The sequence below is a fragment of the Megalops cyprinoides genome, chromosome 18 (assembly GCF_013368585.1).
Source record: "Megalops cyprinoides isolate fMegCyp1 chromosome 18, fMegCyp1.pri, whole genome shotgun sequence".
NCBI lineage: Eukaryota > Metazoa > Chordata > Actinopteri > Elopiformes > Megalopidae > Megalops > Megalops cyprinoides.
In genome coordinates this window covers 4,739,206-4,808,463 of record NC_050600.1, presented here as the reverse complement: position 1 = coordinate 4,808,463, position 69,258 = coordinate 4,739,206, and the positions used below count along the sequence as shown (strand labels likewise).

The window sequence follows — 69,258 nt, the reverse complement described above, 5'->3', positions numbered from 1 at the left end:
TGTGTGTGTGTGTCTGTGTGCATACATGCAGGTCTTTGTGTGTGTATGTATGTGTGACTGAGTGCATCCGCGTGTGCACCCATGCATGCAGATCTGTGTGTGTGTGTGTGTGTGTGTGGGCGCGCACACGCGTGGGTGAAAGTGTGCGAGTGTGTGTGGCTGCTTTGGGCCACAGAAAGCAAGATGAAAGTAAGAAGATGAAAGCTTGCCCTGACTCCGCAGCCCAGGTTTGCACACAGTCCCACTTAGACACACACACACACACACACACACACACACACACACACAATGTGTCTGTGCTCTCAGGCACAGGCAGTCAATATATAAAGTGCCAGTGAATACTGCTATCAAACAGAATTGTCATACTTGAGGCAATGGGGCCGCACTGCTGCAAAGCTCTTTAGTACTGGGGTTTCAGCACTGGAAGAGACACGTAGGGGAGATGAGAGGGTGCAGGAGATGAACAGGTCAGACGAACGGGGGGGACTCACTTCTGCACTTTGGGGTACTGCATGTCGATTATGGCATTGGTGGAGTCTCTCTGCCTCTCCTTGAGATGTCGGGGCCACATGTTGTCCACCCAGTCTATGACATCAACCTGTACACAAGCAAACAGGCCAATTCAGAGAGGAGAGCAGGATGCAGGAAGAGGGGTCATACAGAACAGCGCTTCCCACTGGCAGAGGGTATCTTTGCATTTACAGAGAACAGCGGAGAGGCAGAGTAGCACAGAGGTAAGGAGCAGGAGCATAACCAAAAGGCTGCTGGTTCGATTCCCCGCTTGGATACTGCTGCCGTACCCTTGGGAAAGGTACTTAACCCAGAATTACCTCAGTAAAGATTCAGCTGTATAAATGGATAACATGTAAAAATTGTAATCTATATAAGTTGCTCTGGATAAGAGCTTCTGCTAAACGTACGGGATATATATAGGAACCCTCCGGCGTGACAGACACAACGTTTTTACTGTGCACTGCAATACACAACCTAGAACTCTTCTGTGTAAAAGGTTTCCTCTGCACTTAGAGGAAAAAACAAGCTCTACACTTCTGAAACTGAAGTTCCAAACAAACAGCAGCTGGTAAGAGCCACCCACGGGCTGATAGCCCGCATTTGTGAAAAAGTGGCTTTCATCTGAAGGGTGGCATCATTTCCCTGTCAACTTTCAAAATTTCACTCTGGACGAACTCATCATCCAATCAAAGCTGAATGTAACTGTCACCAGGAACACGACAATCTCACGAGAGGCAGGCCGCTACTGCTGTGTGAGAATCTGCAGGAAAACGGCTGGCGGGTTTTTGCGGAGGGAGCCTTTCACTCACCGATGCCGGCCTCTTCACCAGGTTCTCCAGCTTGGTGTGGCTGAACTCCAGGCTGATGACATTGTAGAGCTTCTCCCTCTCCGAGGGCGGGGTCTCGTAGTACCGCCTCCACTGGGCCATGGACATCTCGATGCCCTTCTGCGTGGTCACGTCCATCACGTCAATCACCCTCCTGCTCCCTGCCAGGCAGAGAGAGAGAGAGAGAGGGGGGGGCAGACACGACACCCCTACGCTTAGAAACCACCCACAGAAACAGCAGGAGCGGGTCAAAGCTAGGAGAGATGCCTTACCTACAAACAGCTTCACGTCGTTCACACTGAAATCCTCATCTGGCATCCTAGAGAGAAAGAGATGGGGAGAAAGAGAGACAGAGAGAGGGAAAGGGCAATGTGAGGGATGGAAGGATTAAAGAAAAACACACCTCAAAAAGAACATGTATAAATGTATAGGGATGGGTGACGGGAATCAGCAGGCAAGAAGGTAAAATATACACAGACATACTTAATGCCCAGACCGTCCGGTTTCTCAAAGATAAGGGGGTCCCTCAGTCCCTCTCTCTGAATGTACTCAAAAGTGAAGTCTGCAGGCACAAAGCAGGACAGACAGACAGACACACAGAGTACAGAGTCAGCATTCCAAACGAAAAGAAATATAATAAATATAATACAAAGCTGAAAAATTCAAGGACACTGCAATGTAGGCCATAACAAAAATGAAAGCAAAGTGCCCTTAATGTTGGGCAATTTTTGGGATCCATCAACAGGAAATATTGTTATGGAGACAAGAAAAATGTTCTCTGAGGTCTCCATGGAGACGGCATCTAAATAAATATCAGTGTACACCAGCACAGTTACTCAGGCTCTCACCTTTGCCTTCCATGCGTTTGACCAGACAGGAGTTGAACCGATCACACTGCAGTTTCTCTTCCAGGTCAAAGCTCCTTTTCCCTTCGATCTCATCATCGGAGATACCGTCATCCTGGTAACGCCGTCGCGTGCCTGACCGCTGTTTGTGGATTATTGCAAGTATGACAAAGGGAAGATGTTAACACACCTCTAACAGCATTTTGCTATTGTTCTAATCCACAAACACGGAGTTTGACACTCGGTTAGATATTCACTGAGGACACTGAGAAAGTTGGTGACATTGGTGAAACACGACCATTATCAATATTATTATTTCACAAAACTGACAGTTCAGTAAGTTTGCCAGGCATATAAAATGATGCAAGTCATATGATTTAAGGTCTAAAATAAACAATATCAGTGAGTCTCCAAATGCACTTAGCGGAAATGTATTACACACTCAGTTATTTTAAATCACTAGCTAAGATGAAAGATGAAAGACCTTGACCACGCCTTACGGCAGAACATCATGGAAACAAACACCTTTAAACTGCATTCAGTGCAAGTCCAGTCATGAATTTCATTTTGCAGTTCTCCGGTCTGCATTACTTTAATTACACAGGTTTGCTCTGCAGATACCATACACACGGAAATACCACTTTTCATATTTCCCAATGCACTGTAACTGTGTTCAAAACAGAAACAGCAACTTTCCCTAAACAGGTTTCAATTCCTCTGCCTGGGGACCAAAGCCCAGCACTCCAGCACCCATTCTCCACTGCTGTCAGTTGAGATGGGTATTCATCTAAGTGCATACGTATTCCAAATATAAATGGATCACTACCAATGCAGAAATATTTAACTGTTTTTAATTCTTAAAAATAAACATCAATGGGTCATTCCATTTTTTTATTTGCCCCATCAAATTGTGACCTGAAAAAATGAAATAACTTATAAAGTGAAATAACTTTAAAACTATATTTTACACACACACACATATACATATATATATATATATATATATATATATATATATATATATATATATATATATATATATGTTGGTTTCATTCCAGATTCAGCTGCACCTTCTACCCCGTAGGGGGGAAGCCCTTAAATGCAAGTATTAATAATGCAAGTATTAGAGACCAGTCCTCAAAAAACTACAGAACACTTCAGCCATCGAGCCAAGCGTAACTTTCACAGTCGGGTTGACTATTTCAGCTTTGGTTGACTTCTTCCGAGTCACAATTTGAAGGGGACCTTATTCTAATAAATAACTGATTTGTCAGCAGGATCACATGTATTTAGCGCATCTTGCCGAGACAGAAGGCAGCACCACTCTGGATACAAACGTCTGCCACGCAGACGCATTTCAGTGCATACGCACGCCCACGCCTCTTCCTGGAAAAAGAGTGAGAGCGCGCCAAGGACTCGTCCTCTGACCTCCCGTCTCCATCACAGGGCAGGGCAGGACAGATGGAAGAGGGATAATCCCCTCCCTTAACAGCCATGACAGCCCCTTCACCCAGGTCCCCACAACCAAACCCAACCCCCAACCCCCACCCGAATCCACCCCCCCTCCATTTAACCTGACCTCCAGAAATGACGCTGCCACACTAGCAGAAACGCTCTTCGAAAAAGAATGCCTGATGCACATCAGTGAGCAGACCATTTCTTTCTGTTCATGGACTATTTCTGTGGATCTAGCACCCGTAGATAACCCCTAGGTTGAGTATTAGATTTGAGCGTGTTGTCTCTCTTCTTATTAGAAACACGCTTCACTCCAGACTCCACAGAGATGCTGAACTCTGACCATGCTGAAAGGGATCTGTATTCCACACTGGACTAGTAAGAGCTTCAATCTGCTCCACTGTTGCAGCTGATACCCAAACAGCACAAAATGCTCCTACGGTGAATGCCCTTACAGTGTATCTAACACTAATAGTGCATATTATGTAATTGTAAATATATCTTATGTAACACTGTGGCTGGGCAGCTCAGAGAACAGCAGTGAAGCCATGCAGCGGTGCACAGACAGTATTCCCTGGCCCTGTGGGGGAGATTGCCCAGACCTCCCTTTCACTCTTCCAAAATTACACCTCCCTCCCTGCACATACTCCCCATCTCTCCCCGCTCCACCGCCATTCCACAAGTCTCTCCTCCTCCCCCACTTCCCTCTGACTAACAGCATCCCTTGCTGAGATATACCCTCAAACACCATCTCTCCTCTCTTTTCACCGCCAGTACAAAGCACAGCAACCTCAAAAGAGTGCAGACTTCCATTTTAGCTCATCTTTTGCATACATTTCCTCTTCCACCTGTCCATCTCTCTCTAACTTTTTTCCTCTTAAAATCAGGCACCATCCTGTCTCGCGTTTTGTGTCTATCACTGTTACAGAGCAGTCAAACTGTGGCAGCGGCGCACACCGCACGCAAAGTGAAAGCTCCAGCGGTCCGCTACACCTGCGCCTGCCGCCCCCTCTTCGCGGCAGCGTGTTCGCGCCTTGGTTATTTCTCTGATGATTATCTCGGCGCTGTCACCGAACGCACCACTTTTACCGTTAGGGCCGTGGCATAACTTACGACGTTCAACCTTCCTTGCTTGGCGCTTGAATTAATGATTCATTCCCGGACAAATTATTCATCAAAAGCAGATATTTTTGTGCGATTTCCCACCCAGTCTCCCCAGACATCCTTTGAGATATTAAAACCTTTGGTGTGCACATGGTAGAAACAGACTGGGTGTCACATAAATGCTCTTTGTATGTCCCAATATATTTGAATTAGTTGTTCAACCGGTTATAAATTGTTTGCTATTGTGTATGCGCTATAGACGCTCCCACAAAGACGGCAAAGCGCTACATTGTAACAATGTAACAACCTACTGCATGAGCGAAACGTAAATTAAACCAAATATAAAATGAAGTGTTTTGCATCAAGGTTTAGTTTTAAGCCGCGTGAAAGAAAACCCAAGTTTTCCGAAACTGACAGTGACTGTGATCTTGAACTTGTATCCCCATCTGACACCCGTCAGTCTATTGCCATGCCAACACATCCGCAACGCTGTAACATGCTGTTCCTTTAAGGCGCATAGCGTTTGTGCCATTCAGTTAAAAGAAACTCGAAAGCACATTTCCATCAAATTACACAATTCAAACCAGTAAGTAAATCAAAACTTACCAAACGCTTACTGTACCGAGGACGTGTATCTTCCATGTTCAACTTTGCGCTGAAGCAGTATTCCCAAGACGACTTAATGGCACTACCACGAAGTGCTGCTCAAACTCAGGAAATTTAAGTCGCCAAGTAGAAATTGACACAACGCTTTATTACAAATATTAAACCTCGTTTTTTTTCTTATTTGATCGGCTGAAACAAAAAAATGGAACCAAACGAAGGAATAACGTGGTCTGTGGTGTTTTCTTTTAAGTTCAGCAATATGCCTGGCTAGCTAACGACCTGCTAGGTAGCGAGCTAGCTACACAACCGCCTGCTTGTCACTACAATATCCTGGCTAACCAGCTAGCTAGAAGCCAGCTAGTAGGCTACATGACGGTGATTCAAAAACGTAGCTAGCTAGCAAACTAGCTAGCTACAGACCCTGTGAGCAATTAACATGCCAAACAATATAGCTCGCTAGCTGAAACACTCCTAATAATATAGCTCACTAACTCGTTAAATGTATCTACCTTCGGAAGTCAGCGAGTTAGCCAGCAAACATTTAACTATTTCCCAAAATGTAGCTAGCACCGTCAGATGTTTTTTTGACTGTCTCACGCTCCCTAATTATCTTTAATCTACTTAGTTAACTAACCACGTAAATATCTCATTTATCGCATCGGATATGGAAGCATTTGGCCAAACGAAGGTAGCCAAGGAGAGATGTCTATTTGGCTAACTTTACTAACATTATAACGTTACCTAGCCATCTGTAGCAAGCTAGCTGATGAGGGTGTCCCTGGCTAGCACACGAGCAAATAAGCAAAACAGCTAGTCACTGACTGTAGCTATAAATATTTAGTTGGTTATGTATTCAGACTGCTTTTTAGCTAACTAGCTAACACTGTTGTGGCGGTCGCTGTGTCGATATGACAAAAGTTGTACCTCGCACTCCCCTCGTACACCTAGCTAACTACCCTTGCAAGCGAAAAGCTTTTAGCTACCCTGTCGCTAACACGGTACAACCGAAGTTTAGCTAGCTAGCTAGATCGCCAGCTAGATCGCTAAAATTGTATGCTAGCTGTGTTATTTTGAGGCTAAGCTAGCCAACAACTTTCCACCTTATCAGTCAGAGAGCTCCTGCGGTGTTGTGTTCTGAACGTTGCCCTGGGGAGGACTAGGGAATAACGTTTCAAGTTTGCCCGTGAAGTTGTATCCTACGTGTAATTTTTGGCGTTTTTAAATAGCCGACCGTGTTGCTGTTATCCGTCAAAGTTAGTGCGATCTACCCTCCGCCGCCATTTTCAACCCGTCACAAAACACACACACACTACCAGCCATCGCAAAAGGTCCGCCCTCGACTAGCGTCATAGCCAATGGTTGATGGAAGAAGGTAAACGTAACATTGTGATTGGGCCGAAGAAACGCCGCTCTGGGAAGGACAGCGACGAACACGATTGGTTAGAGATGCCAAGTTGAGCCGCAGCCCACGTGGGGTCCGGGGGGAGAGACGAAAGCCAATAGTAACATGGATCATAAAGACTCTTTGTTCTGTTTGGTCGGAGTCCGGCATAACTCGACGTGAAGGAAGCAATCATTTGCTAGGGTCTCAAAACGGGGTCACCCAGGGAGCCTATCATCGACACCTTCTCAGGAACATCCATCCGGATCCAAGCATAGCCTCCTCTTCTTGGCCAATCAATGCAGACCCGTCCTTGAGATCTGATTGATTCATTGCACAGACTTGTAAGATTTTCAAGCTATGCTATTGGACACACTAGATATACCGAAACCTTTAAATTCCAGCTTCAGATACTGATTGGTTACGAAAAGGAAGCGAGGAAATGTGGTCGTCGATATTGCCGCCCCCACCCCCAAACCAGCGAGGAAGCCAGAGGAAATTGACAGCTGTCAAGATGTGTACTGTAACTTTGCAAGTTTAAGACCGTGGTACAGTATCCACACAGGCTCAATGGCAGGTAGCAGTATTACAGATGGTGAAATAATGCAATGTGGTAAAACTTAAATTCATAATATTTTTTTTATTACAGAAGGAGCGTGAACAGAGAAACGAATATACAATAACCAAAAGACTGACATCCAGTTGTTGGTGAAAGAACCATGTTAACTAACATGATCGACATGTGCCTACAACAGTAAAAACGGTATATAAATGAAGAAGGGACAGTGAACACACACAACACATACATACATTCCAAGGAGGTTAAATTAATCCTTAAACATACATACTCATAACTGCTACACTGCACCGATGCACCAACGCGGACGATGCTGATTAAAACGAATTCAGTAAGCGCTCCTTCGATTTGGCCACTTTTGTGGGTTTTTTTTGTTTTTTTTTTGTTTTTTTGCACTTTTGTGTTATAATTATTAATATAATTGTGTATGTGAACCATGTTCGTTCATGTTAATAATTATCAGAAATACGGGCTGCTAAATTCTTTGTTTTACTTCGTTGGTTGTTTTACTATGCAGTATGTTTACCTGATTGAGGTCTTGTGCATCATGCTTCTTGTTAGAAATTTAAATGTCTTTGTAATCAACTTTTTTGGTGAGCGGAATGACATGAATGATCTAACAAATACCACGGCATCTGAGTGTTTTCGTTTAAAGGATCGGAGTTCAATTAAACATTTACAACTATACTAAGCAGCATATTTTCTGTCTTTTATAAGGATAACCCATGGGGCACAGAGCAAGAGAGAAACGGTGGAGAGTGTTTGGGAATGTGAGAGACGGAGAGGAACCGACTGAACGAGAGGCAAAAAACCAGGAGGCAAAAACCCAATCCCATTGATTGGTCCACGATCTGAATGAATCACTTTGTCACACAGATGTGGGGGTGGATCTTCTGTACTGTATACCTGTAGGACAGAAAGAGGTACACAAATAAAATAGTTTCAGAAGTATTCAGTAAAACAGCATACATATACAAATGTCTACAATAGGTACTCTGTTTCAGCTGCTTCTAGTTAACCACACCAGGTAGCATTAGTTTGTCTCTCATTGATTGACAATTTGTTATCGATTGCATGTTAATATAGTGATCAAGCAATGTTCAGTAGGTGGAAGGCCAAGTTGACCAGATTGTGTGGTCTGAAGTACACAGAGACAATAAATTAAAATTAGACATGCACACACATTGTTGTACATAGAACATAAAAATACAATGCACACTATATTGGCTAGTTACCTTCAGATTTTAAGAGAAGAAGCTGTACACAACAGATCCCAAGACGATGGCAAGAATTATACAGCACAACATTATCATCATCTTCTTCTACAGAGTGAAAGTGGGGAAAAGAGAAAGAACAAACTCAGGGAGAGAAAGAGTTGGAAGAAACAGGCCCCTGAGAGGTGGACTGACTGTTACCAGTATGAACAACATTTAGCAGCTTTCCAAGACCAGCATGCTACTCCCACATGTGGAATGTTTCGAGAATTGTACAGATACTCATTAATTCATGTGTTTGCTTAGATATCCGATGCTTAAAAGAGCATCCAGCCATAAAACAAGTTATCCTTAATAATGATTTAATATTGACAGTGGCTAGAGTTATGTTCCCTAAATTGAACACACATAATTTAGTTAAGTTAGTACTCACAACTTGAGTACTCGTAATTAGAATTTTTTATTTAAAATTTTCATTTTAAACGACTATTGCCAATTCACAATTGTTAAAAACATTGTGTGCACATCCACATTCTATGTGGAATTAGTGTAATAATATTCAGAGGCTAGTGTGGTATGGTATGTGTTGCATCATCTAATGCACTTATGTTCATTTGGGTTAACGGTCATGTCAAATCACATATTGACAAGTCATTCAAGGTGCTGGGAAACCAGAATTATTCATGTAAATGAAATTATTTGGAAACAAATAACATGCAGTACCTTTCAAACATCAATCCAGAGGAAAGATATTCCCTTGCCCATGCCCAAGGAGGAGAGGAGGAGGGATACGAGGAGGGGAACTAGACAGACATAAAGGTGGAAAGGAAGGTGCAGACTTAAAGGAATTAGCGTGAGCAGCATTAGTGGGTGTCTGTGTGTGTTGTGCGTGTTAGTGAGTGACTTACCTCATTAATGGACTTACGCACGGATTATGCCTCGCTCAAGCGGATAGCGCATAATGAGGGATGGCTAACCTGCTGACTGCGACGGTGTGACATGTGTAAGATGAAAGCATGGAAGGACTGGCATGGCGCCAAGACTGACTGACTGACAGGCTGCAAGAAGGTGTGTGTGTGCAAAAAGAGAGAGAAACATCAGACAGAGCCACAAAACATGGGTAGACACAGCATCACCTATGTAATTTCAAATACATTATAATACAGAATTACTGCCGCATAAAAATATTTGATGTCATGGCCTGTTTAACACATGCACACAATTATAAACACACTTACATTCACGTACATCTGTATATGTATGTGTGGGTTCATGTGTGTTTGTGTTTGTATATACAGACACTAATGCATGTTTATTTATATACATATTAATATTTCAGGTTTGGCACCATTCACGGATTGAGTGCTTGTATGTGTAGCTAACCCCTAACAGTATGCATATACATAACAAACACACACAGAACCAGGGAGCACTGCATTTCATACTCCTACAGAGATACACTTCTGCAGAGCAGCATTCTCCTCTCAAATTTATAAATGCAGTCAGATTAAGATTGAGTTTAAACCATCCGAGACACGAAATATAAAACATCTTTATTCATTCACTGAATTCTTTGGCATTCATAATAACAGCAACAATGTGAGTCCAAGGCAGTCCAAGTTTGTAAGATGGACATCCAGGACAGATGGGACTTTGGGGGAAGGGATGGTCACCATTACTTTTCATTAAGGCAAAGAAGCAAAATAAAATAAAAAATAAAATTGATCGTTTACAAGGAATCACATATCCGGTGCAAATCCGCGAGACCCTTGCACCGTCGTGGATAGCTGTGTGGTATTCACTTTCAACACTGTCTTTAAAATTAAAGCCATGTTTTCCATTGATCTATTTACAGTATCTGCCCAGTCTTGTCATTGGCTGCACTCTCAGCACATGTGGGACACAACCAGACCCAGACCGATATATTCTCTCAGAGATAGGAGGTAGTGTGGGCGAGCCATGTCTCTCTCTGAGGAGCTCTGCAGAGTTCTAAATGTTTAAACAGACACATGTAAAACCATGTGCCGTGCTACTCGTCAAATCTGGGAGCAAAAACCTTCAGCAAAACTCCCCCACTCGAAGGGCTGAGCTGAGTAGTCATGACGACACAATTCAGGGTGTCCTACCAGTGGTACGCACTGATCAACCGTCATCATTGTCATCATCATCATCATGGTCATTGTCACCATCACCATTTTCAGAAAAGACCTGGAACAGGACATCAGCGTGTTCTGTTTGACTGAAATTGACTTTCGGTGAGAATATCGACTCACCCTGAAGGGGGTGGGTGTTGTTTTGGTAGGGCCTGGGGAGCTGGCTGATTTGGGGAGGGAGGGAGGGTGACCTCCAGGGGGCAGGGAGCTGAGATGGGGGTGGGGGGGGGGGGGGGGGGGGGGTGTTGGCATGATGTGAGGAGAGCAGCCTTCAGACAGGGCTTCAGAAAGGCAGACGCGGTGACGAAAACATCTCCCGCTTGGCTCAGTTTGGCAAGAAATGACACAAAAGTGTGCAAATAAGTCCAATGGTCTCTTTTACTTCATTAAAGGTCTGCAGTATTTTTGGACGATATCTGCGGCTGGAGTGTAACGTGTGTGTGTGTGTATGTGTGTGTGTTTGCATGGAGTGAGGAGTGTGTGCTCCTTGCTTCATTTGGTTCCGGAGTTCTCTTTATGTATGTCCCTTAACAGCTTTCAGGTTTTGTTTGCATTATTTTTGTTTGTTCTTTGCTGGATCTCCCAGTAACTATCTCTCTCCCAATTGTCTGACTTCATCAAGACAATGGTCAGGTCGTAAGTTATGGGTTGTACTTCCGGGAACAAAGCCCCCGAGGAGTACATTTCAGGACTAGAAGACACTTGGCTGTCTATTTCCCATGTGCTGGCTGGGGAGAGGTCGGGAGGCGGAGCTTCAGGAGACAGGAAGTGTGGAGTGTTTGCTGAAACTGCCGTCCTTTTCTCCTTTGGACGGGTGGGGATGCAGAGGGCGGGTCAGCAGGATGGAGGGATGGCTGGACAGAGAGGAAGGGAGTTTGGGGTGCAGTCTCGTGGGGCTTCCTTAAAGAGTCTGTGACAGAATGATGGCGAGGATTATGACTGCAAGCACAGTGCAGACCACGGCCACTATGACTGTCTTCTACAAGAGGAGAAACCAAAGAACAAGCCCGTCAGTGTCAATGGAAACAACGACATGCCACAGAGACAGACCAAAGCATACAGCGATCGCTTAACCAAGACACTTGCAAAAGCAGGACCCATTACCACACCCTGAAAACACACAGCTTCCCTTCAACCCGAGAGGTCCCCACTCAGCAATGCATACATGCTACACCCATAACTAATCCCCCAAAAAAGACAGGAACGTCACCACAGGTCAGCAAGCGACACTCCAGCAGTGCACCAGGGTTAGCAGCACACAATGCCCATTGAACCACTTCCTAAAATAGTCACAAAGTTCACTTCATGACGCATGAAACAGGTAAACACACACAGAACGCAAGCGCATACACACACCGTAATAAAGGAGCTGCTGCTGCATATGTTTACTCACCCTTAAATTAGGGTTTCCGCAAACCCTCCCATCTCTCATTTCTGATTCAGTCCCACTGACAGCCCGATTATCAGGGCCAAAAGTGAGAGCAGCACCACCACTACAATTACTAAAATCACCACTTTCTGTAGGAGACAACCACACACACAGTCAGTGGTGTTGTAGGGCAACATAGCTAACCATGCAGATAATCATCATGTAGGACACACACACACAAACACACACATACACACACACACACACATACACAGACAAACACAGAGGTGTAAAACAGGTAAATACAGGTGTGCAGCAGCATGTGACGGCACCTTGTTACTCCATCACAGGTAAAGTGCGTTTGAAACAACATTTTCTCTCTATTCTGTTTGCAACCTGAAGAAATTTTCTATGAAACAACCCAACACACACAACTCACTCACACTCACATGCCAACTCAGAGAAAATACCGCAACACACCTGACCCCACAGAGACAGATGCTAACTAACTGGTCAGCTATGGTTATGTACATCCTGCACCAGGGGGTGAGCTTTGCCCTGCTTCCCAGGTGTTCATGGCACTCCTCAAAACCTCTGATATGTTGACTCTGGACATGCAGGTAGGTCAGGGGCTACACACAAACCATGCTAAGCTGTCGCCTGGCAATGATACCCTAATCAGCTCTCCACACATATAACCTTCAACACGACACAAAACTCAGATCACAGTCATTACATGAGTAAAGAAGAGTTGCTCTCGATAAGAGACACAAAACAACAAAAGAGGAAAGAGAAGAGAGAGAAAGAGAGAAATGTGTGTGTGTGTGTGTGTGTGTGTGCGTGTGCGTGTGTGTGTGCGCGTGTGTGTGTGTGTGTGCGTGTGTGTATTAAGGGCAAATTGCTTTCGTGTCTGTCTTCTGGCCAGGCTGTTCGTGGTTCAGGCAAAAACTCTTGCTTTAAAACTGCAAAAATAAGTGCAGTGTCCTGAACACAATGCTATACGGTTGCATTATGGAGCACCTCCACAGGGGGGCGATATCCTCTCTCGTGCCAGAAAGTGTGACCGTCTTAACTGCCACTTGCCACACAAAAGTTCTGAAAAGGCTGTGGGACATTTTTGCACTATGCCTGTGTCTCCGAAACAGGTTTATTCAATATCTGCAACACGCTTTTTGAAAAGGATTCAATTCGAACTCCTTGTAATTGTATATTCAGAATAATTTTGGTTCTTATGTTCATTTGCAAATGGAATAGAGTAGCAGGATAGCAGAGATCAGGGCTGTTACCATTGTTTCATTCTAGTGTTGTTTTTGGTGCTATTATTTTGGTGATTGTTTTTTAAATTTTACAATTTTATAATATTATGCAATCATATAACACTGCAGCATTGGTGATTTGTTGATTATTTTGGTTTTAGTTTGACAGTACAAATACAACCTTTGGTTACTATACAGCCGCAACTAAATTTGGGGGTGAAGGGGGTGGTAGGGATGTTGGTGGTTGCACTTTGGGTTGGGGGGGGGTTCTTGAGGGTTCTATACTCTGAGTACAGGGGGAGGCGTGGTACTTTCAGGCAGTGGGTACGGAAGGGTTCTAGGGTGGGGGCAGGTGGGAGGAAACCTCTTTGTGCCGCTCACCCGACGGGCCTCAGCCTGAAACTTGACAGCTTTCTTAGTGTCGGCCACCGCCCGCTCTACAAAGCCCACTGACTGGTCCATATTGCTCTCGATCCTGTCAATCATGCCACCCTGACAGGAAGGGGCGGGGCCAAAGAAAAGGAAAGACGGAGCAGCAGGGAGAGAGAGAGAGAGACAGAGAGAGAGAGAGAGAGAGGCCGAGAGACAGTCAAGGAGACAGAAAGAGAGAGAGAAAGAGGAGAGAAGAAAAGAAAGACGGGAGACAGTGATAAGGACCGGGATGAACAGGGACGCACAGGGGACACAAAAAGACACACAGGTTGTGTTACTTTGTCCAGGCTACAGTACGTGCAGGGTGCTTCACAGCTGTGAGGCACACCCTGCATCTCTACATTGCAATGCAGGTAATGAACAGTGTGTGAGTGTTAACAGAATGCAGCTCAGCATACCACAGGCTGTGTGTTTACAGTGTTCATGTAATCTGTGTACTGTATGTGATAGGGTAGTGTGTAGGGATATTAACCTTTGCGCAGTGTGGATACAGTACCTTGCGTGCTTTGCTCTGGTACCTGACAGCCTTTTTGGTCTCGGCTTTAGCCACCGCTATGTGATCCTCCGTTTTAGACACCTGGCTCTCTATATTGTCTACTATATCACCCTGAAATGAAAACACACAGATAAATAGGTTTCATTGAACAGGACAGGACAGTGTACAAGAGACAACCAAAATGGCTGACATGAGAAGGACGTTCTTCTTTTTTTGTCTTTTTACCCTTTATACATTCTATTCTAGGCTCGCTAGGACAACCACTGCTCGTGCGCAGGAATGCAATCCCCTGATACACTCGCACGCTAACAGTGATTCATTTTCACAATGCAGGTCACCCAGCACACTACACTGAGTCAGCTGCCTATCAGATGATGGGCGTGGCTTCACTGACATTATCCAAGCAACCACCTGAGCAGTCATGGGGTGCCCGAGAGCAGGCAGAGGAGAAACACCTGCAGACGTACCTGCCCTTATCCCTACTGTGGGCCCCTGGTCATTGTCAACTAATGACATGTCTGGGACCACACCCAAGCCAAAGAGCAGACACAGACACTCTTACATATTAGCACACAAACTAACAGGACTACTAACAGTACTGCCACAAAACAGGAATGCAATCACTTACCCTAGAGCAGGCTTTTCCTCAGAAAGCATTAAGTAAAAAACACAATTTCTGTGGTCATATCGAACCTTCATACGCAATGAATATATGTAAGCAATATTTTACTGTGCACAAGGATTTTACCGAAGTGCAAATGTCATCACCGGGTGTGAAAGATACGCCCAATCGCAGACAGAGATATACAGACAGAAAGAAGGGAGAGGGAGAGAGAGAAAGAAGGAGAGCGAAGCTGTTTTTGGTCACAGACGCACAGAAAGAAGGGTACCTGGTTCTCCACCAGCATGGCGATGTCCACAAACATGTCGTGCAGCTCCTTGATGCTGCTCTCCAGTCTTACGATGTCTTTGTGGCGCGCCTCGATCTCACTGAGGGCCTGCTTTGAGATGCCAGAGTCTACAATCTACAGACAGGATGACAGGGTTACTACAGCTAGTGTGTGCAAACGTACACACACACAAACACACACACATGCACGCACACACACACATACGCATGCACGCACACACGCACATACACACGCCTGCATGCGCACATACATGCACACACACACACACACACAAACATACTCAGTAGAAACAGCAGGATGCAATTATAATATTTTTCTATATTTATCTTATCTCTATCTATATGCAGAAAAACTCACACATACACAAAAAACACAGACCCACGCACACACACACTATAAACACAAATCCACACAGATGCAGACAAACACACACACACACACACACACACACACACACGCACACACACACACACACACACTGCAGGAAACGGGCCATGTGCCGTGTCTGAGCTTTACCCCGGCAGCGAAGACAGCTGCATTCCCACTCTCCAGCATCTCCTCCAGCTCCTCATCCGTGGTAGCTTTACCAGCTGAAGCAGAGGGGAAAAGGTTACCTTCTCACTGCGTAACAAAGGCACGCTGACACACACAACACAGCGCACTTTCATTACATACAACCCAGCTACACACATTATAACAAGTCTACATGGATGGACATAGTGCAACCCAGACCCAGACGCTCAGAGACTCACACAGAAAAGTAGGGGTACAGGTCAATAACATGAGTTTGAAAGGTTTAGCACAGTAGCCTGAGGGGTACAGTAGGGTTAGACTAAGGGGTACAGCACAGTAGGGTTAGACTGAGGGGTATTATACAGTCGGGTTATGTTATGGGGTGTAGTACAGTAGGGTGAGAGGCACCGTAGACTGAGCTGAGGGCTGTTACTGACTGATTTCCAGCTGTCTCTGGATGCGGCCTTTACTCCTCTCCCTGAAGTCCACCTGCGCCTCGTTGTACTTGGTCATCACTTCCACAAACTTCCTGGACAGAACGGCATGCTGGGAGACAAAAACAGGGCGGAGCTCACAGCTGAGCGCTGAGCAGGGTTTATCAGTCTCTGAGCCACAAAGGTGTTTAGAAAGGTGCGCATTTACCTGCGATTTCCGTATCCGCGTGTCAGCTGACACTCTTTCTTCATTGGTCTCTAAATTTCGCTCGATACCTGACAAAAGTACACATCCAACCGTCAAATAATATTAAACACTAATCATATTAAAACTACCACCTCCATTACTGACTCTTCTATGGCTTGGGCAACTGCTGCTACTAACGGTGAAATAACAGTTGTTAGAACCTTAACTTTTCCACAGTCAGGGTTCAAATTGTCCACAGGCAATTAAACAGTACAGACATGACTATTTGGAATCGGCCAGTTTCCACAGCTACATTCATTTCATAGTAAAGAGTACAACATGATTTAAACAGAAGGCAAAGCTCAAGTGATTTAACCAATAAAATAAGGAGCTATGCGTATTGATAGACGATAAGCTACTGGGAGGATAAAATGTGTGACTAGTGTGGTTGATTTGCAAGTATGGAAAAAGGTTCCCTATCTGAGCACATTGAAAAAAATGAAAAGCAATGTGTATTTTACTTGCATCTTCTCACTTTGCAGTTTCGTTTTCAGTATGGTGCAGACATGCTTGTGCAATTACCAAGTTGTCATGAAAAGTGCACGAAATATATATATTAATAATATATTATAATATACATAATTCTGACAGATAGGAGAAGGTGGTTACAAAAGAACAAACAGGGCAAAAATCTACAAAACAAATGTTTTGAAATTTATTAATAATGGAGAACATGGATTCGGTCATTTTGATCAACAAAGTTTGCCCTGATAAAACTGAAAAGTAGGGACTCTACAAATGCAATCACATTCAAATCGTACGTATACAAAAATTACATTCAGACAAAGAACTTACTCTTCAGTTTGTTCCGAACACTGTTGGCTAACTTCTTGATGTCATTGGTCAGGGCCTCCAAGTCATCTTGTGTTTCTGGGGGAAAAAAGGATGAGATAGAGGGGAAACAGATGTGGGGAGGTTGATCACCTTGCTGTAAGGGAAAGGATTAAAGACAGACACAACAGAAGGAGAGATTTTTTTTTAAAAATGAGAGGAAGTGATTGTGATGAATAATGAGGAGAGGTAGAGGAAGGTTGGGAGTATGATGCATAGATCCTGTGAGAAAGAGGAAGAGGATGATACAGCATGGTGCGCTTACTCTGGTCTGATGTGGGAGCGGACAGGATGACAGAGTAGAGCTTCTTGACTTCGACCACGTTCTCATCAATCTTGTCGATGCTGGTCCGGATCTCATCAATCTGAGGCAGAGTGAGATGGATAGTTATACTGATCATCTCCATTGACGTCAACTGAGGCCCAGTGCCACAGCAGTGAGACAAGCGGACCCCAACCAGTGAAATCCACCCAACCCTAGTGGAATAAAGCCAATTGTATTCCATTGCTATGGGCTCCCAGACAGCCAATGACACAGGTCAGACTCAAACGCCCTCTCGTCTTTAACGTGTGATGGCTTTCATCAGCCAGATCCTCTTCAACTCTGTTGTCAGGTCTGATACACCTGTGACCTTGCGGCTACCTCCTGAGCTGTTCTACTTTGCCTGGACCTCGTGATTATTTCAGCTGAAATGTCTTTAGCCGCGCACAGGTGCAGACGTACTTAGACTACCATCAAATAGACTTAAGAGTGGAAATAACGCATTTTCAGAGGATTTTGAACCAGATACAAAAGCAAAGGAACATGGATCACTAATGCAGTCAATGTTAATATTCCATTTTGTTCATTTTTAGGACTCTACACTGAGGGAACATCACATGAGAAAATAATAAATGTATACTCGAGGCAAGCCTACAAACAAAGTACACACTCTCTCTCTCTCTCTCACACACACACACACACACACACACACACACACACATACACACACAGACCGACACACAAAATTACCTGCGTGAAGAACTCGTCCATGAAGGCCGCATTGTCCACAGCGATCTCCACCTCGTCGGTGTCGTCCGTGTCGCAGGTCTAGAGGGACAAACGTGTGTCAACGCGGGAAGCACGCGGCCGGCGGCCGGCCAGCACATGCAGCGGCCGGCCCCTCAGCGCGCAGCTGCTGGGTCTCCCGGGCCCAGGCCTCCCGCCCTCTCCCTCCTGTGCCACTGCACGCGTGGCCCCCCTTTTCCCAGGGCCTCCATTCACAACCCCACCAGCACTGCGAGGCCGTGTGGCATTTTCAGGGCGGATTTGCTGCACAGATGGTATGAAGTTTAAATCACTCTCGCTGCCATAGCTATAATAATCATGTTCCTAAGGACTGAGGCGATGCAGAGCAAAGAGCAGCTGCAGCTGAAGAAGAGGAAATGATGTGGACAGAGAGGCTGAGCTGAAGCTCGCTCTCCTGAAGCATCGCTCTGCTTCTCTCTCCGTAGCCAGTGTCGGGTACAGTGCTCAGTGAGAGACAGAGTAACACAACTGGAAATGTGTGTGAGTGTGTGTGTGTGTGTGTGTGTGGGGGTTTGTGTGTGTGTGTGGGTGTGTGTGTGTGTGTGGGTTTGTGTGTGTGTGGGTGTATGTGTGTGTGTGTGTGTGTGTGTGTGTGGGTTTGTGTGGGGGGTTAGTGTTCATTGTGTGTGTGTGTGTGTGTGTGTGTGTGTGTGTGTGTGTGTGTGTGTGTGTGTGTGGAGGGGGGTTAGCGTTCATTGTGTGTGTGGGTTTGTGTCCATTGTGTGTGTGTGTGTGTATGTATGTGTGTGTGTGTGTGTGTGGGTTTGTGTGTGTGTGTGTGGGTGTGTGTGTGTGTGTGGGTTTGTGTGTGTGTGTGGGTGTGTGTGTGTGTGTGTTTGTGTGTGTGTGTGTGTGTGTGTGTGTATGTATGTTTGTGTGTGTGTGTGGGTGTGTGTGTGTGTGTGGGTTTGTGTGTGTGTGTGGGTTTGTGTGTGTGTGTGTGTGTGTGTGTGTGTGTGTGTTTGTGTGTGTGTTTGTGTGTGTGTGTGTGTTTGTGTGTGTGTGTGTGTATGGTGCGTATCTGTGTTACAGCTCCACTTTGCCCCTCTCAGATTCAGGTATGAAATTTCAGGCGTAAAATAAGGTGAATTTGGGCACAGCTTTTTCCTTCCCAGCCAGAGTTGGCACTGCGTTACCAGGTGTGCGCTGCGGTGCACGAAGCGTCTCGGAGTTTAGAACAGATGTGACACCGCAGGTGGAACACAGGAGGGCGGATAGCGAAAAACAGGGAATTAATAATCCCTGCCTTGGCACAGTGTAGCACGAATGCAACCTCAGTCTGCACCAGGGAGAAGCAAAGCCAACAATATCCCCAAATTAACATTCCTCGACAAAACCCAGAGGTCCTCCACATCTACACTACACTACAATATCGTCATTCAGTAGACGCTCTTACCCACAGCAACTTACATACAGTAGGTTACAATTTTATTTATTCATACAGCTGGATATTCACAGCAGCTGTGGGTGAAGTACCTTGCCTAAGGGTACAACAGCAGTGGCCTAGCGTAGAATCAAATCATGAAACTTTACATTACGAGCCCTTCTCATTACCACTACCCCACACTACTGGCCATGCAACTGGTATACTAAGCTAAAATGCAAACAGCCTATCTTCTCAGCCTATCCCGAGCAGGAAGGACCAGTCTACTTCAGTTCGATTAGAGGCAGGATGTGTGGCAAGATATGCCAGCACACAGTGAACTGGTGACTTCTGCTCAAGAGTGGTGTGAGACTCAACAGTCTCCGCTGCCTAAGACTGGGTGTTTTAGGGGCAGCTTATTGTTGTTGCAGGCCTTACACATTGACTGTAGACTTTAGAGTTTATTCCCTGTCGTTGCATGTGTGTGTGTGTGTGTGTGTGTGTGTGTGAGACAGAGAAACAGAGAAACTCAAAGAATGAATCAGAGGAAAAGGACATATCCTTAAGAGGATAAACGGAGTGAGAAAAGAAAAAAGGGACATGACTGTAGCTAAAGGGTTAAAAAAAAAGAGACAGTGAATTTGTCTTTTTCATAACGAGAGGTCAAAGATTCCTTAAAAACAAATGTCACATCAACTTTCTGTGTTTATAGCCATCATTGGTGCATTCAGCTGAGTTAGGAAGCTCGGTTACACATTGTTAGGGCAAATTAAAATGCCTGACAAACTGCAGTGGCAGTGCAAAGCTCTGGTCTATTATTCAGCCTAAAGTGGACTCCAGTGTGAACCAACACACCTTCTCTCACCTTATTACCGCATTCTGGCATTGTAAGGTATCATTAAGGAGTCAGAGGAAGCAGCCCTATCTGTATGTTATGTAAAGTAGGAGGGTTTTCAGAAGAGAGGATGGAGAGACAGTTGATTGAAGTGTATGCGCATGCACATGACTGTTGAGCTCTTACCCAATGGATTTAGAAATTCATTGAGAAACAGAATGGGGCAAGCTTTTGCTGTCAACCACAACATGTACAGTTGCAGTTGTAGAGCAGGATGATCTGAAGAGTCAAAGGCATTTTTTTTCCATTCATCTCATTTTGCGTGCGCCGTTGTAAATTTCATACTTGGTCACTTCGCACCAAAAGATTAATCTATCATGTTTGTCATCATTTACCCTGGCCCTCCCTCAAGAGTAATCTGTGGCCTCCGTGTACTGTTGGTTTTCTTAATAAATGCATTCATTTTTGCAGGGCATTGGCCCCTTCGGTCTTGGTCTTCTTCTCCCCAGCTGACCAGATCCACCAGAGGAAAAAGAGACCCCACCAGACCCCCCCACCATGTTCCTGCAACCTTGCCCATACTCTTTCACATCCTTAATCAATGTCTTTCCTCCTCTCCCCTCTCCAATCTCTCTCTCTCTCTCCAACAGAGCTGCCATTACCCTGTCTCTCTCTTCCTGTCCTTCTTCTCAGATTTGTCCTCTTCTCTGCCACAGTCTCTCTCTCTCTCCCTCTCTCTCTGTGTTGACATCTTACTGTGTAAGTGTAAGACACGCAGAGGTACAAAGTCTGACTGTGTGTTTAACAAGGAACCTGCTCAAAGGGCAGGACAAGGGCAGCTCTGAGGACTGATTCGCTTTCCTCTTTCTTTACCCGTCATCTCCTTCTTCTTTCAGGCAATTTATGTACCATGCCCATGTCTCAGTCAGTCTTTATTGGTTTATTATTTTAATTCCCTTTGGTGTGCAGGGAATCACTCAGGAGCTGACACAGCACACAGGTGAGCGAAGAGCGCGCCTAACAGCACCTGCTCACTTGTAGGGGCACGGTTCGACATTTCACAGAAATGTGGCACACGGTGTTTTTAAACCTCGCCCTGCTCTGAAATTTTCAAAGCAGCTGTGACAGATGCATTAGATTGTATTCGTTTCCTTCCTGTGCTCTCAAATATTTATCTGACAATTACTCTGACAGAGAGAGTGAAGGAGAGAGGAAATGAATGTTCTCAAGACCAACACAGTGCTCCAATGTTTCGCGTGGCTTCCTTTAAGTGAGGTGAGGCAGTAATTTGCCAGGTTTCCCCTAACAGGCTGATTTTTCCCCCCATTTCCCTTAGGGAAAATGTACTTTGCATGATGCTTTGTGATAGTAAGGCTGTAAAAATGCACAATAACACATATTTTGACAGATCGATTGACACGATTAGTTAATGCAATGACTGCAGGGAAAATATGTCCAGGCCAGAGTAGAGAATAACAATTTAAGAAGAATACAATAAACAGACCACTGTTGTTCTGCTGAGCATTACAAAGCTAATGTGTGAGTGGTGCTTTCCCTCTCTATGCTTGTCCCTCCATCTGTCTGTCTGTCGTGCCGCATGTCACGTGACCGGAGTCAGCTGATCGCACCTGCCGCACCATGCGCCCGTATATAAGCGGTCTCAGCGGAAAGCAACGCCGCGACGGAACAATAAAGCCCCACCAGCTAGTTAAACATTAGAGAGGGCTGGGAAGGGTAAACCTGCAGGGCAAGTCTCAACCCCGCAGTCCCACTCTATGTAAAACACAAAACCCACACAAACCAGTCTCAATCCGACAGTTACACTACTGTATGCAAAGCACAACGCTAATGCAACGAGGCTCATTTAATACGTCTGGCAATATATGAAGCACAATGCTGACAAAGCCTATCTATAACCCCTGAAGACATAGGCCTATTCAAGTTCTGCTTTGTATTCTCTTATTCACAGCATATTCTAACTGCACTCGACTAAACAACATTTCATGGGAAGACATCAGCTGTTGTCAACAACAGGAACCCATCCCCATGACAACAAATCCTAATACAATTTGACTGTATGTATACTTGGCAGTTCATTACAAAAACACGTCCTCGTACTTCTGAAACATAACACAGCGCAGAAACCAGGATACAATGAAACAGTCTTGGCATTTCCCAACAATGGCTAAATTAGTCATTACCCCGATGACCTAGTAAAGGGTAATAAGGTGTGTTAACGACACATAATATTAACACTATTATACCTTTGTAATCATTGTACCTTCACCTAATGTTTTCACGGAATCATGTAATGTGCAAACTGAAGTGGTCTACTGAATAATATGATTGACACAGACGTTCCCAATTTAAACATAAAAGGGGAGGAAGGAACGTTAATTACAAATAAGTATACTGCAATATTAAATATGGACTACGATTACAGCACGACCAAAGGAAACGGTGCTAAACAAAACAAGCTTACAGAATAAACGGACACTGTTATAAAACAATAAACTTCCATCCTTGTGAACCAAAGGATCTGAGGGACCACGTCGTCGAATTGCCCCGCCGCCACTAACTGGCCCTCGCTCCATTCACTGAGTTTCGGAGACCCTGGCAACCGTTGCAGGTGGTTTTATAGAGGGGACAAGCGTTGGGGACACGGAACACGGGACACAGCGTCGCCTCCATGTACCCACAGAATTAGCGGTACACACCAAAAAGCAGGAAGGACCAAAAGTCAGGAGCGCAGGAGGACATTTAAAATGTAAACCCGACACCTGCACATCCCTTAACCCCTTTTCACGTAGGCTATCGAACTAAAATTACACCGACTGCCAAATTTTAATGAAACTCTAAGGAGAAAAAAAAACGAAACACAGACAAAACTAATGTGCGAGCCAGACAAACGAGCATAAATCTTGTTCTATAATAACGGGCTCCATTCGCAGCATGTCTTTAGTACTCAAAAAAATCGTTGCCTCAATAGCAGCTGGAATGATAATTCAATCTCTCATATTTTCCAGGTAGGCCAGCTATAGGTCCACATTTAAAGGTGTTTCGTATCCTACCTGAAAATATAACTAGTCTGGTTATGTGCCAGATCCCGATACCACTCGCCGCCCGAACAGTCATGCCAAGCATGAAGTTAATTTCAGATAGGATTTTTGCATTCATCGCAAGAAATAAAGAGTTTGACCTAATATGTAATGGAAAGACACAGAGTTACATTTTCTTAATTTAACAATACTATAGAGGCATCCCAGGTCGTCACTCAGGAGACATAAAAGTGACGTGGAGATCGGCAATACCTTTCATCTCTTCATCCATCGCTATTTGTTTGAAAAAAGACACATCGAAAGGAGAAAAAAACGCAAGAAATATCTTACCGCTTTGAGCTGCTCCAGTCGATCTTTCATGTTTAAAAATAAATGTTAAAAGCAATATAACAATATATAAATAAATTAATAAATGTAAAAAAATTAAAACCTTAAGTACGCAGTGACAATACTGTAAAGCCCAGGAACGACAAAGTTTGACGAAATTATGCTTAAAGTCAATTCTCAAATCGACTCGTATTTGGTTGTTTTTTCGTTAATAATGTAATTTTTATCATTGAAAAAAAAAACTGCTTTTCGGCCCAATGTCCATTCAATATGGCTGCTGTGGTTGAAAACCGTAGTTTTGCTGGCTCTATCCGCTCAGGGGATTAGGGCAACAGTTGTGTACAGTGCGGTTAATCTCCCTCTCTCCGGCTCTCTCGCAGTGTAATCGTTGTAAAACGCACTTTGCAGTCCACGCATGCTCCGTAGCGCACTCCTTCAACCTTAAAAGTGCTTGTGGGAAGGACCGCCACGCCCTTATTAGTGTCATACCTGTGTTAGCCGACCAGGTGACTGTTTAAAGGGGAAGCTTTGTTTTATTCAGGTATATCAGCAAACTATTTGTTAAGCACTGTGAAGCAGTGGGTGTTAGTATTGTCATTTGTAAGTTGCTCTGTGTAAGAGCCTCCGCTAAAGTGCATCTAATAAAGTATCTCATCTCCACAGCGCTCTTGTTCTCAGGCTCAAATTCTGACATTTCACTGGCTGTCACATGCTTGTGCTTTAGTTTTCTCTTGCCCTCAGATGGAGGAAGTGGTAATTTCACTGCAAGTGATAGCTATCAGAATTTTTTGGACGGTATGATTGGGAAAAAAAAAAAAAACCTCAACCTCAAGTGTGACATCAAGACCCAGCATTAACACTTACACACACACACGGAGACACAGACAGGGAGAGAGACAGACAGACAGACAACACAATTAAAAACAGTGGTATCCTAGTTCATCAACTGTTTTCATCCACAAATAAACAATGTTAAAAGCAGCCTTTCAGAATGGGTACTAAAGCGTACAACAGCAGTGCCCCAACTGGGAATCAATCCTTTTGGTCACAAGCCCTACCCCTTACCACCATGCCACAGTGCCAATCCAATTCAGCAGTCCTCATTCAAAGCCCATGACTCTCACAAGATGGCTGGAGCCCACATACAGTGCAACACAGACATCACAGCAGCCAGGCAGAGCAAGTGTGAAAGAGCCAATCAGAGACAGACGTTTGTTGCCTGGTGAGTGTTAACATCCCGACTAATGTCAGGAGCCTGACAGTGTGTGCTAAATATTTCACCTGTGCAGCTTTTGAAGTAGGTGAGGTTTACACGACATAGGGACTTTGCTGAACCCACAACGTGCTTTTCCACAACAGCAACAAATGGAAGAACAAGACTGCACATAGACTAGGACAACACAGCAGGCATAATCTTTCAGCAGTTCACACATCTCATGTTGTAGTGACTGAGCAACAGTTTTTTGACAAAGTTGCAGGATTGCCACCTGCTGGACATTCAGTGAAACAGCACGCTATGGTCCACCAGCACACTTGTGGCAATTGTCTATCCCACTCCTGAAGCAAATAGAACAGCTACAAGACTGGCAGTAGCAACATCTCTTCCACTGCACTACCCCAATATAAACTGCACACTAACTGAAATAATTTGAGATGAGTTTCAATGATTTGTGCCATAAATATAACAAATAAAACACATGTGATGTTGTGAAATCACATGAATTCTCAAGCACATCACTTCACATCAGCCACAATAAAGCGCTGCATTTTCTCACTGAAACTTTTTAAAGACAGAAATGAGTAAAGTAAAGACAAAGTAAAAAGTCAAATAGTTTAAATTCAGACAGTTTTTATTCAAAGTTATTCTCAAAGTGCCTCCATTTTCCTCTTGTATTCTGTGTCAGTACTGTGTAATACTGTGTCCAAGTTGTATGATAGAGACTCTTGTTCTGTACTGTGCGCATGTCCACTGTATCTGGTGGATGTATGTCTACAGTGAAATGTGAGAACATGACATTTTCAGGTTGAAACACAAAAACAAACAAAAAAAAAAACAGTTTAAAAATAAAAATAATCTGCAATGGGATTTTACAGTAAAAGGTTAAAGGTCAACCACAGACACCTCAACCTGAGGACCTCTCTCTCCATCCAGAAAGGTCATAAGGTCACAGGTTAGAGGTCATCATCTTCATCTGGGAGCGCTGTTTCTGATGCCACCTGTAAAGGAACACAATTTACAATTTGAGGCATTATGTCATGACAATTTCCTTAATTACATTTATTAATACTAACAATAAGTGTTTTCCCCTATGCATACACAACCTATGACTACTGAAGTAAACAAACTGTAAACAGAAATACCAAAGAATCACATGAACAGATACTGCAACACCTGCCATGTAATTGGCTTTCATTTTGTGCTCTGCAGTAATTTTATTTGCCACAAACAAAAAGAGGTGCTTAAAAGTTAATGTTCCTGAAAAGCGTCTCTCAGTTACTGACAAACAAAACACAGCAAGTGTGATTACACTGGACACATGAAACACAATGAAGTCCAGAGGGTTTTGCATGGCTGATTCATAAAGATCAGCTTCATCCTACACCTACCGGTGCCTTTTACACAGCTGTGTTCTAAAATAACGTCATAAAGGTGTGAGAAAGGAGTTAAAGAAAAATATCCAGCACAAAAACAGAGTTGAGTTAAAGTGGCATTCAAGTGCTGGATTTGGCCAAAGTGGAAAATACCGTTTGAATAATGAAACTTAAAATAATCACTATTATTGCTACACGTACACCCTCCTTGGGGCAGTGCAGTCCACTGTACATGTGTGTGGTGTGATGTAATGCGTAGTACGTTATTAGACCGATTATAAATGCCCGCACTCACTTTGAGGTCATGCTCATACTGAGCAGCAAGGGAGGGGTCCATGGCAACCTCCGGGGGAGCGAGGGCAGGCATGGCAACAAACTCCAGGTTGGGGTCTCCTATCAGTTTCCGTGCCAACCACAGGAAAGGCTTCTCAAAGTTGTAGTTGCTCTTCGCAGAGATGTCGTAGTACTGGGAGGAAAGGCAGAAGAGGGACAGAGTATAACAGAGTTGCACTTCACTGGGCAACTGACCTTTCTGTCAGGCTCTGCCCAAAATGAATATCGTTGGCTGTCTCTTATGTTCCCTAACAAGGAATGATGGTTCATTTTTGTGAAATGTCTGCAGAGCATGCGGTTAAATCTCAGTGTTCTTTTTGGTGTGACTCAGTACTTTTTGACTCCACGAGATATGCATCTACTTTATATCATATATCAGTACACGTATAATCTCCAGGAGTGAAATTCATTATACTGATTTAATAATACGTTATGAGCAAAAATCTTGACTCACTTTTACCTTTTTATTAGTACAACCAAGTCATCCAATGTCAAGTTTATCCTAAAGGGCTTACAGCACATAACTTTTAAGGGATGTGAAAATCACATCAGTATTCACTGGACAGTTCAAAAAGCCTTAGTCATTAAGAGCTCAGCAGAAACCCAGCACACAAACAGTGTGCCCCTGGGACCAGAGAACAGGGGCCTGACGCCCAAGAGTAAAATGAGCTCCCAGTAAAACACATCTGTTAAACCTATGCAGGTCTATTGATACTCATGCTTAGCCATTACCTCACTAGCAAACATTAACTGTTGCTTAAGCCGGATAACAATGGTGAGCTTCCCAAAACAAACTATTCCTCCTCAGCTGTGCAAATCTGATAGAACTCCAAACGCCCCTCCTAGGTACCACAGGTTGAAGTTAGAGGCGCCCTGGGAACAATAATTTCAGCCAAAAGACAAAAGGCTACTGAAATATTACGAGGCTTGACAGAATATTTAACAGTTTAAAACCATGGTCCTTTGCCTGACTTAGTGACACGCAGGGGTGAAGGCTGGTTACACAGCTCTTGCACCAAATCTTTATCCTACCTCCCAGACACTGAAAACACAAGGATGCAAGGGATGGGGTCAGGACAAGGGAGGGCACGCACAGGAAAGGTGAAGGGCCGAGGCGGCCGGGTGGGACGGTCTGGGGTACCTGCAGGTTCTTCTTGCGGTGGAAAACAATGCTCTTGGCCTTGACTTTCCTGTCCTTGATGTCCACCTTGTTGCCGCAGAGCACGATGGGAATGTTCTCGCACACGCGCACCAGGTCACGGTGCCAGTTTGGCACGTTCTTGTAGGTGACCCTCGAGGTCACGTCGAACATGATGATCGCACACTGGGCTGCAGAGAGAGAAGCAGCGTGTCAACACAGCGCAGAGCATGCCACACTACACAGTAAAGACACAACCAGCACAGCGCACGGTGTGCAGCTCACACACACACAGCGCAATAAATACACGGCACACACATCTACTGCAGACAAAGAGTTACAGACATGTGTCAACACTGACCCAGAGGTTTAACAACTCACTGATGTACCTTGTATGTAGTAGCCATCTCTTAGCCCCCCAAATTTCTCCTGCCCGGCTGTGTCCCACACATTGAACTTGATAGCGCCTCTGTTGGTGTGGAAGACCAGGGGATGTACCTCCACGCCCAGAGTGGCTGCAGGAGAGGGAGGCAGGTTAACAGAGCCAGACACACTCATCCCCACAGAGAGTAGCAAAATACAGGCCTGTGGTGTGAGTGATGTAATGCTTGCTTCCTGCCCAGACACGAGGTTCTAGAACACACTGCTAATTTGCATTTACATTCCATTCCACACTGATCAAGTCAGACTCTCTGTTAAAGACTCTGACTCAGTTCTCTGTGGCTTCCTGAATATTCCCTTGATTGTGACTGATTTGACAGTTTGTTTGTTTTTAAATAGAAGCTGCTGCACCTGGGGTTTAATAGATTCAGGTACTGCATTTACTCCATATGAAAATAAGCATGCTAAGAGTGGGACAGTGATTTTGTTAGCCTTAATACAGACAGCAGTAAATTCAAAGCCACACAGAGTTAGAGAAGAGAGGCGTGGGTGCTCACCAACATATTTCTTCTCAAACTCTCCTGTTAAGTGTCTCTTCACAAAGGTGGTCTTCCCTGTGCCACCATCACCCACCAACACCAACTGAGGAGGACAATGTTAATTAAATAACAGGCAAAGTGGACAGGCATATTCACACACATAGTTGAGGATAGATTCTGTAGAAGAGTACTGATCTGTTCATCATTCTTATCTTAGTTTACTATCACAGTAGTTAGCACTGTTGTGGATCCATGTTTTTCCTACATAACAGAACTCACTGACTTACCACTCAGCTTGTTCAGTCATGTATCATTTATAAACAATGCCCAATAAGGCCCTCAGTCAAATACCAGTGCACCTAACTGTATTGCAATCCACTACACACTCCACAACAATGTAACAAATATTATTCCCATGGCACTAGCACTGTAACCATACTTTGGTATGAATACTTAAAATACAGTAAACATTACTAATCTATTCTGTGTAGTACAAGGTGAGGGGGTAATGTTTTGGGAAAGGGTGTTGTACCACCAGACAAGACATTCACCAATAAAAATGAACAACTATAATTTAATTTAATTATGAGAACACAACTTAATGTTACCAACCGTATGACTAATCAATCAAACAGTGATATCAATGAATGAAAATCTCACCTTAAACTGGACCTGGGGCTCCCCTTCTGCCATTGTTGAATCGCTCAATATTAGTGATGTACTGCGTGAGAGAAAGGGTTAATGCAGAACTCTGACGGGACGGGATCCATAACTCGCACATTCATTGCGACATGAGTGTGCGCTATTACATCTACCTCGGTCGCCTTTACCAAAATGGTTCACTAATCTTCCAATGCCCGAAAGCAGCTAAGAGCTAGCGAACAATATCAAACAGTGAACTAGCCAGCTAACACCACTAGGGGTATAAATCCATAACCATCATAATACATTCAATAGGAACCTTGCTTTAGCAATGTGGTAGCTTGTTTATGGGCTAGCTAATATTAGCCAGGTAGATCACACCAAAAATGTATTATTAATTGCTTACATAATGTTTCTTATGGAAACTAGCCGTGTCTGACTCAGCTACCTAGCTAGCTAGCTTCTGAAACAGAACTGGTCAACACAGGAACCTTTTCCCCTGACTATTACGACACATCCCCACTTTCGCTCGCTTGTTAGCAAGCTAGCTAACCTTAGCCATCTGTTCGCTACCATTGCAACCCGCTAACTAACCAGAGCTACTCATTGATTATCTTGGTGAACAATTTAGCCAAATGTTTTAAAGTTAGCTAGTTAGAGACGTAGCTGGGTGTTTTCAAGTCTATACAGGAAAGCTGTACAGCTAAAAATATGGCTATCAAAACAATAAAAAACAATAAGGCAAAATTAGCTAGCTTGCTAGGCACTGCTAGCTAGACTAGCTGCCTCTCACTATAACTAGAACCTAGCTAGCAATACCGCTAACTTTTATGTTCAATCTGATTTGTAACCGCTTAAATTTAAACTGCAAACAAACTAAACCTATATCAAATACACCAAAACTCTGTTTATATTGAGCTTATAGAAGTATTTTGAAAATGATTACATCAGAAATATTGTTCCGGACTTACCCGGCGTTGAAACGAACGGGAAGAGAGCAAATGGCGGCGGCCGTTGCGGGTTCAGCGTGGGGTCCACGAGATGCCTTCCGCCCGCGTCACGTGATGTGTCGTCACAGCGCAGTTTAGCGCCTTAAATTGAAAGGTCTGCAGAGAGGCCGCTCTCGCGAGGTGGAAAACGTACGTCTGCGGTAAAAATCATAAGATCTGTTTGAATTTTAAAAGGAGTGTTTCAGTACGGATAATTAAATATTTGCGTTATTTCATTAAGCAACCTAAACACAAACATAAAATGCGTGTAGTCCTGGTGTAGTACTGTTACTCATTAAACTTGAAAGGATACATTTCTTCTTTTGTGCTGGAAGTCATTTGTGACTGCTAAATGAATGTAATGTAGGCTAATACATATATATATATATATATAATATAACTAATGCTAAGTGGATTATTATTATAAATATAACACAAGGAAAGAGAACCCTCTTTCTAAAGCCATAAGTCTTGTTTTCTTCTGTACATAAGCAGTTGCTAATTACTGAATAAGCAGGACACAGTCCATTTTTAGGACTGCAGCCACACCACCCTGCAACTCTGCTGCATAACAGCTGATGCTACACAGGGATGGGTGTGGTTAGCACTTGGATGGGAACCCTTGCAGGAAAAAAAAAGATTGCTGGTGTGGTGGTGTTGGTGCCCATAACACAGAGTGGGCTGTTCTGCAATGTCCTGGCTGAACACCCAATCAAGCCTTTTCAGTCTGGCCTTCTAATAATCCTCCAATCACCACCTCCCTCTCCACCTGAGTTGGTGGCTGCTACATATTAGCGGTAGTTGAGGTGAGTCCCCCTTTCCCTGTAAAGGACTTTGAGAAACTTGAAAGGAGCTTATCATTTCAACAACTGTATGCAGACCATTACATAACAAACAAGAAACAAAAATCTACAAACAACAGTTTTTAAAGATAAGAGGTAAGAGTTGCATATGAATGTTGCAAAACAAAACAAAAAACCCTGGTAATCCAAATGCTGCAATCACACACATACAAAAGTAATTATAATACTTTAATAACCAAATTTGGTAAAGACAGTTAATAAATAAACACTCACAGTTCGTGAAAGATACGTGATTTGGCCGCAGGGCTGTTCACCAAAACAATGCCCAGCTTCATCTCAAGTCCCCTCAGTTTCAATTTACTCAACAGACCACCCCTGTCAACAGTCCTCATGAAATAATGACACAACAGACACCTTAAAAACTTAGGAACAGAAATGTATTTTTCATTCTTTTACATCTTAATTTAAATTTATACAATTCAGTACAATGTGTGTTTGTATGTATGTATGTGGGTTGGGTATGGACCTGTGTGTGTGCGTGTTTGAATGTTAGTGGCAGAAACTGCATGCAAAATGAAGTTGTACATCATTGACAATGACAGATCTGTTCAAACAAGAGAGAGTGCATGATGCTACAGTTGATTCAACCTGAAGGTGAAAATGGAATAAAGTCTGTCTTTATCAAAGTCAGTGGATCTGTCTTTGTTGAGCTTTGAAATGAGCTTTGTCACTGTACACATTTCAATCACTACGTTTGTGTCCCGAGAGTTGTGTTGGCTTGTGTGTTTAAACCTCTTGGCCAGACAGCAAACTTATTGTGTGAATTTGTCTGTCAGTGTTCCTGTCAGTCAATCAGATGTCAGTCAGACAGCATATCCACTTGTCATTTAGTGCACAGTACCAATGTCCGTCTGTCTGTCTGTCTACGTGTTAGCCTATCTATAAAGGTAGTCGGCCTGTATATTGGCACTGATCTCGGCCTCCCATTTGTCGCCATTGTTGAGCAGTTTCTCCTTGTTGTACAGCAGCTCCTCGTGGGTCTCGGTGGAGAACTCAAAGTTGGGACCCTGCAACGTAAGGAGGGAGAAACGGTGATGAAAATCCTGCACAGTGGTGTAAATAGAGCAGAAACAGGCCTGAGCCATATGAGTCTGATAGAGGACTTTGACAGCATGAAGGAAGAGGAAATGACAGACAGAGAGACAGGAAGTGACACGCAGGGAAGTGGAGGGGGGGGGGCGTACCTCCACAATGGCGTCCACAGGGCAAGCCTCCTGACAGAAGCCGCAGTAGATGCATTTGGTCATGTCGATGTCGTAGCGCGTCGTTCGCCTGCTGCCATCAGCGCGGGGCTCCGCCTCGATTGTGATGGCCTGGGAAGGACAGGACTGAGGTGAGCAGTACTGTATGTACAATAGGGTGAGGTACAGAGGCAGACAATCATATACCTGGAGTGGTGAGATATGTCTCTGTGTCAATGACTGGTCCAAGTACATAAACCCAGACCCAAAACCAGCAAAGAGGGGTAATATATAATATGCAGGCTGGGACAGAGGACAGTAAAAAAAACTGTATGTTACAAAAGCATGTTGCATCATTAGGACAGCGTTACAGTGTGTAATGGCAGTAGTGGAATCATTCAAATGTGAGCCATGTGTGTCATTTATGGGTTTAACTTTCAATAATTAAAAAAAATACACAAAAACCCTGCTGAAAACAAACTATGACTCTCATTTTCAATCTCACTGAACAGAAGTAAGTAATTCATACTTAAGTAGTACATCATAGCACAGTGCAGGTGTTTAATTCACACCTGAGAGGGGGTGGCGTTACACAGTGCAGGTACCTGGGCTGGGCAGATGGCCTCACAAAGCTTGCAGGCGATGCAGCGCTCCTCACCGGAGGGGTACCTACGCAGGGCGTGTTCACCACGGAAACGGGGTGACAGTGGGCCCTTCTCAAATGGGTAGTTAATGGTAGCTGGCTCCCGAAACAAGTAGCTCATGGTCATCCCCAAACCTGGATGAGCAGTGGCAGGAGAATCAGATGGAGGCAGAAAGTGCTGGATTACATGAAAAGCTCACCATTCTCCTACATCAATCAATCCTTTTGTGCAAATCGTAACATCGTCTATGAATTACTTTGAATCATTTTGTGGGGTTGGTATAACTTTGTCAGTTCAAATTTGTTAGTTTAAGAACACCAGCTGCCATGCTTTCACCTGAAAGTGAGAAAAAGGCTGAGGAATGAGGATTTTGTAGCATTATCCATCTGAGGACCCATGGTACGAAAAATCTACTGTTGTGCAAAAGTCTTACAACCACCCAGGAGATAGAACACATGGAAGTATATAAGGTTTTATATGGATATGAGGAACATAAACATCAGAACATAAAAATGTCAAATACAAAAGATTTTTGTACAGTGGATTGTCTACAAAAGAACCATCAAAAGGAGGGAATGACCGACACAATGCCATTTGATGAGCATTATACCAGTGTACCGTGACATGTTCACACGTGCTACGCTGAATGTGGTTAGGGTCAGTAGGCCAGAGGGTTGACGGACAAGCAAGCTGCTCTCACCTCTAAAAAGTTCAGTCCACAGCAAAGTCTGTGCTGCTCGGTCTGTGATGGACTTTAAGTCTGTGGGCACCTCCTGGGCATTCACATATTCTACAGAGAGAGAGAAAGAGAGGAAGAGATAGAATTACACACAGCATGGCACACATAATCTCACACCACACAGAGGCAACTTTCACTCTCTTGTACACAAACAGAGGCACATATATACACGCAAAACGGTGCGATGCTTACTGTATCCCTCTCTCCGCACCGACAAACTGAGGGGACGAACCAGGCCGGAGCAGGCAGCAAGAGCACCTGGAGTCAAACAGCACGAGGTGAGAAACTCTGCGGGCGCCATGACAACGGTGTGGCAGTCAAACAGTTCCGTGAGAAACAGTGAATTGAGTACATAAAGTACCCGCATAACGTTATAAAAACCCGGAAACAATGACATAAGATAAGACTGACGATCTGCGGTCTTACCTGGCCTGGGCGCACCGTAAAGCACACGCAGCACGGCCGCCATCACGCCAAACACACACGCTGACACAGAGAGACAGCGACAGGTTAGACACACTCCAGGCAGCGAGGGGTCAATCAGGGGAATTAACGACACCTAGTGAGAGCACACCGACTGGGGGCCCTGTAAGTTGCACAGATCAAGTTGCACGTTGTTAAACTGTTAAGTGGTGTACTAATTAACCTAAATACTTCCCTTAACGCTAGCACAAAAAAACTACTTAAAACTTTGTGGACAGACAACACTTGCAAGCACCCACAAATTATGAAACATTATAGTCCTTGCATTATGAACAAAAGCACACCAGAGACTGTAATGCAAGAGGGAAAACTTTGGTTGGGTCAACCTGTTTGAAATCAACAAACCTCACGAAATGCAATGAACGATGCTGCGAAAATGTTTCAAGACATAAATGTGGTATTCTGCCTCAGGTTGTAACCTCACAGTCAAAACGTGCATGCTACTGCTCACAGAAATCTGTTAAGTTGATTTCACACAGAATACCCTCACTAAATACAACAGTGCACTTAACTGCCTTTAAAAAAATGACGGGATCAAAGCTTGTGGCCTTGTTCCTTTCGAGCTTAGTCACTACTGGGTTGTGAATGGTTTGAGGAGTTCATTTACCTGCTGTATGAGAACAATAAATTCATTAGGCTACTGCTTACTGCATGAGGTGCATGTGACCCTTAATACTGACATTACAAGGGGACATGCAAAATCCTTGTAACTAGCACACAGCTCACTGTGCTGACGGACTAGCCCTACTTTTGCCAGGAATTTATAAGAAGTTTTTGTGCGAGAAACACACTATGGATAAAAGGTGTGTTTTAGAGGGTTCGTGGCTTATTTATGGCCCTCGCCTGGATTTAATCAACGTGGTCTTCCTGACTTCCTGTTTTGGTTATGGTGCACAAACAGTCTTTAAAGACATGTCCCCCAGAGATGGGAGTTACGTCACTGGACTTAATACTTAATACTTAATACGTACGTCCCATTACAGAAGCAACAATGTTTAAAGGTTTTAAAATGTGTCAAGTAAACCAGAACAGGCCAATGAACTAGGTGCCGCTAGTAAAGCCAGCCAGTACAGGTATCCATCACTCCATTCTGGCTAGGTAACTAGACTACTTACTGACCACCGGTAGTCCTGATTACTGAGTACTGATTGTCTTGGCTTGCACCGGTGCACGGGCGCAGTATACCCTACAGGAGTTAGTCTTCAGCTCACAAATCAATCCATAGCTTGATAACTAGTCATATGCGCTACCGCACTTATGTGACCTAGGCAGCCCAGTTAGCTACAGTAGCTAGCTTGCTACCAGGTTCTACAAATCAAGTCTTTTCGCGTTTTCCATTCCATTGCTTTCAAATTCATACTTTTGTTTAAACTTCTTAAAATCAATGTTGGGCAGTTACCTAACAAGCTATAAAGGTTACATACATTTAACCTATATAACTACAAAATTCTTTAAAGAAATACAGCTAACGTAGACCGCCTGGTTAGTAACTAGCTAGCTAGCTTCAAGGTCTTTCAATGACTGTCATGGACAGTTAGCTAGCAGGCTGGCTAGCCGGCTGTCTAGCTAGCAAAATCATTTCCTTCACATGAAATGACAGACATATCACAGTGACCATTACACGCGCCAGATTTTTTTATGAGTGCAAATTAAACACCTGAATAATTTCAGGTCAGCAAAAATCAAAACACTCACCAAAGTGCCGCTATTTGGCCTTCTTAACCAGAACAGCTGAACATAAGGGAAATTAGTGTAGGGGGTACAGGAAGTATAAGTACAGGACTGAAAGCTTAATGGATTGACAACGTAGCCATTTTGAATGTGGCAAAGCAACGGTGGTCGGTGAGATGTCATGCCATTTCTTCATTTTGTTTTCTCTTTAGCCATATTATTGGATTTGGTTACTTTTTACTGGGTTTGTAATTCATCCACTAGTGAGGCCACCCTCCATAACATGTACAATAGTTCTGAATGTGTACAAAATGTAAAATCCTGATCTTGGGCACACGGCCTGAAAAACATGTAACTCCGTATTCTACTGCATATTAGCATTATTATGAAAATGGACATGACACATTATACATTTAAATCTCTTTTTGATGTATAAATCTGAAACTCTTCAGGATGGAGCCTGGTCCTCTATGGACCAATCAAAAGAGAACTGTAGACCAAGGGTCGACAGAATGATGATGACGCTGAAAGTGATGGTTGAGAAAAGACGGTTGAATATTCCTTAAAAATGTGATTTATATGCGTTTATGTGCCCTTGTTTTCAGTCTGACACTATTTCCTGCCATTACCTCTCTTGTTCTGTGTGATGTTTCCAATCATTCAGTCCATATTTCCCCTTACTTTCCCTCTTTTTAAAAGCATCTTAGTCTTGAGAAGCAGAGCTGCACAAGAAACTTCACACATACATATATATCTTCTAACACTGGCATAATCTATCTCTCCCACACACAGAGACACAGTCACACATGCACAAGTGCATGCAAAGAAATCACTCCCCCTCTCTCTCCCCTTGGCGGAAGTCTCTCTCGTTCTCTCTGTGCAACGCTGTCTGTCATTTCTTCGGCAGACTTGTCTCTCCAGCAAACATCTGATTAAATGAACTGACTGAAGGAGCTACAGCTTGAGGTATTTTATTTTACAATGACACTTAGTTCTACCTTTTATTCTTCTCTCAGAATAACAGTATACTGAATATTAATATTTGTACTAAGGTACGTTTGAAGGTAGGCAAGTCAAGTGAAAACGAATTGTCTTAAACGAAACCCTCGACTCACCCACTTACAAGGAAACAAAAAATGTGTTGATGTACCTAGACTGTGACCATTCTCCATATTAAAATGTCAGAAGGGGGGGTGGGAGCTGTTGTTTGTAATTGGTGATTACACGGTGATATAATGATTTTTATCCCAGTTTCTGACAGTGAGTCCAAGAACCGATGTGATGTTGCATTCTTCTCCTACATGCAAGCAGAGCATCCGGTTTTCTGTGGTACTTTTGTGGCAAAACCCAGCAGCAGAAAGGTGGCAGTAAATACAGAGACTGTTACAGGACTTGTTGTTTTAACACAGAATGCAGGCATAAGGAACTCAGGAACTCAAAGGGGCTTTTGTGAAGGCGGTAACAGTTAGTGATACTCCAGCACTCTTGGTTTTCTCTTTACATAAAGATGGAGTCCGGGTCGACCCACTTGGACCAAAACGGAGAAGACAGTTCTGGTTCTGATAATGTGTCCCTGCTCAGCGCCGGGGTGCCAGCCACAGAGACAGACCGATTTGGGTTCATTCTTGGCACTGGGTCGACTGTCGGGTGAGTATCCAAGAAAAGTGTGGTCTAAGGTGTTAATGTTGTTCAGACTCACCAGCACCAGGCACTCTGTTCAAGAGTCAACTCTATAACTCCCTCTCACTCAACATCCTGACATGTTGTCATGGAAACGCTTGCACCGCCAGAGTGCGGTTTTCCTGTTTCCTGTTTTCAGTGTGATGAAAGTAAAGCATGTTGCAACCTGATTTCTCATATCACTGTTGCTTTTGTATGTTAACAATTTTCAGCTTCATTCAGTGTTTGAGATGGAACCTGAATGCAGTAGACAGGCAGATTTCAATTGACTTGCATTGTGGAAAAAAAGACTAGCAAATATGGAAGTGCCTTGAAATTAATTCCTCTATAAGGCAAACTGTTCTTTAATACACTGAGAAAAGTGCTGTTTTAGATGATTCTTGTCCAAATTAGGCATTTTGTCAGCTTTCATGCATTGCTTTTGATTAAAAACTCAATCAGATTCATGTCCATATTGTCAGGATTATTTCACACACCTCTGAAAATACACCAGAATAAAAATTAATTTAATGTAATTAAAAAATTAATCTCATGGAATAATCTCATAGCAGGTCTCAGTAACATTTTTGAGTGTTATGCTTTGTCATCATTTCCACACGGCAGAAAAATTATATAATACACAGACGTGGTTGTTGGTCTGTTTTTATTATGATGGATACCGTTATGTAGATCTGGCACCAAAATGTTGATATTCAGCCCTGAATTTGGTCTTGGTGTGAATGTATAATAATTAGATAGTAAATTGGGAATACAGCCTCTGCCCACAGTCAATAAAATGATTTCCTACAGTGTATTATGAACCATCCTGTTGCTAAACTCACATATACTCGCATGAATACAAAAATCTCATGCTACATCAAAAGGAAGTACAGTAAATAATATGCATCGTGTGTACTTTGCTCTTTTTAATAAAATGCTAATGACACCATACCTATGGGTTGTTGAATTGACTGCACTAGGAATGAAGGCCCGCCTCCAGAGGTGGTCAGACAAAGGGAGACAAAGTGGCTAAACATCATCAGCCAATGGGATCGCATCATACTGAAGAAGACCAACAAGGTGAGTACTAGTTGGACTGAACAATGCATGTTCTATTGTTCTGTGTTATCATTCTGTGTGTTGTTGATACAGCAGGTTGTTATAGTTATATTCTGGTTGTTCCGGGGTGCTGTCCGTTCATAAGAATTGCTAACAAATGATTCTAGAAGATATCAAGCGTTAATCTCACTCCCATTGTTTGATTAATGGTGTGTAAAGCGTAAAATTTTGGACAGCTCAGAAAAATAGTCATGGTTAATAATGTGTAATGTTAACAAGGGAGCAGAGTTCATTTTGGAAGAAAACACAAATTCTTCTATTAAAGAGGTTTTAGGGGAGTCAGTGCCAGCTAGAGAGATGTGGACAAACTGATAAATAAAATATTTGCAATTTAGCAATCATAAGTGTGTGATTGACCATATCAAAAGCGTTCCTGAAAACTATGAATATGGCCCTTGTGATCATCCCATTCCAATCTGTTCCATGAGAATATTTCAGCTTTTCTGTGTTTGTTATTCATATTGATTCCCCAATTATGGTGTGACACAGCCATTTTGGGTTTACAGTGGTACTCAAACATGTATACAGAGATGAATATTCCTGTAGGTGAGTTGAACATTTGTCTGAAATATTTCTGAATATTTGTAAATTGGGATGTGGAGCAATTCTTTTTATTAGTATTTCCTTTTGTTTTTATTTAGCCAAGAGAGAAAGGATTTTGTACTTGAAGCTTAATGTTTTTTAAATATTTGTTATCACCTGTGTTGCTGTTTTTTGGAACACATATATATATGGTTTGGATTTTTTTGGATAATCTCATCTACCACATCGATTTGCCTAAATTCATTGGTTAATTCTTGCATTTTAGATGTAGCATTGTATGTCGTAGGGTTGTGTGACCATATATATGTGGTCCTTTAGTGATATCGGTGATCATTAGTATTGGAATCAGTTTGATCATCTTTGAATGTATTATATTTAGGGTGTTGGCTGGTGATTATTAGCCTGCTGTAGTACTACATCAGTGTTACAGTTTCTGGTTGGCTTGATGACCAGCAGATATGACCCAAATGTTGCTGCAATGGTGTTTAGTAATTTTGTAGCCTGTTCTTCCCAGTTTAAATAAAAAACCCCAGATTTAAATATTTCTTTGTTTTAACTAATGGCAATGAAATGGAAAGCTGTTTTATGTAGCCTATGTTAGGGCTGAATGTTAGGTTTGTAAGAGGCTCTTATAGTAAATGCATGTTGTATTCTAAGATTAAGAGTGAGGGCAGAAGTATCAGAAATTCCATCAATACAAAAAAATGTTCAGAGGAGGTTTTGTGGTATATAAACAGCAGTTTCACCATGACCTTTGCTTCTGCGATATGCTACAATCTTCAACAGTAAGAAATGATTCTGGTAAAAACAGGCTAGAGCCAAGGTCAGGTCATTATGAGCATGTCAAGGAGAAAATCAGTTTAATTTGATTTAATTACCCTCTTAAATTATTTAATTGTTACATATAGATACTGTAGATGGTTCCTTCTTTGGCATTTTCAAATCTACAGCGGCGGTGTGATTAATTTCATTACTTGTAGGTTTTGCAGTGCAAAGGCACAAGGAATCTGTGGACTCAGCTGTTTTATGAGTATCAGTCTAGTTAAGGGTTAAGTGGGCTGTGCAGGGGTGTAAAGGGTCACAGGAAAATGTTATGGTATTTTTTTGTTCTGAGGGTCTTGCACCACATCTTTAAAAGGAAACATGATGCTACTAATTTTCTGCCTTTGGTGCGTTGTTATTAGGAGTTTACGGTATGGTGAGATAATATGGCAAAATATGGCAATATGGCAAAATACAAAGCTGCATAAACACACTGACACCAGGTTCTGTAGATCAATGCTGTGTGCATAGAGCCAAAATGGACTTTGGCAGATAGTAAACTGTAGGAGGTCCAGGGTTAAACTCAATAAACAGGAGATACACCTTTTGCAAAGGAGAGAGGGCTGTTGGTCTGAACTACAACAGCATGCAGCTACAGCCACAGACTGTGTTGGCAGTAACACCGGATAAAAACATCTGCTAAATGACAATAATGTAAAGTAGTGACACTGATGTGAGTGTGGATTTAAAGTGGCTGGAGTTAATATGGACTAATGAAGTGCCTCGTGTGTCCCTGAATTCTAATACACATTAATGGTCCGGGTTTTGATTGGGATTTGACTTTAGGTTCATGGTGGAGGTTAGGGGTGTGGTTATTGGATGAACATGTAACTACATAACCTGTATTTGTACTGTGCATTTGTTACTGTGTAGTTAAATAAATTTTATACAAACACAGTATGTATAGTATGCATATTGCCCTGACAAAGGTACATAAACATCATTAAATGTGACCAAATGTGATTATAGTGTTTACAAGTGATTATATTGTTTATAAGTGTTTACGGGGCAGTAGCATGGTCTAGTGGTTACCAGCTGGGCTGGTAACTGAAAGGTTACAATTGCCTCAGTAAATATCCAGCTGTAGAAACAGATAAAACTGTAACCTATGCAAGTCGCTCTGGATGCTTTGGCGTCTGCTAAATGACAATAATGTAACATAATAATGACACTAATAAAGTTTCACATTCAAATCCGGACCATCTAATGCTCTCGCTCAGGTGAAAGATCAGTGTCGGAAGGGTATCCCCGCATCACTCAGGGCAAGGTGCTGGCCACTGCTCTGCTGTGCCACAGAGAGAATGAAGCAAAACAAGACACTGTACCAGGTGAGAGACCATTTTCTGCTAACAGTGTTACTCATTGCACAAGATGTTTCCTTTACCCACACAAATCACTTAATTATTGACGTGATTTGAAACATTTTAACACCCTCTGTGTGAGAACAATCAGTAATTTAAAGCAGACAACCATAAACCTGCTGGTGTTAATTCTGCATTTTAAGGGCCTACATGTATGGTTTGAAAACATTTTGTAACTGTATTTCCACTGTATTTCAAACTAAGTGTGACTCATTTTGGAAAACAGTTAAACAGACAGGAAAGCAAAGCAAACTGCTCACAGGATTTCCATTTTGGTTGTTTGTACACCACTTTGGTCAGGAAGCAACAAAACAATCAGTGTTAAATCGCAATATTGACAGCATTAATCCAGAACAAATCTGAACATACCAGAATTACGAAAAAATTATTCGAAAACAGTTCCATACTTTTAACCAGAACATTTATTACATGCGCAATACCTGCTCACTATCTGGTTACTAACTACTCAAAATCACAAAAAAATTAATCACACTTACTGGGTAGCAATGTAATCTCAGAGTATTTCAAACAGCAGTGTGATTTCCTCCACACGTTGCTGGTTTGGTCCTCAGACGAAGCACTGCTGTTGGGCTCTTGTACATTTGCATGAACGGTATCATGCAAACATCCAGCAGTATAAACGGATAATATGCCTGCTCTAGATATAAGCACTTGCCAAGCAAAATAAAAAAGAGATATGCAAAGTATATGAGCTCAGAAATGATAAAAAATGGGACCTTAAAGTATTGTGTGGTCCCTGTGGGACATCTGCCTTTTTGGGATCAGTACTGGCCAATGCTGCAGGCTCTGCTATGTTGCTAATGTTCTCGCCTCCCTGGCCTCTCTCTCAGAGTCTGGACTCTGCCCCTGGGCTGCAGAGCTGGGTTGATGTGATTGAGAGAGACATTGACAGGCAGTTCCCTTTCCACGAGATGTTCCTCTCCAGGGATGGCCACGGGTACGGAACTCTTCTTCCCAAACCCTTGTGTGTGACATCACAAACACACGGAAGTGATGTCACAGATTTGTCAGCAAGTAGACTCTTTCCTCCATTCCTCTGGCCTTGTTGACCACAGCAGTATTTTTTGGCTATGTATGACCACATTGGGCAGCAGAGCAAAAAACATTAGGACTGGAATGGCTTCTTCTAATCTCTCAGATTAGGAATATCTTTTTTGACTGTTTCCTAATTGTTTCGTGGTCTAGCAGTGCAAGCCCAAGGTGTTTAAACCGCTGCTAGTAGCCCAACAAGTCAGAGTATTGTGGTGGTTAGCCATTTTATTGTTGTTCCATAAATGGAAGAATGTTTTCTTTATAGTTAGCTGTGTCGCAATTCTTTGGAGCAATTCTTCTGTTTTGACCAGGCCTAATGGATGGATGCTCTTTACAACCAAATAATTATTTATCAGCACGAAGTCATCACCCCTCAGACATTGTCTGTTTTGGTTGGACAGGCAACGCGGGCTCTTTCGGGTCCTGAAGGCGTACACGCAGTTCAGGCCGGACGAGGGCTACTGTCAGGGCCAAGGCCCGGTAGCCGCGGTGCTTCTGATGAACATGCCCGCTGAGGTACTGCTCCGCACTGCGTGGGCGTGTCGGCTCGTCACACATCTGACGCCTGCTGCAACGAAAGTTGAGAGAACGCCACCTGCTGCAATGTGCTCATCTCTCTCCCCATCTCTCTCTCTCCCCCAGGAGGCATTCTGGTGTCTGGTGCAGATCAGTGAGCAATACCTCCCTGGATACTACAGCCCCCTGTTGGTAAGGTCACCTTACTACATGCGCTCACACAATTGCTGCCGATGGTCATCGCAGCTATTCGATTTTTATGGTGTGAACTGAACTCGCCCCCCCCCTCCAAACACAGGAAGGCGTGCTGTTTGATGCGGGCGTGCTCAGTGGGGTCCTGCGCAGGGCGTGTCCCGCCGCCCACAAACACCTGCAGAAACATGGGGTTGAGCCGCTCATGTTCGCCACTGATTGGCTGATGTGTCTCTATACCCGACACCTGCCCTTCAACACCCTGCTCCGGGTGTGGGACCTGTTCTTCTGCTACGGTCAGTCCATTCTTTCATCCCTCCATCTCTCTGTCTGTCCCTCAGCTTTATTCCATTCTAGGACCTCTCCTCCTGCCAATTCACTTTCATGTTCATCTCTCCACTTTCATGTTCATCTCTCCACACTCCTAAATTCCCTGCCCAGCCCTGGGTCAGACTCCTAGCCCTGTTTGTGTAACCCTGTAACTGCAACCAGCTCAGAGTAGTGCTTTAGGATCAAGCCTCGGAAACACAGCAATAACAGATAATGCCTACTGATAATATGCTCCTCCCCAGTATCTGTAAAATAAGAAACATAAATGAGATTATAGGTGCTGTGATGATGACGTGGTAACGAGCAAGGTGGTTTTATTGCCACTGCTGTTGCGCTTTTTCCCGAGGAGTTTAACCCAATGTGCCTCAGTAAATATCCAGCTGAATATATCGATGAAGTTACGTAAGTCACTCTGGGTAAGTGCGTCTGCCAGGTACGAACAGCACAGTGTGACGTGAGCCCCCTCTCTCTGGGCCAGGTGTGCGGGTGCTGTTCCAGGTGGCGGTGGTTCTGGTGCGCAGGACTCTGGGAAGGCCGGAGCAGAGGGAGGAGTGTGAGGGGCAGATGGAGACCCTGGAGAAGCTGAGGGGGGTGAAGGCCCGGATTCTGCAGGAGGACGACGCCTTCATTGAGGAAGTGAGAGGCTGGGCCCCACCCGCACGCTCGGCGGCTTTGCTTCTTACGAAGAGCATCTGCACATTTCACATCCCCATTACCTCTACCTCCTAATGTTTAACTGCTTTTGTGCTTTGGCAGCAGGCTTTCACTGCTGGGACGACTGTTGTACGCTGTGTCTTTGTGAGCAGAAGTTCCACAACTTTTTTCTTTTTTGCGATACTGATGAAAACCTTAATTCCTCCTCACAAGCTGGTGTGCTGCATGGCTTTGTCTTCTGTGTGGGGTAATGGAGGGCTGGTAACCTCTCTCTCTCTCTCTTTGTTTTCTGTTCCTCTAGGTGTGTTCAGTTCCGCTCTCGGGAAAGGACCTAGAGCGAGAGACAGAGAAAGAACTGCAGAGGTGGCGGAAAGAGCGGCCGGCCTCGACCTTCGACCCTCGACATCGCTGCCATGGATACAGGGCAGCCTGGAGGAAGGAGCGGGAGAGAGAGGAGGCGCAGCAGAAAGTGGAGAGGGAGAAGGGGAACCTGTCCGTCCCTCTGCTACGGTCACCCTCCTCCCTCTCCCCCTCGCTCCTCCGAAAGAAGTTGAGGCGAGAAAGCAGAACGGAAATGGGAGAGAAGGAGGGAGGAGGAGGAAGAGGAGGAGAGAGAGAGCGAGAGAAAGGTGCAGGAGGGGTAAGGTCCAGGGAGAGGTGCAGAGAGGCAGAGAAGGGGCGAGAGAGGGTAGCAGCAGAGGTGGAGGCGGAAAAGTCTGACAGAGGGAGCCGCAAGGAGGGATGTGAGGGAGACGACAGAAAACAGCAGGCACAGACTTTAACAGGCCACGCGGAACCTCTACAAGGACAAAGAGGACCCTCAGAGCACAACAACACAGCAGCCACAGGGCATTCACACGGTGAAACACTCAACAGCCATGGAAAGACGAGCACAGAGCCGACGCAGGGCAGACCAGGCAGATCTGCAGAAAAAGACAGTACTCCAGATGAACTGACACAAAGCAACGCGGTAAAACACAGCACGGAAAAACATGACGTTTCCACGGAGACAGGCTCAGGCTGCCCCAGTGAGATGACAGATTTTGGCAGCGCGAGCCAACCACACAGAGACTCTACACAGAGACACGGTGAACCACCAGAACCCACATGTGAAAACTGCCACAGTCAGTTCAGTGCAGAGCGCAGCCAGTCTGAATCTCATCATATATCAGAGGAAGCCGATGACGTTACGGTAGCGCAGAGCAGTATGCCTCAGGACCATCACAGGCATGCTCAAATGATCACAGAGGAGGTAACATTAATGAATGCAATTCAGACTGAAGGCAGAGAAATCAATGATCAACCTGCCATGAAACAGATGCCCAAAGAATGCAGTGAAATGCAGACAGAGTGCACCCAACATACCACACACGAACAGGGTCCAACAGTGGATCCAGACCCATGTTCCCAAGGTCAGAGTACAACACATGAGAACCAGGGAGGAAAGGAGACAGAGGGTCATGTCCACATTCTGGAGGACATCCCTGAGGGGGACACCTCTGAAGAGGACATCTGTGGGGGGGTCACTAATGAGGAGGCTACAGAAACACCAGCTGGAATCAAAGAGGTGTCACCGGAACCGACTGAAGTGACATTCACACATGCCAAGGAGGACAAGACCACTGAGACCACATCGAATCAGCATCAAGATTTTGAAGAGTTGCAGGAATCCAAACAAGCCGGGCCTTCTAGCTTGGGTGGGATGGAGTCCTCAAACCAAATACCCCTGAATCAGGGGGAGACTACAGAAGATGCCCCCCAAATTGAGCCAAATTCCAGTGAATGTTCTGTGAGTGAAATGTTGGGGCATTCAGCAAGTAACAGTGGAATAGCAGAGCAATCCACAGACTCCAGTTGCCAGCAGGATGGAACACTGGAGCAGCACGCGGAACATTCCGGTGACCTCACAAAGACTGGAGTTCCACAGACCGCGCTCCCAGCCAATCACAGCCCACCAGGAGAAGCTACAGACTGCCATACAACTCAGGGTGGGTTGTCAGGTGAAATCCAGGGTGAAAGGTCACAGGAGGCCCAAGAACCTGCATCACATGAAGAGGTATTGGAAACACCGCATCCACCTGGCCCCTCACTTTCAACTGAGAGTCACACAGTGGAGCAAGCTCCTGAGAGTGAAGAGACACACCAGGAGGAAGCATCCTCCTGCCTCCTGCCACAAGAAGGAGCTTCAGATGAAGGCCAAGATAAGGGTGCGCAGGCAGCGAATGCACCTGCCGAAACAGTGCAGATACAAGAAGCAGTCGAATCAGAACTCACAGGCATATCTGTAGATCACAACAGAGAGGAAACTCCAGAGCAGACATCCACAGAGAGTCCCTCAGATCATGGTCAGTCACAAGCAAGTCCGGTCTGTCCGCCTCATGCAGACAGTGAAAGCACAGACGCTCACCTGAGTCCCTGTCCTGAGTCAGAAACCAAGGTCTCAGAGCCACCTCCCCCAGAACAGGACAGCCCGTCAGAGGGGGTACCCCCAGCCAGTGCAACCGATCAGGGTGGACAAGGAGAATCTCATCCCTCTATCCAAATACAGCAAAGTGCAGTAGCAACATCAGCATCCACTGAGGCCACCTCCACTTCAGAGGCTAGCCCAGTTCAGTCACCCGACAGTCCGGAGACGACCCATTCCAACGAGGGCGAAAACCTGAAGGGAGACACCAAAATGAAGCCAGATGCCTCAGAAGCATCACAGCGCAGCTTCCCTACTCAGACCACGGAGACGACGGACGAGGGGGGTGACAAAGAGGGACAAAACGATAGAACAGAATCGCAGGAGGGAGAGAGTAAGGAGACCACGAGCCAGCCTGTTTCTGTCTCACAGGACACCTCCCATGGAGAGCCTGCGTCACAAGGGGGCAACCTTGTCTCACGGGACAAGGGTGAACCGGGCCAGACGCCCATCCCCGCGGATACGCACCACGACGCAGTGTCAGGAGGGCCAGCAGAGAAGGCCAACAGGGAGCCTCCCACGAAATCCACCCCTCAGGAAACGCAGCCAAGCACCAGAGGGGAGTTCAAGATACGCAAGACCTCTAGCAGCAGGACGTCCCACCCGAGGAGGCTCTCTGAGGACACATTCAAGGAGCCCAATTACACGAGCCCCCACGATGCCCCCTGTGACACCCTGACACAGCCCGCCGGGGTCCCCCAGGACGCCGGCACGCCCCACGGGCTCCCCGACTGCCCCGGGGAACAGACGGACTCCCCGCGGCGCTTCGCCCTCTTCCGCATCCTGAGAGGAGACCGCGGAAAGCACAGGGAGGGCAGCGGGAAGAGCAAGAAGAACGCCCCCAAAATGACCGTGCCCACCATCCTGATACAGGACTTCAGCGAGGAGCCGGTGGTGGAGCAGGAGGTGGAGGAGAAACTGAGCTCCAAGGAGAGGAGGAGGAGGAGGAGGGAGCAGGAGAGGAGGGAGAAGGAGGAGGAGAAGGCACGCAAAAAGAGGGAGAAGGAACTGGAAAAAGAGAAGGGCAAAGAAAGGAGGAAACCGCAGACGAGGGGGAAGAGTTTTCAGGTGCACAGCAGCAGCAGGAATAATGCTCCTCCGTCTGCAAACAGCTCTAACACACCAGGTTCCAAGAGAAACTCAGCTCCTTATTTTGACACATACTTTTGAAGGAATGAGAGACAGAGGGAAGAAAAGGGAAAGACTTTTATCATGTAAAAACAGATGTACTGTATCACAAAAATACACCAGAGAAGGAACAGTCTCCATTACATAATGGAAAAAGAACCTCAGGTAACGGAAACATGAGATTCAGCCCCTAAAGTCTGCACACAATGTAGATGAGACTATGGGAATCCTGAAAATAATAGTTTAATCTGAGTTTGTACAATAATCATAACCATACTGATAATACAAAAATAGCAATTTTCCAACTTATTTTTTTCCCATTATTGCTAGATCTTCACTGATGCTATCGGAGCTATAGTTGCTATAGCTCTGGGTACAATAAAGCACAAGTCATTTTTTTCCTGTGTGTTTGTTCGATGACTGTGTCCAGATGTGTCAGTCCCTGAATGTCAGAAGGGCAGAGTACATCGCTGCAGTCAAACAGTGGGCACAGTGCTGTATGAAACCTCTCTCTGAAGTTCCCTCTCACAGCACAGTATAGAAGGTACTGAGGAAACCAGTCACCATCAGCTGCTGCTTATGGCTGGTGTTCCTCTCTTTCCCCTGTCCATCTCTCCTTCCACTCTTACAGCCTTCTGCTCTCCCTCTTTCTCTCTCCCTCCTTCTTCTGCTCGGACACTGAAGTTGTGACATCAGGGTGAAGCAGAGCTCTCGTCATCACTGTCACTGGCCAGGACTTCCTGGCTCCGTACCGTCTGAGTGGTCATCTGGGAGGAAGTGGGCAGCACTGATCCGAAGAAGAGGGATCGAAACTGAGGGGAGACAGAAAAGGGGGGATGGGAAAGAGTTTTTTCCCCCACAAATTCAGGCAGCCATTTCTTTTTTGAAAAAAAAAACAGGAAGGGCAGGCTGCTTTACCGTTACTGTATTGACAGTGGGGATTATTTCTATTGGGCTGCAAATAGAATAAGAGCTGAAATCACCTTTTTATTGGGTGGTCTTCCTTCCTCTTCTGGCTCCTCTTCTTCTTCTTCGTCTTCCGCTTCCTCCTCCTCCTCCTCCCCCTCGCTCGCTACCCTATCCATGTGTAGGCTCACGCCAGCTTCACTGGGCTGGGCCGGTGGCCGCCAATCAGAGCCCCCAGCAAGCTCACTGGTCTCCATGGCGATGAGGTAGGAGTCGATGTCATCATTCATGAAGTCATCTGGAGGAGGAGCAGCAGGGAGGCTAGACAGAGAGAAAGAGAGAGAGAGAGAGAGAGAGAGAGAGAGAGAAATGGATGTAGACTGGGAGCCTGTGTGCCTGGTGCCTGGGTGTCAGACATGAAACAGCTACTCTGTCTAGATTTGTATGAGTAGTGGAGCAACATTTGCTCCTCTGTGCTGCTATACAAATGTAAGGACCCGCTGCTGGGTACATTGGGTGCTTCAGCTTCCCAACGCTGTCTCATTTATGTTCCTGTAGTTATACCCATTTCCTGTGCTGTGTAGAGGTTTCATACCGTTTAGTGCTGTTGTTGTTGTGGTTGCGGGGGTGCAAATCTTCTGACAGCGTGGCCAACACAAAGTTCACCTCCAGGACACTGTCTGACACACTCAGTACCACCGGGCTGACCACACCCATTAACGGAGACAAAAACTGATTAACAACGGTTTCAAGCAAAGCTGACATCAATCATAAAAAACACACAATCGCACTAACTGAACTGCGAGGTGGACCGGAGAACAGATTCGGCTGAAGAAGTATGCAGGAACTATGCAGTCCAAAGTTCATATAGTGGATTTTTGAGTTATTTTTGAGTGTGATGCTCAGTATTTCTGTTCAGTGTTTTGTAGCAAAACCCTTGCAAAAATTCATAATGAAAAATACATTTTGATTGACTGACTGACTTAGCATTGGGACTGTATTGTGATTTAGCAGCATCGCGCAGCAGACCCATGAGTGGGAATCACCTGATTCTGAGTAGCACATTTGCATGTTGGGAACAGAAGTTCATATGCAAACTGTGTCTACATATCTGAAGAGGCAGCAAACGGATAGCACGGCTACAGGCTAGAATTTGGATGACAGAGGCCAGTGGAAGTGAAGCGGGCAGGAGAGTGTTGCAGAGAAGGATGCTGTGGGTTGACAGACCTGCCTGGTTCATCGAAGTACACAGAAACAGGAAGCCCGGAGGACTCTGCAAACATCAGCAACCCCTGAGAGAGAGAGAGAGAGAGAGAAGGAGAGAGGGAGGAAGAGAAACAGCATGAAGGAGAGCGGAGAGAGTTTAACTATTGTTACCTGTGTGCTGCAGAGAGAGAGAAAAGAAAATGAGCTCTGGGTTAACAGGTGATTGGGGAGGGTTATACACCCAAAAGTGAGGTAAATGTAGAGAGCACTACACATTGTGGAGTGATACATTGTATCATTTCTGTTTAGCATTTACGTATTCAGTTTTGAATGTTATGCGAACACAAGAAAGGAAGAGACAGTGCCGGGTTAGCATGACATTTTCCCTGTAATCTCTGGCCAGTGGATTCTGTGCACTGAAAGTAAGCGTAACAGCAGAGGATGGGTTGTAATCTGGTGAACCTGATAAAATCATCCCCCTCCCAGGCCCCGCCCCCGTTCCTCCCTCCATCCCTCGAGTCTCACCCTCAGCTCCTTCAGACAGAAGGTGATGCGCGTGTGCGTGCCGACGGCGAAGTGGTCGAACTCCTCAGCGCTGAGACACAGCTCCGTCAGCATGGCCTTGGACTGCTCTGTGGGAAAGTGACAAAAAAACGTGTAACTACATTACATTACATTACGCTCATTTAGCAGACGCTCTTATACAGAGCGACTTCCAGCACAACAGAACAGGAGTGTATCCACTCAAGGTGAATGAGCAACAGTGTCAGACCAAGCTAACAGCACTCCCAGACCAGTGAGTGTGAGCATAACACTATTCAAGCCATATCACAAGTTAATGTGCGCAACCTGTCTTAGACATGGGAGCCCAACTACACTATCATACATCCCAGCACGCAAAACACATCGCAATACTATACATAAAATAACCAACAAGTACATGACAGGACACCAGTCCCCAACCCTTCACAGCCACAGCCACAAAGTCTAAAACGGCACACAATTTACAAGATATACTCTTTATCATTGTACTGCATACATTATCAATTTGTTAGGCCAATATGTGATATAATATAATAATGTGATCAATTTCCTGGCATGCCATTGCTGCTGAGAAATCATTCCAGCTTCACTGACAATGCTAGCAACAGCCACAGTAGGTATTATTATGGCAAGGATGGCGCAAGCAGTCATAACTCCGTACCGACCTGCCTCCTCCTCCACATGGTTCCTGAACCACACCCGTTCATCACTGACCGACAAGCTCACTTCTTCCAGAGAGGGGGGGAAGTGCAGGACCGTGTCCACCAGCAGCCTGGCAGGGGAGGGGCCGGGGGGGGGGGGGGGGGGGGGGGGTGATTTGTGAGTGCTGTGTAGTACAACTCTGGAGACACCATTCTGCTGCTAGTTGCATATGTGCCACACATGCCCCTCAACAGATTTCTTGCAGGCACTCAGATAATTACCAGGAAAAAAGTGAATACATTTTATATAACAGCTGGATGGAAGATTGGGAATTAATTCAACACCTGCAAATCCAAGTCTGAGTGCTTTAAGCGAACAACACAGTGAACAACACATACTTCGTCCCAAACTCTTCTTCACTTCTTTATATGCATACATTCATTTATACTTTTACAGTTAGGCTGTAAAAAAACATCTGGCCGGTCTGTTCCTAATCTGGCCCCCACTGAAAGAGTCTGAAAGTGAGACAGAGAGAGAGGGATGGAGAGGATACAGACTTGGGCTGGGCTCTGAGCACGTTGGCACAGCTCTCCTTGTCAAACACAGCTTGCAGACTCTCGCTGTCCTGGAACGACAGGTTGTGTGTCTTCAGCAGCCCTGTGAGAGACAATGCAAGTAACCACACCTCATTACTCAACTGCACTCATTAGACAGGATTACCAAAGGTACTCTATATTATGAAGAGATATCTGGCTGCTGCGTTGCTTCCATCCTCTGTAATTCCTTGTCTAGGGAGTTCTGGCTGGTAATAGAAAGGTCTGGAACTGCCCGTTGCTACGCAAGCTATGGATATTTTCTTACAGACCATGGCCCTTCAAGTATATTCACAGAAAAAGAGCAAATCATAACAATGATAGTTTTGACAACTGCAGAGACACAGTTATCAATGTGTAACGCATGAGGCTGAATATCTACACCCTACATGGAATACTCGTGGTGTTACACCCAGTATGGTATCTTACAGCACTCAGGTCTACAGTCCAGTGCTGTAAGGACTGCCTTGGCCACATGTTTGCCTCCGAAAGAGGAAGCAGAAGATGGTAACAGTGTTATTACCATGCTTGCAGTGCAGAGAGAAGGTCAGTCGGCTCTTTTCGCTGTTCAGCTCAATACGACACCTCTCCACCGTCTTCTCCAGTGAGGAGAGAGATCTGAACACTGCCTGCACACACTGAGACACAGGCAGAGAGAGAGAGAGAGACAGTCAGAGAGATAGTCAGACAGAGAGAGCGAGACAGACAGAGAGAGAGAGACAGACAGAGAGAGAGAGACAGTCAGAGAGAGAGACAGACAGAGAGAGAGATCTATTCATTACAACAAACTTTATCTGATAGTACAAGTTATGCCAAAAAAAAACCACTGATAAAATACTGAACTGCATGAAATTATGAAAATATTGAGGTCAATAATTGTGTGCAGGGGAGATGTTTACACAATGGGAGATGAAAGGAATTACATGGTCCTCACCTTGATGGCCATCTTGCAGCGGAAGACCGAACTCTTCGGGGAGGAATACTTCTGGAAGAAGAGCGGGGAGAAGAGGAAGCAGGCGTACGCAGAGCGAGAGGAATTCACTGTGCGCAGAGCCAGCTGGAAAAAGAGAAATGGGCTGTTTAATTCAGTCATAATAACAGCTTAATTAACTACTTAAATATCACACAACTATTATTGCCTAATGTAGCTCTAAATAGCAACAACAGAGACATCTACGCCTGACAATATTGCAAATGTCTGCAAGAGTACTGACTAGTGTCTGCAAGAGTAGCAATGAGCCAGAGAGCCTGCTGCACTGAAAAACAAGAGCGAGAGAGAGAGAGAGAGAGAGAGAGAGAGAGAGAGAGGAGAGAGAGAGAGAGAGAGAGAGAGAGAGAGAGAGAGAGGGAGAGGGAGAGGGAGAGGGAGAGGGAGAGAGGGAGGGAGAGAGAGAGAGAGAGAGAGAGAGGGAGTGAGAGAGAGAGGGAGAGGGAGAGAGGGAGGGAGAGAGAGGGAGAGAGAGAGAGAGAGAGAGAGAGAGAGAGAGAGAGAGAGAGAGAGAGAGAGAGCAAGGCAGGGAGAAAAAGAGAGGGACTCTGAGGTACTGAGATACAGAAAGGGCTGGTCAGAATGCTTTGGCCAGAGGACAGAGGAGCCGATGCAAAGGGGGGATGCAGAGTATGACGAGCAGTGGCCTCACCCCCTCATCCTGTGGCTCGAGGTACAGCTCCTCCCCGATCCGGGACAGCGAGTGGATGGCCTTCGCCAGCACTGAAGGAGAGACACACACACACACACACACACACACACACACACACACACACACACACACACACACACACACACATACACACACACAGGTTATAATCATCGTAACTGCCCATGGCCGCATCAATCAATGTCACCATGAAGGAAGAACCGGGTACATGGGAACATGGGTATCTCAATGCAGTACTGACTGATGGTCACAATTCCACGTTGGCAAAGACAGGGCTACTGTTTTTTAAAAGTAAGTGGGTGCCATTAGTGTAAATTCACACTAGAGTCCCGGTGGGATGCACCTGGGGGCAGCTCAGCCTGTAAGCTGTCTCTGCAATACTAAAGCACAGCATTCATACAGGTGTGACACAAACTAATGATCTAAATATATAATGATGCACCATCAATGACCTTTGCCACTGCTGCATCTAATATAAGGAGGAGAATTAATGATTTACCTTTGACGTTGCCTCCCATCACCATGCAATCCATTGCTTTTGTGTGTGTGTGTGTGTGTAGGTGACTCAGGCGGAACCTGTAAAACACCTGTACAAAAAAAGAAGGAATATTAACGCTATACACACGCGCGCGCGCGCGCCTGAAAGTGTCAATGACAGAGATCGGGAAGCAAACAGTGGATCGGGTCTTCAATCGTTTAGTTATATAGTGTAACTACACAAGCAAGTTGTGGTTTAAATTTGTGCGATTTAGCTAGTCACTGTCAGAAGATAGAAGATCGGAACAGAGGTCTCACTTGGGATCAATTAATTCGAAACACAAAATTAACGATAAAAAACCTTTTAGCTATAAAGCAACCTATGAAATCATGTGACCGTATGTGGCAGTAACACCCATACACTAACCAGTTAGTTGTGAGATGTCACGATTGCGGTCTGTCAGGTTATCGATGGCTACCAATGCGCCAGTCTTTGTACGCATTAGCTAGCCTGACAGCTTGCTTCCTAAAGAACAGCAGACAAGCTAAATCGCCCAGAATTACATTTCATTCCCTACACACAGTCTTTGTAGTGCCTGACAGCTGGCTAGCTAGCTTTCCCGCTAACTAGCTCTTCAAAAGGGCAAATACTTGAGACACTAAGCAATAACAGAGGCTAGTTAGCTAGTTCCAGTGACATCTATTTAGGATACGTTACCACCCAATTTCATGCAAAAACTCAATGTTAATTTCAGAGCATGGTCTAACCGCGATCGAAAAGCTGCTAACATGTCAATGTTTGCTGTAAGTTAGTTAAAAACACATTTCTCCATATTTACCTCGCAGCCGCCGTAGCGCGCTTTCGTTCTTTCCCTGGTCATTGGGTAAAATTTCAAGGCATTCTATTGTCTTTCCGACATAACGCACTTTCATTGGACACGATCAACAGTCGGCCATGCTAATTGGCCAAAGCTTAGCCCGCCCATCTGGTTAACACACTCAAAGATGGTGTATTGTCGGCACTGTTTAAGACCGATTACTCCAAACAGGGAGCGAACTCTGTTCAATTGGTCCCTCCCCTTTCTTCACCTTTATTTCCTGCTGTTAAGACTTGTAAACCAACATGCAGATGCGTAACCGCAATTTGCTGGTTTGGAGTGTGCATAATAAAAACGACTATTGACGCAACACCGTGTATTCGTAACCGTTTTGAAACGAGACTGAAAGATTAACTTTAAGTATAACTTTCAAAATGTTCTTCAAGTGGCCCGTCCCAGCAATGGTCTAGACTCTAGTCTAGAGGTTGCACTCACACCCTTCAGATTAAAATTTCTACCTGAAAAACATTTTTTGTTGGCACAGTTTTGTATTTGTAGCTGTGTATACAGACAGATGGTGTATTCCACTAACTCCAAGAGACTCTGCCTCTCTTGTTTGCTGGTCAGTGACTTAGTTCGTGCACATTGTATTAATACGTGCATCACCCATGCTCTCTTTCTGTCTGTCTCTCTGTACCTATATATCTATCTCTCTGTTTTTTTTAATTAGTTTATTGACCTTTCAGCATTATTACAGGTTCATAAAGACAATTGTCATTAAAAACACTGAATTATTTTGCTGTTACAATAAAACATCTATACTAAGTAGACTAAAAATTTAAAGCATTGCAATTATCCAAACTGAAATCTAATATCTCTGCATCTCTCTCTGTCTTACAGACCCACCTACCACAGAGCAACTGATTAGATGTTATATTTGTCCTGCTGTCAAAGTGAGAACAGGGAAGGGTGTGTTCTAGAAAGAAAGATGCGCACTGAATAGACACATCCGTGTGACGGCAGGAAGGAAATCGTAAGCTGGTCTTTCCTGACAGTCAGGTTCTCTCTGTTAAAATCTGAAGAATGCACCTCCCTCCCACTCCTCTGTTATGATGGCACAGAAAAGCTGGTGAGATTTTAATAACAAGCTGTTCTACCTCAGACCGCATCGTGACTCTTTTTTCTGTTGTTGTGCGAATGTGTCTGCTGTTAGAGAAGAGGGTAGTGTAGTTTTGACTGTGATCTGGACTATATAGTATTTTGACACTATGCCACACACTACAGAGGGGGGCTGTGTGACTTTTTTTCTAGTACTACATGGAGGGAGGGGGGAGCTGTGAAAATGAAAGAGAGAGAGAGAGAGAGAGAGAGAGAGAGAGAGAGAGAGAGAGAGAAGCAGCTCCGTTTATGTAGACATTAGAAACAAAAAGGAAAAAAAAACAGTTTCGCCAGCCAACATTATGAGGACCAAAAGAGTGAAAGAAGAACATGGAAAAGGGCTGAAGAGAGAAAAAGTGTAGCTATAATAGCACAAACCACTGCTCTGTGCAGCAACAAAGCGCTGGACCGGCAGAGGGATACAGATACAGAGAAAGGTGAGGTAATCAATCATCTGTTCTGTCCGCTCCAACCTCTTCTCTGAATGTCTCATCAAAGCTCCAGCGCGGACACACAGTCCCTGCTGCTGTCTATGCTGCAGAGGATGAAGATAAACCAAGCCACCGGAGCTTCTCAGGGAGGACAGCTGCGAGCTCAGCCACACGCAGCAGCGGGGCAGAGCAGCGGCAGCGGGCGCCACCCTGAAAGCGGCAGGCCCAACCTGGATTTCACAGGGGAGTTGGGTTCGGCTTCCTCTCATGACATTTCCAAGGTGGAGGATCATACAAAGCAGGGTGAGGATCACCTTAAGTCAACCTGGGATTCTCATGAGGATTTTGGAAGCCCTTCACAGACTGATTGTGATTTACAGGGTTCTGTCGCCAAAGGGGAGGGTCAGGGGTTCCCTGTTGTCATTCCCCAGTGGGTGAGGCGACAGACTCCCCACCCTCCTGCGAGTCTCGACACACTAATCAAACATTCCAAACGAGGCGCCGAAAAGAGAACACCTGTGATACCTGAGGCAGGTCCCAGACTGGACAGAGCCGAGGCAACACGAGATTCTACCCTGCTGGCTCACCGCTCACAGCCTGGGAACACTTTCCAACAGGAGGCCTCAGATCAGAATTCTGCTCCCAAATGGGGCAGGGATCAAGAAAGTGAATATCGGTTGGACGATACAGCCAAGCGCAGGAGGACTTTGGAGGCCTCTGTGGTGCAGAGGCATCCAGTGCAGACACCTCCTCAGCCAAGGGGTGCAGGAACCTCTGGTGCCTTGGACAAACAAGGGATTGGTAACGGGACTGGTCATATTTCAACACAGGAGTGTCAACAGGTACCTCTCCATCCATTTGCTAATATTGCACAACAAGACTATACCGGTGCCCTTAGCTCCACCAGGACTCCAGAAAGAAGCAGCCCCAGCTCCCCCAGAATTCCCTTGTTGAGGCTGGGCTCTCCACACAAGGCCACAGTAGAATTCTCCACCCATTTAAATTCAGCCATTGTACAGAACAATGATTGTACAGCGTCACCTGAGTTTCAGCCCCGGGACAATCCCTCTCACAATTCACCGGCCTCCAGCCCTGGACCCTGGACTGCAGCTGCTATCTGTGAGGAGAATTCAAAACTTTCAGCTCAGAATCTGAACCCTGATGTTACCACCCAGCTTCAACTCCTGAATTCGAACTTTACAGCTTCAACTGGGATTACAGAGTGGCAGGGCAGGGGGAAACTGCATGAGGGGGACAAGTCTCTGGCAAACAATATTGGGGTTCTGGAAGGGGAGTGTATCATGGAACACCTCACACCCAGCCAGAGTGCGGCAGGAAACACACCTTCACACCCTGCAAAGAGGAAGAGACGATGGACAGAGGGCAAACCGACCCGATGGGCTAGGAGTATCAAGGAGAGATGGAGAGACAGACGAGCCAGCCAGCGGAAAAGTGGGAAGGAAGAGGATTCAGCGAGGGAGAATGGAGGAAAGGGACATGGGGAAAAAGGAAAAACACCAGTGAGTGTGATTCTGTTGTGGTTTCTCTGTTTTTTTTGCCTCCTCCTCTTTCTGATATTTTGTTTTTTCATCATGTTTCCATATCTCAAATGTCACTGTGATTTGCAACAAAATACCAACAATTTTTCAACTTATTTATAGTGGTGGCTGTCAGAACTACAGTATATAGGTCCAGCACACACATGGATGTAACATACACTGTATGGCCAAAAGTATGTGGACACCTGACCATCACACCTATATGAGCTTATTGGACATCCCATTCCAAAACCATGGGCATTAATGTGGAGTTGCCCCCCCTTTGCAGCTATAACAGCCTCCACTTCTGGGAAGGCTTTCCACAAGATTTTGGTGTGTGTCTGTGGGAATTTGTGCCCATTCAGCCAAAAGAGCATTTGTGAGGTCAGGCACTGATGTTGGACAAGAAGGCCTTGCTCGCAATCGGCGTTCTAATTCATCCCAAAGGTGTTCAATGGGGTTGAGGTCAGGGCTCTGTGCAGGCCACTGGAGTTCCTCCATACCAAACTCATCAAACCATGTCTTTATGGATGTTGCTTTGTGCACAGGGGCACAGTCATGCTGGAACAGGAAAGGGCCTTCCCCAAACTGTTGCCACAAAGTTGGAAGCATACAATTGTTTAAAATGTCTTTGTATGCTGTAGCGTTAATGTTACCCTTCACTGGAACTAAGGGACCTAGCCCAAACCCTGAAGCACAGCCCCAGACCATTATCCCTCATCCACCAAACTTTACAGTAGGCACTGTACATTCCGGTAGGTAGCGCTCTCCTGGCATCCGCCAAACCCAGATTCGTCCATCAGACTGCCAGATAGTGAAGCGTGATTCATCACTACAGAGAAGGCATTTCCACTGCTTCAGAGTCCAGTTGTGGTGTGCTTTGCACCACTCCAGCTGTCATTTGGCATTGTGCATAGCGATGTTGGGATTGTGTGCAGCTGCTAGGCCATGGAAACCCATTTCATGAAGCTCCCAACACACAGTTCATGTGCTGATGTTACAGCCAGAGACAGTTTGAAACTCTGTAGTGAGTAATTCAACAGAAGATAGGCGGTTTTTACATGCTATGCACTTCAGCACTTGGCGGCCCAGCTCTGTAAGTTTGCATGGTCTACCGCTTCGTGTATTGTGTGGTCTACCGTTTTGCCCACTTGACAATAATAGCACTTACAGTTGACTGGGGCAGATCTAGCAGGGCAGAAATTTCACGAACTGACTTGTGGCAAAGATAGCATCCTATGACAGTGCCACGTTTAGGACATACTTTTGGCCACATAGTGTACATGTGTACCTTCAAGCCTGCCAGGGCACACACACACACACACACACACACACACATATATTTAACTCTCTTTTTGAGCCAGGAGCCAGTTTTACTAGAAAGGACCAGTAACACACCCACAAAGGAGGAGGAGTCATCAATGAGAGAGCAATCGAACACAGCCACTACCACAGAGCTGGAGGGGAATCCTGAAGGAAGTCCTGAAAGGTAAGTAAATTATGAATTCTAGGAAATCTATCAAAATGTTTTCCCCAGTCTCTTCCCAATGCAGAGCTGAAATTCCAAGAGTTGTCACAGCAAAGTCATTACTTCATCCTAATAGAGAAACTGTTTCATTTGTTACTGTTAATCAAATACTTCCTCATTTCAATATTCAAGAGACCCATTGAGGATAGAGGCCAAACATTTTCTACATGTGTAACAGTGCAGATTTCTCAACCTCACATGCTATTTGTTAATGCATTTTAACATGTAGAGCTATGAAGCTCTGAACCTCTCACCACCTTCTTTAGAGTAGGCCTATAGCTGCCCACAATGTTGTGTTCAAATCTGCGTGTTTGCTTTGAAGGGAACTTTGGTTGGTCTTTCCTCTTTAAACTTTGTGGCATATATGAACAGCCAATGTTTCATCTCGCAAAGGATTTTGGGCCCCTGTTCTTCCAATAAATTGAGACCATGAGCATTGTCTTTCCTTGTGTTGTACAGAGAACAACTCTGATACAGTAAAATATATAAGTCAACCTCAGCCTATGAGGCTTTATATTGGATTGCATGATATGGTCCTTTTATACCTTTATTCAAGGTTCACTGTGCCTACAGATGAAATAGGCAGTTAAAACTTCGACAAAATAAGATATTAATATGTCACTGATGAATGACTTTTAAATCTCAAAGGAGAATGTATTGCTCAAGATAATTAACCTCTCTGTTAATCTCTTGCATTTGTTCTGCAATTTACCAGGAGCAGCATAGACTTTGAATTCAACTTTACTCCAACAAATTTATTGGAAGAGATTTTCACGGGAAAAGAATGGTCTAACTACTTGTCCTTCAGAAGAAGTCCCACCCCCACGGATACAATAAACCAACCACGGACAGAGGGACATAGCTGTACCCAGAAAAATGACCCAGGAGAAAAGATGGAACAGCAAGACACCACATTAGGTTTAAGGGCAAGTACAGAAGACACATGGAACTTTAAGCAAGGCATTGCAAACCAGAATGTGGATGTATATCCAATGCAGATTTCTTCACGTGCTGTGCCGACCACCAATAAGGAAGCATATGAACGCATGCCCGTCCAATCCAACGTGACCTCTGGTCAACTGTGCACCTCAGCGGAGTCCTGCCACATGCAGGACACAGACCAATCACAGGAGCCGATTCAGGCTGGCACCTTTGACTTCTTGACAAAGGTAAGACACAGTACACTGGAATATTGTTAATATTGTAAAGAGTTTAGAGCCAGTATATTTAATTGTTTCAAGCTCAAAATGTCTGTGATTATGGTAAACATGTCTCCAAATGCCTTTGAGTTTGTAATACTGTAAACTGTCGATCATTCATTCTTTCCTCTTTTCTGTTACAGTGGCATTTTCCCTGTCTAAATAGGCATTGCTTATGCACTGTCACCTTCACTAATGATACAAAAAGCTGCTGTACTACTTCTAATAAGCTAAAATTGAAGCAATCATATTGACATATTACAGCAATCTGATGTTGATCAGCTGCTTCAAATTACTGAATCTGTATGTGTCCATGTAAAATATCAGATCGTCATCCTTGGGTTATCTATATGCCCCAACACTTAATTGACAACATCTTGATTAAGAGCGAAGTGGCTTTTCCTGTGCACAACCCATGAACCATGACCAAGACCATGAAATGCCTTGCCAGACAGGGATTACCTTGTTACTTCACACCCTTTTACACTTTTACATTTACATGTGTACATTTGCTTAATCTTACTTACGCCTTTGGTTTGAATTTTTTTTTTACTTCTTACCTTTTATTTTATTGATATATTACATTACATTGTTGTCATTTAGCAGACACTCTTAGCCAGAGAAATTTCACATACGATACAATTTTTCTGAGGCAATATATATTTTCTGAGGCAATTCTGGGTTAAGTACCTTGCCCAAGAGTACAGCATCAGTGTGAGAAAGGGGAACTGAAACAGCAGCCTTTCAGTTCCGAGCCCTGCACTATGACACCCTGACGCCCATGTGCTACACTGATGCCCACAGCAATTGATGGCACTTTGAGTCCCATGTTTCAAAAGTAACAAATTCTTCTTCTCCTTCTTCTTCTTCTTCTTCTTCTTCTTCTTCTTCTTCTTCTTCTTCTTCTTCTTCTCCTTCTTCTGCTTCCTATTGTTACCATGGCTGTCTAATATAAACAGCTGTTTTTCTGTGTTCTCAACACCCTCTCCTTCAGCCGGTGGAGGTTCTGGATGGTTCTGCTTTAAAGAGTCGGGTCCATTTGAACAGGAAACGAGAGCACCACTCAGGAGAGAGAAGAGAGAGAGCTGAGGGAGGGAAATCATTGCTTGGAGACTCCACAGGTAGAAGAGACTCCTTTACTTTTTCATTTTTTCCTGCATTATGCCTGCCATATCTGTCTGGGACAGGCAGATGTGTATTAGATTTAAATGGGAATATCAGCGTAATAACAACATGATCTGTCATTTCATATGCCGTGTTAGATGCCATTTCGGAATACTTTATAATGCTTCCAGTTTCAGTTTCTGCTTATTTATGGTACACATGATCTGAGTGGTTTAAAACTTACTGAGTTTTATTGAAAATTATCCACATTGACAAACCATAAGTTGAATATTACATTATATTACATTAATGTCATTTAGCAGACGCTTATATGTGTGTCTCACATGAGTTACAATTTTTACGTAATCCATTTTTATACAGCTAGATATTTACTGAGGCAAATCGAGGTTAAGTACCTTGCCCAAGAGTACAGTATCAGTGCTCCAGTGGGGAATCAAACCAGCAGCCTTTCAGTTACAAGCCCTGCTTCTGGCCGCTATACTACACTGCCATTCCTATATATCTATAGACTATTTTCCACTTTAAATAATGAGCACCTTCCAAAAAGAAACCATATTAAACATAAATAAACAGAAGTGTTGCCAGCCGCTTTACAGCAGTTGTCAGACATTTTAAGCAGCACTTACACTGGAAGGACAGCAGGGGGAGACTCTCCTCTGAAAACTTTGGGGCTTTCAGATCTTGTCACGCACAGATGTATCATCAAATTGGACAGATATTCTACCACAACATATTAGCCATATTCTACCTTAGCACATTAACCAAATTTCCTTTCTGTAATGATACTCATTACAATACGTGAAACAGCTTTATTCATACCACCACGGGAAATTCAGATAAGGGCATCTTATAGGTATGCTTACATATATACATCACCATACTACACCATACGTACAACACCAGTCAAAAGTTTGGACTCACCTGATCAAGACAATGGGAAACATGCATTCAAAGACATTTTGATCTAAAGAACTATGATTAAATGATTGAAATTTGTTTCTCAGACAAAGATAAAGTGTGAAGTTGATGTCTATGTATGAATTTCTTTCCAAAACCTTTTTAATTTTTAAAAAATATTTTTGGCCATTTTGAATAATACAGTGGCGTAAATATAAAATATAAAATATCATATGTAAAATATAAGATTTTTGATTTGAATATAACACTTTTCTTGGTCACTGCATAATCCCATTTATGTTATTTCATAGTTGTGCTGTCTTTACCTTTGTTCTAAAATGTGGAAACTTATTTTAAAAATAATATCATATTTGACTGGTACTGTACATACAGAACATTTATCTCCATTTTCACAGCTGCAGCATACATACATCCACATCATAAACATGGCAAATATTTTATAAATTTATACGCAGGCTGATGTGCATGCATTAATGTGGGCATATGTAGATTGTATTTTTAAAAAACCTGAACATTGTATTAAACCAACTTCTCCTTTTCTCCCTCTCTCCCTCCCTCCCTCCCTCCACCGATCCGTCTCGTGCTGAAGTGGGGACAGATTTGCAGACAGGAGATGAAAGCAGAGAGGACACCTCTAATCTGATCCCTCTCTACATCCTTCCACCAGCGCGGCCCCCTCTGTCCTCACGCTCTATACTGCACTCCTCTGAGGCGCAAGACTCCCCTGAAACAGTCATAAAAAAGGTGGGGTGGTCATTAAAAAAAAAGTGTGATTAACTCAGCAGCGAGGCGTAGTGTGAGATCGTATCGTAACTTTCAATCTAACGCCTGAAGAATTAACACTCTCCACAACCCCCTCCCCACCTGCACCTCTGCCTCTCTGTCTCTCTCAGCGGAAGCTAAAGGACCAGTCAGACGACATCCGTCACGTTCGATTTGCCGAGGAGCCGGTGTTCGTACCCGAACTGCAGTTTTCTGAATTCCTCACAAGCGAGACCTCAGGGTCCCCCTCTCTGCCCGGCTGGATCCTGGCCCTGAAGAAGAAGACCAGGAGGAAACCTAGGCAGTGACTCCGATCTGCACGAGGGAAACAGGCAGCCGTTACGAAGACATTTGTGACGACGATGATCAGTCTGCAGTGAGGTATCGCACCCCACCCCCACGTTTCCTGGCTGGGAAATGCAGGCTGTTAGATGACACAGGAATCTAATTTAATTTGGTATGTGATTCCTGTGTCCTCCTCTGATGTTTCACCAGAATCCAATAAATGATTGTGAAAGCCTGCTTTTCTGCCTTATAATAACTGAATGAATATAGAACATGACTATATGGGGTGGCAGTGCAGTATAGTGGGAAGGAGCAGGGCGTGTAACCGAAAGGTTGCTGGTTCAATTCCCCGCTGGGGCACTGCTGCTGTACCCCTTGGGCAAAGTGCTTAACCCAGAACTGCCTCAGTAAATACCCAGCTATATAAATGGATAAAACTGTAACTCTGTAACGTGCTCTGGATAAGAGCATCTACGAAATGACAATAATGTAATGCTGAGTATGTTTACAACAGAGCCCTCCATCCAATAAAGTCAACAAAAACAAAGCATGACTTTTGATTTTGTGTGTGTCCACATTCTGTCGCATATCAGTGTGTGGCTCCGCTCAGCTCTGCTGCATCCATGCACTTCAGCTCTGCTTGACGCTGGGTGCAGGGAAGGGCACCAGACCGATCCAGCATCGCCTTGGCCTTTGCAAGAGCAGGGGTTTCCTGCATAGGCATCATTTACGCAGGGGACGCTGGGGACACGTCCCCACCACTTTTTGTCATGGCCCATTTCGTCCCCAACACTTTTAGAAAGGTGTGAACACGTCGAACCCGTCGTTGTCCCCGGCATTTTTCAAAACAAACTGACGCCCATGGTTTCCTGTACTACTCAAAGACTGTATCAGGCCCTCTAAATATAGCCATTTAAGCCGATATGTGGTGAGCATTCTGGCACAAAATTGCCGCCGTTCATCACCCAGATGGGTGCTTCGCATTGGTGGTGGTTGAGATTGTACACTCCCCATGGTAAAGTCCTTTGAGTTGCCTGTATAAAGTGGTGAAAGGCATGATATTAATGCAATGAATACAAAATCATGCTGATTGCTTTTTTACTCTTCACAGTACATGTCTGTTCATGCCATCATTCAACAGCCTCAATATTCAATCATGCGACTAGAAGTTCACAGGTCACACATGAGCCCATAGCGGTTACTTTTTTTTTTCACACTGAGTCACAGAGATACTCTCAGACGTGTTTGTGCTGCCTATGTGTTAATGAAATTTTCCGTTAAGCTGATCAAAAGCAGCCTGATGAAAAAGCTGAGATGGTAGGCTTGCTCTGTGGTTTTTCTAGTGTGCAGTAGCATCAGTTCCCCCACAGGTGTGACAAAAAGAACAGAAAAACAGAATGAAAAATACAAGGTAGTTTTATTGTTTTACAATTATTCCTCCCTTTTTTGTGCTTAATGTTAACAGATACATTACTGTGATTTACATACAAAGATAATATCTCCTCTTCAAAAAATGGCTTCATGTTTGGTAATATGTAATGAAGTAAAACATGTTAGGAACAATTCAAAGTGATTCTGATTCTGAATGGCCTTTATCATAAAACAAAATGAATGCTTAAAACAAATCAATCCTTCACTCTTGGTGAAATTTAAATTTCACCAAGAGTGAAGGATTGACTTGTTTATTCACACTTAGTAATGTAATGCATTAGAGCATCACTTATTTAAAGCACAGGGTCATTGTAGTCTTATTTTTACATTTATAATTTACAATTATCAATATTAATTTAACAAAGGCCCATAGACAAGCATGTGTTACACATGCACATGCAGAGAGTGCATGTGTATATGTGTGAGTGTGTGTACATGTATGTGTGTGTCAGTGTGTGTGCAAGTGGGCATATGCTTGTGCTTGTGTGACCATGTGAGTGGACATATGCGTGTGAGTGTGTGTGTGTGTGTGTGCCTGAGGATGTGTATGTATGTATTTGTGTGTGCGTGGGTGTATGCATATGCGTGTGCCTCTGTGTATGTGAGTGTGCAGACTGCTTGATGATGTATGTATAAGTCCCTGCATCAAAGGTTATATTTGTGTGCATGTATGTAGATGCGTATATGTGTGCCTATGTATTTGTATATGCAGGGGTGAGTGCATATATACCTGTGTGCCTGTGTGTATGTCAGTATACATATTCATATGCCTGTGTGTACGTGTATGTGTGTAGGTGTGTATGTGTGTGTCTGCAAGGGTATGTGTGTGCATGTGTGATGTGTGTGTATATATCTGTGTGGGTGTGTAAATGCATCTACCTGTTTGGGTACATGTGTGTGCATCTTTGTATATATATATATATACATATGTGTGTGTGTGTGTGTATGTAAGAGCATGTGCCTGTTTGTATACATGTGTGAGTGTGTAAATGTGTGTGCCTGTTTGTATGTATGTGTGTGCGAGTGTGCAAATGCATTTGTGTATAATATTTTGTATATATGTGTGTATAAATGCACAAACCTGTGTGACATACCTGTGTACTTGAGTCTGTGAGGGAGCCTGCTTGTGAGTGTGTTGGGTGGCGGGCTGGGGGGTGGTGGGGGTGTGGGGCGTTTGGGGAGGGGGTACTTGGTTGGGGGATAGAGTGGGTGTGATTTTGGGGTCACGAGGGCGGAGGTAAAAAGAACAGCCATAAAAGAAAGGGCAGAGACCGATGAGAGAATGAGGACGAGGTCTGCACTTCTCTTCGGTGAGTCTTTCACACTTTCACAATCAGAGAACCATAACCATACAATACAGAGAGAGAGAAGAGAGAGAGGGAGAGCAGGTACCGCATTGAATACTATTAGCAGAATATTATGTGTTATCAAGATGCTCACATTTTCATTCAAGAAATCCTACTACTTTATAAATAAAGCAGACTCTCTACAATTGTAGGGATACCTTTTTGAGATCAAAATGATGAAATTCCTTAAACACTGTTTTAAAGGGAATAGTTACCGACATTGTTACAAGACACACACATACACACACACACAAACAAATGCAGCTGCTGTGAGAACAAGGAGAAATGAGGCGTACAACAAGGTGAACTGAGAGGAGCTTTGATATGGTCCTCTTCAGGGATATATTGCTAGGCTTGTAGAAGGGTACAGGGTGTAGAGGTGTGTGAATGTTTTATAGGTTACACCTGCTATTGGGCTGCAACACACACACACATATTGTTTTATATATATAGAGCAGGTGTAACCTGTAAAACAAACATCCAGCGTGTGTCAGCACAGTAACTGCACAGAGTGAGGAAAGAGTAAGGTACAGATACGGTGCTCTGTGGCCCTGGTCGCGCAGAGAAGCTGGAATCAGCAAGGTCCGCGTTGCGTGAATATTCCTAACAGTGCATCGGGAATCTGAGAACGGAGCCATCGATTAGCATTGCCGTGCCAATAATTACTATACCTGTGGCCGAATTCAGTTAGCATTTAGTATTCCTGTGACACTGCTTAGTATTCATGTGGCAGTGTGTAGTAATTGACACAGTAAATGACAGACAATATTTAGTATCTCTGTGGCAGTATCTAGTGTTCCTGTGACAGTATTTAGTATTCCTGTGGTAGCAGTATTCCTGTGACAGTATTAGGCATTTCTGGGGAAGAGCTGGTAAATGTTTGAATGTTAATGTCACTTTAGCCTATTGCAGTCCACAGGTGTTTCCTGCCCTCCCTTGGTTTGAGGGGACCCGCTCAGCTCATTCTCACTCTCACTATTTCCTGTTCAGCACCTCCTGTACAGTCACACCCACAGCTACTTGATCTTTTGTAGACTGCAGGGCCTGTGAAGGACACCCACTTTTGTTCTTGAAGAAAGCCAAACATACAGTGTTTATATATGAGAAACTCACAAACATCATGCTTTTAAATAGGGGAGGTTAGATAGCTAGGAATGATAATGTGCTCAGATACAGGTGGTTAAAGTAGAGCAATTTTCACCTGAGCTCAGGGGTGCATTGCACCCTCAGACGGACCTCGGTGCACTCCCAGCTGTCTCCTTAAATCACGATTTCTACATAGTATTTACTACGTTTTTTTAAGATATGACTTTTTGTGCCCCCCCGTGGATTGCAATTGCACCCCTCTGTATTTTCTCCTGGTGCCAAGCCATCTCCTTGCCAACAACATACTAGCCATTCCACAAACAATAAGTTAAAAAAAACTAAAAAAAAATTGTATGTTATGAACGGTAATTGGGTTTATTACAATGACAACAGAGCTTCTTCTCCCCACAGCTCTACAGCACAAGACCGGAAAGGAAAGAGTAAAAGCATGAAGATTGCAAGTGCGTTGATGATCCTGTGTCTTTGGGTGTCTGCAAATGCCAGAAAGACTGGGAGGGGTATGTTTTTTTAATACCAGCTATAAAGACATTGTTAGTCACTGACAGTTAATCAAATTCACCAGAATCAAGGCATTCACTTGTTCACCCTACAGAGTAAATTATTGTGGCTGTGTTTTCTGTCTTCCACCAGAGGACTCAGGCCTCTCTGTGAGAGTCAAGGAGCACTGCTACACTCAATTCCCACCGGTGTGTGACATAAACAAGTACGCAGACTGGTACAGAGTGGGGTCCTACTGCCTCAAATATTTCAACACATCCCTCAACTTCTCGGATGCTGAGGTAACCTTACGTTACGACTCCCCCCACCCCCCATCAAACATACGCACAGACCACTCTCCCAGTGCAACATCAGTGTCCAGTTATTGAACTTTTATTACATGTACTGATTTATCAACACCCGGTATCTCCCTCAGTTTTTCTGCAGAAATGCGGCCCCTGGTGGACACTTGGTGTCAGTGCACAGTGAGCAGGCCAACACTGACCTGCTCTGCATCGTCATGAAACATAACGCCTCGCACCCCCGTATCTGGATGGGCGGCATGGAACTGTTCCAGGTGAGAGAGGAAAGGGAGAGAGAGCGAAGGGGTGGGAGGATGGAGGGAAATACGAAGAGTCAGGTAAAAATGCACCGAGTCAGCAATCCTGACAGTTAACAGCATAATCCGCGTCCGCGAGACAAACGGGAGGTAGTGGAGAGAAGCCTGCTGGGGTGTGTGAATCTCTGAGCTCTCAGGCTGGCCCACCCACTGTGTGCAGTTTTTTATATCTCAGTTTGTATATGATATCTATGGCTTTTTTCTTTTCCTCAGTCAAATAAATTCATCTGGATAGACGGCTCCCGTTGGGAATATCAAAACTGGGTCCCCGGGCAACCTGACAACACTCGGAACAAAGAGGACTGCGTGGAGATGAACTGGAGTCGTAAGAGACTGGGGGTGGGGGGGAGAGAGTATAAAATACAAACACAGTTCAATTAAGAATCATTACAATTAGAATTAGGCTCTAGTTTACTTATAATTTTCTCAATTGTTGACACACACACTTCAAGAATTCACATATCATGTTCCCAAAAGAAACACAATTTAACACAAAACACAAAACAGTGTGTAGTTTTTCTAAAATCGAATCTCTTGCAAAATGAAACATTGCAAAAACAAAGTTCTCAAAATCAATGTGTGCATAAAAATAATATACACAATATACACATTTGAATAAAATCATCACCATCGCTAAA

The 69,258-nt window shown here is 44.4% G+C and overlaps 8 protein-coding genes across 9 annotated transcripts in view; 3 read left to right on the top strand and 5 right to left on the bottom strand.

The window, feature by feature from the left end:
- The window catches only part of kdm2ab (lysine (K)-specific demethylase 2Ab), a 16,708-nt gene extending 10,060 nt beyond the window's left edge, over positions 1-6,648 (bottom strand). The window contains exons 1-6 of the mRNA XM_036550856.1: positions 5,351-6,648; positions 2,189-2,327; positions 1,824-1,902; positions 1,613-1,659; positions 1,323-1,501; positions 492-598 (exon numbers count right to left, since the gene is read on the bottom strand). Of these exons, the coding sequence (XP_036406749.1) occupies positions 492-598; positions 1,323-1,501; positions 1,613-1,659; positions 1,824-1,902; positions 2,189-2,327; positions 5,351-5,386 (587 nt within the window). The 5' untranslated portion in view covers positions 5,387-6,648. The remainder of the gene's footprint in view (positions 1-491; positions 599-1,322; positions 1,502-1,612; positions 1,660-1,823; positions 1,903-2,188; positions 2,328-5,350) is intronic.
- Positions 6,649-11,125: 4,477 nt separating this feature from the next.
- Positions 11,126-23,894, bottom strand: stx3a (syntaxin 3A). Of its 2 annotated transcripts, XM_036550912.1 has the most exons (11): positions 23,821-23,894; positions 18,177-18,254; positions 17,430-17,529; positions 17,129-17,203; positions 16,295-16,362; positions 16,090-16,198; positions 15,656-15,729; positions 15,119-15,253; positions 14,229-14,339; positions 12,069-12,193; positions 11,583-11,654 (listed from the first exon to the last, which is right to left on the bottom strand). In XM_036550912.1, exons 1-10 carry the CDS (start codon positions 23,848-23,850, stop codon positions 12,104-12,106), a joined length of 870 nt encoding a protein of 289 aa, XP_036406805.1. In that variant the 5' UTR covers positions 23,851-23,894; the 3' UTR covers positions 11,583-11,654; positions 12,069-12,103. The 2 variants fall into 2 exon arrangements, with proteins under 2 accessions (XP_036406806.1, XP_036406805.1); XM_036550913.1 differs by lacking the exon at positions 12,069-12,193 and having other exon boundaries at positions 11,126-11,654.
- Positions 23,895-25,730: 1,836 nt separating this feature from the next.
- Positions 25,731-30,453, bottom strand: ran (RAN, member RAS oncogene family). The gene is made up of 7 exons (XM_036550898.1): positions 30,414-30,453; positions 29,461-29,521; positions 28,819-28,903; positions 28,270-28,395; positions 27,884-28,071; positions 26,705-26,875; positions 25,731-26,034 (listed from the first exon to the last, which is right to left on the bottom strand). The coding sequence occupies exons 2-7, from the start codon at positions 29,491-29,493 to the stop codon at positions 25,990-25,992; spliced, it is 648 nt and encodes a 215-aa protein (XP_036406791.1). The 5' UTR covers positions 29,494-29,521; positions 30,414-30,453; the 3' UTR covers positions 25,731-25,989.
- A 1,087-nt stretch (positions 30,454-31,540) lies between these two features.
- Positions 31,541-36,100, bottom strand: ndufs8b (NADH:ubiquinone oxidoreductase core subunit S8b). The gene is made up of 7 exons (XM_036550900.1): positions 36,037-36,100; positions 34,285-34,344; positions 34,051-34,116; positions 33,820-33,909; positions 33,081-33,253; positions 32,479-32,607; positions 31,541-32,301 (listed from the first exon to the last, which is right to left on the bottom strand). Exons 2-7 carry the CDS (start codon positions 34,325-34,327, stop codon positions 32,170-32,172), a joined length of 633 nt encoding a protein of 210 aa, XP_036406793.1. The 5' UTR covers positions 34,328-34,344; positions 36,037-36,100; the 3' UTR covers positions 31,541-32,169.
- Positions 36,101-36,903: 803 nt separating this feature from the next.
- On the top strand, positions 36,904-44,865 carry tbc1d10c (TBC1 domain family, member 10C; the record flags this gene model as incomplete). Its single annotated transcript, XM_036550886.1, has 10 exons — positions 36,904-36,978; positions 37,520-37,659; positions 38,652-38,751; positions 41,376-41,483; positions 42,368-42,474; positions 42,971-43,085; positions 43,212-43,277; positions 43,384-43,573; positions 44,086-44,243; positions 44,563-44,865. Coding segments are annotated over exons 2-10 (1,287 nt in total), but the record flags the coding sequence as incomplete, so codon positions are not given.
- A 2,853-nt stretch (positions 44,866-47,718) lies between these two features.
- rad9a (RAD9 checkpoint clamp component A) lies at positions 47,719-54,739 on the bottom strand. Its single transcript, XM_036550911.1, has 12 exons — positions 54,718-54,739; positions 53,901-53,988; positions 53,384-53,454; positions 52,678-52,800; positions 52,267-52,381; positions 51,708-51,807; positions 51,174-51,280; positions 50,491-50,597; positions 49,987-50,051; positions 49,355-49,462; positions 48,837-49,080; positions 47,719-48,665 (listed from the first exon to the last, which is right to left on the bottom strand). The coding sequence occupies exons 2-12, from the start codon at positions 53,932-53,934 to the stop codon at positions 48,546-48,548; spliced, it is 1,194 nt and encodes a 397-aa protein (XP_036406804.1). The 5' UTR covers positions 53,935-53,988; positions 54,718-54,739; the 3' UTR covers positions 47,719-48,545.
- A 1,855-nt stretch (positions 54,740-56,594) lies between these two features.
- zgc:113229 (uncharacterized protein LOC550612 homolog) lies at positions 56,595-63,978 on the top strand. The gene is made up of 6 exons (XM_036550872.1): positions 56,595-57,805; positions 59,188-59,312; positions 60,067-60,520; positions 61,545-61,671; positions 63,183-63,337; positions 63,487-63,978. The coding sequence occupies exons 1-6, from the start codon at positions 57,587-57,589 to the stop codon at positions 63,661-63,663; spliced, it is 1,257 nt and encodes a 418-aa protein (XP_036406765.1). The 5' UTR covers positions 56,595-57,586; the 3' UTR covers positions 63,664-63,978.
- A 3,973-nt stretch (positions 63,979-67,951) lies between these two features.
- Positions 67,952-69,258, top strand: part of LOC118793562 (lectin-like) — a 2,240-nt gene continuing 933 nt past the window's right edge. The window contains exons 1-4 of the mRNA XM_036551787.1: positions 67,952-67,964; positions 68,155-68,303; positions 68,438-68,578; positions 68,834-68,945. Of these exons, the coding sequence (XP_036407680.1) occupies positions 67,952-67,964; positions 68,155-68,303; positions 68,438-68,578; positions 68,834-68,945 (415 nt within the window). The remainder of the gene's footprint in view (positions 67,965-68,154; positions 68,304-68,437; positions 68,579-68,833; positions 68,946-69,258) is intronic.

What these genes read in the sequence shown, in the direction of transcription:
- zgc:113229 (XM_036550872.1), top strand. Translation starts at nt 57,587, where the DNA reads ATGGAACACCTCACACCCAGCCAGAGTGCGGCAGGAAACACACCTTCA. An exon ending in CCTGAAGGAAGTCCTGAAAG is followed by an intron (nt 59,313 to 60,066) that starts GTAAGTAAATTA and finishes GCAATTTACCAG; the next exon opens with GAGCAGCATAGACTTTGAAT. An exon ending in ATTGCTTGGAGACTCCACAG is followed by an intron (nt 61,672 to 63,182) that starts GTAGAAGAGACT and finishes CTCGTGCTGAAG; the next exon opens with TGGGGACAGATTTGCAGACA.
- ndufs8b (XM_036550900.1), bottom strand. Translation starts at nt 34,327, where the DNA reads ATGGCGGCCGTGCTGCGTGTGCTTTACGGTGCGCCCAGGCCAG. An exon ending in TTACGGTGCGCCCAGGCCAG is followed by an intron (nt 34,117 to 34,284) that starts GTAAGACCGCAG and finishes GTTTGACTCCAG; the next exon opens with GTGCTCTTGCTGCCTGCTCC. An exon ending in GGTGCGGAGAGAGGGATACA is followed by an intron (nt 33,910 to 34,050) that starts GTAAGCATCGCA and finishes CTCTCTCTGTAG; the next exon opens with AATATGTGAATGCCCAGGAG.
- stx3a (XM_036550912.1), bottom strand. Translation starts at nt 23,850, where the DNA reads ATGAAAGATCGACTGGAGCAGCTCAAAGCG. An exon ending in CCAGAGACAGCTGGAAATCA is followed by an intron (nt 15,730 to 16,089) that starts GTCAGTAACAGC and finishes CCTCTGCTTCAG; the next exon opens with CTGGTAAAGCTACCACGGAT. An exon ending in ACCAGAGCAAAGCACGCAAG is followed by an intron (nt 12,194 to 14,228) that starts GTACTGTATCCA and finishes TGTCTCCTACAG; the next exon opens with AAAGTGGTGATTTTAGTAAT.
- rad9a (XM_036550911.1), bottom strand. Translation starts at nt 53,934, where the DNA reads ATGGATTGCATGGTGATGGGAGGCAACGTCAAAG. An exon ending in GCTGCAAGATGGCCATCAAG is followed by an intron (nt 52,382 to 52,677) that starts GTGAGGACCATG and finishes CCTGTGTCTCAG; the next exon opens with TGTGTGCAGGCAGTGTTCAG. An exon ending in TACTTCGATGAACCAGGCAG is followed by an intron (nt 49,463 to 49,986) that starts GTCTGTCAACCC and finishes GGGTGTGGTCAG; the next exon opens with CCCGGTGGTACTGAGTGTGT.
- ran (XM_036550898.1), bottom strand. Translation starts at nt 29,493, where the DNA reads ATGGCAGAAGGGGAGCCCCAGGTCCAGTTTAAG. An exon ending in AGATGGCTACTACATACAAG is followed by an intron (nt 28,072 to 28,269) that starts GTACATCAGTGA and finishes CTCTCTCTGCAG; the next exon opens with CCCAGTGTGCGATCATCATG. An exon ending in AGTATGAGCATGACCTCAAA is followed by an intron (nt 26,035 to 26,704) that starts GTGAGTGCGGGC and finishes GTTCCTTTACAG; the next exon opens with GTGGCATCAGAAACAGCGCT.